The following is a 55,627-nucleotide window of genomic DNA, read 5'->3' on the forward strand; positions in this document are numbered from 1 at the left end:
GTACAGAGGGATTACAATTACATGGGCAAGATAATGAGTACATTTCTTATCAAGCATTGTTGCCTCCTCCTTTGTTTCCCCTTCCCATTCCCTCCCATCTCCCCTCCCTCCCCCCCTTCCCCCACCCCGTGCCAAAGTTGTAAAGTTCATTGTTGGTTTTTTTTTTTTTTTTGGTCGGTAGTTGGGCTTGAACTCTGGGCCTGGGCGCTGTCCCTGTGCTCTTCAGCTCAAGGCGAGCACTCTACTGCTTGAGCCACAGTGCCACTTCCGGTTTTCTAGTGGTTTATTGGAGATAAGAGTCTCAAGGACTTTCCTGCCCAGCCTGGCTTTAAACCATGATCCTCAGATCTCAGCCTCTTGAGTAGCTAGGATTACAGGTGTGAGCCACACCTTCCCCTCCACAAATTATACCTACATAAAACACAGTGAAAACAAGGGCTATATCATAGGGGAGGGAAGTCTTTGAGATTCTCATCTCCAATTAACTACCAAAAATACAGAAGTGGAAATGCGGCTCATGTGGTAGAGCACCAGCCTTGAGCAAAAAAGCTAAGGGGCAGCACCCAAGCCCTGAATTCACAATCCAGGACCAGATCATGCATACACATGAGTTAATACTTGTGTAGTAATGACTATGTGCCAACAACTACGGTAAAAAGATCATATAAGGCAGGTGCCTGTGGCTCACACCTGTAATCCTAGCTACTCAGGAGGCTGAGATCTGAGGATTACACTTCAAAACCAGGCTGAGTAGTAAAGTCTGTGAGACTCTGATCTCCAACAAACCACCAGAAAACTGGAAGTGGCACTGTGGCTCAAGTGGTAGAAGCCTTGAGCTGAAGAGGGAAAGCACCCAGGCCCAGAGTTTATGCCCCACAGCCAACAACAACAAGAAAGATGATATCAATTAACTCATTAAATCCTCACAGAGGTTGTAGAAAATAGATGCCAATTTTACATCTATTGTACAGAGAAGAAAATGAGTCAGAGAAGTGAGGTAGACTAACCTTATAGTGTTAACTAGGGATGCCATGCTGGCTAAATCAAGTACTGAGATTGGTTCAGCCAACAAGCTTTTCACAGAAAGATTAGGTAATTAGGGAAGGGGAACTCCCTAGCTATAGTTGTTCAGTGAGGCATAATTTAGAGAAGAGGAAAAAAACCCTAATTAGTCTCCACTGTCCTGGCAAAATCTGAAGGGCTCCCTACATATGCCTAATCATCCCTGCCTGCACAACTTCTCCTTGAGGCTCTCAAGGAGGCAAAGAGAAGGAAGAGACATGTTGACATATTTTGGAGGGATGGATAGACTCTCTAAAAAGACAAGAGGGCCTATGGAAATGTGCTTATGATCATGACTACATAGTTATTGTGTTGGGTACTTATCACCTATCAGGATGAAGCTTCTTGAAGCTTTATCCAGAGAGCAGCACCTTAGGGTCCATACCATCTGGCTTGTACTCTGTGCTCAGGGATTTCACTCCCAAGAGTACCATCTCTTCATCATAGCCTGGTGAAGAATTGCAGTTCTTGGCTAATGAAACTCCTTGGGTACTGCTACATAACCTTCAGTGTTATTCCTGTTTTGAAACTGGAAGTTGATTTTCCACACTGGTGTCAGGAGCAAATGCTGAGAAAAAGGCTGGCCCATATGCCCTCCTTGGAAGCAAAGTCCTGGGAACTGTGATGTGAGGCTGAGAGCTCTGGGCCCTTGCAGGTACTGGATTACTCCAATGCTCCCGAGAGGGCATCTCTCTTCAGGCCTGGTTTCCTCCTCTTCTGTCCCTACAGACTTACGTGTATGAATGGGCCCGAGATAACCGCGCCCACCACAAGTTCACAGAGACTCATGCTGATCCTCACAATTCCCGTCGTGGCTTTTTCTTCTGTCACGTGGGTTGGCTGCTTGTGCGCAAACACCCAGCTGTCAGAGAGAAGGGTGGTTCGCTGGACCTGTCTGACCTCAAAGCTGAGAAACTGCTGATGTTTCAGAAAAGGTGAGGAAGGGAGGACAGAACTGGGGTGTGGCCTTGGAAATGTGAATTTAGGACATGTAACATACCTGAGTAATTTCCTCAGTTTCCATATTCAAAATTTCAAAATTATCATTTTGACCATTTTTATGGTCTAAAAGCCACATCTATGTTTTATTCTTCTGTTCCTTTCTCTCTGAGCTATTTTAATGCAACCAATTAAATACAATAAATTTCACTGAAGTAGGATTGTCAGAAATGGACAAATGAATGTGTCTGACATCTTTCTTTTGAGCTTTTCACAGAGTAGAGTAGAGGGATAGGGCAAGTACCCAAAATAACCATTACACAAGGCAGAACATTATCTGTACTGGGCCTGGTACAATGGAAAACAACTTGGTCAGTGAGGAAAATGAGGTCAAGGCGCATGAACAAAGTATGACTGAGCTGACCTGCAAAGAGAGACCATTATGAATATGGATGAATAGAAAGTTCAAACAGAAAGCAAAGCATTTGCTAACTCATCAATCAGGTGCCTGAAACAGTCTTTCTGCTTGAAGTTTATGGTATGACAGGGAAAGAAACTGAAAGGTAGACAGATATAGCTCTGGTAGTCTTTGATGTAACTTAGGATTCATTCCATCATCAACAGAGAATCATAAAAGATTTTCCTACAGCCAGGCATGCTTTGAAGAGGCCACTCTCGGGACAAGTGAAAGTACCATTCAGGCAGAGAGATGAGAAGTGGAAACACAAGATATATTTAGGGAGGACTCAAGCCAGGGAAGCAGTGGCAGGATGGGCAAAGGCCTTGATATAGGAATGTCAGTGATATTAAAACAAAGATGTGACTGAGGAACATAGGCAACTGACTCTCTTGCAATGCCAATGGCTTTTGTCTACCTGGGACTGAAGGAGACAGGGTCTCCTGAAGTAGAGACCTGCTCTGGTCACAGATACTGAGTGTACCACCTGAGTGTACCTCCTGAGGGAAAAGCAGAGCAAAGAACTATGGGGTAGTAGTTAGAAATGAAGGCATGATATTTACCATGCTTTCTGCCAATGACACTAATGAGCAAGAGAAAGGCATCCAAAGTCAGACCATTTAGGCAGCAGAATTTGAATTTGGCTGATGTGGTTGTGATGTGACCCTGCCTGTTTGATCAACATTAGAAAGGACAAAATAAAGGCATTCCCAGGGAAATGGATGGAACTAGAAAAAATCATTTTGAGTGAGGTAAGCCAAGATCAAAGACACAAATGGCACATGGTCTCCTTGATATATTAAACCCAAAATACAAGGAGATACAACAAAGGAAACAGGACTTGAGAAACAAAGGACCTCCACTCATCTTTTTGTGTCATTACTAAATGACCCCATGTTGTTGATCACATGTATGGTATATATGTGCACATCTGAGGGAAGCTAGGAGGAGGACACAGAATCAGAGGAAAATGGGAAAACATACAACAGAGGGGCCCATCAGCTGCACTGGACATTGATAAAAGTGAACTAAGCAATTCAAGGGCAGTGATGGGAGGGAGGGAGGCAATGAGGGAAAGAGGGAACAGCTTACATTAAGCAAAGGGAAAGAAATGTAGGTATCACCCCATTTGGAAGAAATAATTTTATTGTTAAAGTTTGTAGAGTTCATAAGCTTTATAGATCGTGATAATGACAATTCACCTTATGAAGGTTAAAATGTGTTTGTGAATTTAGATAAATATCACTGTCCCACAATATTTTAAAGTTTATGTAATCTAGCTCAATAAAGAAATAAAAAAAAAGTTCAGGGACAGTGCTCACACCCTGAGTTCAAGCCGTAGGATCAGCACACACAAAAAGAAACAATAATGCATTTAGAATCAGGACATGATATTCTTATTCTTTTCCTCTGCATGCCTAATGGGAAGCTCTCAGAACATTTAACACATCCATAAAGCATTACTTAAAAAGTGAGAAGACAGGGGCTAGGAAGGTGGCTCAGTGGTAGAGCGCTTGCCTTGCATGCCTGAGGCCCTGGGTTTGATTCCTCAGCACCACATAAGCAAAAAAGAAATAATCTGGAAGTGGCGCTGTGGCTCAAGTGGTAGAGCGCTAGCCTTGAGCTGAAGAGCTGAGGGACAGCGCCCAGGCCCAGAGTTCAGGCCCCACGACCAGACCCCCCCCCTCCAAAAAAAAAGTTAGAGGACAACTCTGGCTTCTCAAAAGCTTTTCTATCCATTCGCTTTGGATTATTTCCCTCTGTATTCACAGTGTAGGAGGGAATGCTGGGCTCAGCCATGAAAGACTGAGTAATCCAGGTGTGTGAGAAAATCCTCTGTCCATACTCTCATTGTGTGTTCTCTCATGTAGGTACTACAAGCCCAGTGTCCTGTTGATGTGCTTCATCCTGCCCACACTAGTGCCCTGGTACTGTTGGGGTGAAACTTTTCAACATAGCTTGTGTGTTGCTACTTTCCTGCGATCCATTCTAACACACAATATGACCTGGTTGGTGAACAGCGCTGCTCACCTCTATGGATATCGCCCTTACGACAAGAACATTGATGCCCGTGAAAATGCCCTGGTTTCACTGGGAACTCTGGGTAAGTCAGCAGTGTACAACATGACCACATTCAGTAGTGTACTGATTATCGAATTTGGTTAGGAGCTGGAAATACTGGTAAGTCTGTTTTTAAGACACTTTGTATCTCAAATTATTCACCACAAAACTAGTGAGTACAAAATGGAGATAAACTTGTAAGCCATGCAACAAGTTTGGGGGGGGGGTGGGAAGAACACTTCCTCCAGTTCCAGGTTTCCAAATCCATTTCCAAATGGCATGCCTATTGAACCTTTCTAACTTCCTTTTCTCCACTCACCTCTAGTCTGGGCTATAGTCTTTGTTAGGTTTAAAATAAGAGGTTGTTGAGTAAGAACCACACCATGCATGTGGTATCAGGTAAGGGGTAGGTTTATTCATCCTTCTGGCTGGAGCCAGGCCATGTTGGCCCTCCACACGGCTGGAAAAGGCCTGGGAAAGAGAGCGTCTGGCCTGGGCTAAGCCTTATCTAAGATAGGGGTAGGGAAAGGTGTGGCCACCTCGAATCCAGATGTGACCTCAGCGGATGCATATGTGACCTCTTCCAGGTGTGCCAGTTGCCTAGGTAACGCAGGTGCTAGGCAGAGACTTTGCTGCGAGGTGCACCATCCTTACATTCCAGTCTTTCAATAATCATGAAATAGGGCATGTATTCTCTCTGGCTACTTCCTGCTGACAAGAGGTGTCAACATTAGTGGTAAAAGGCTTTAATGTGGTCCCCTCCCAGAGAAGGCAGCAAGCCTTCTCTAAGGCATTAGATGAGTCCTTAGATGAAGTCTGGAGAAAGTCTCTTAAGGCATTGAGGGGCTGGAAAAAAAAATACTAGAGAACAAACAAATGTCAAGAGGAAGGACTTCGGGCTGAAAATGTTGGTAGAAATGACCCTAGCTACTTCTGACATCTTGTGACTAGGTAGAGGAGAAGTCAGGTAACAAAGGCAAGAATGTAAATTCCTGTCTAGTTAAAAGGTACTCAGGTATGGACACTAGATGGGCAGGCTTCTTACTTCTATTGCCCTCCCAGCTCTGGTTAATTTTGAAAGGGCAGGCACAAAGTGGCTGATGTGACATCATCTCCTCTTTCTCTCTCCATGGTCCCTTGTTCCCCAGACTGGCTGAGTCTAGGTGCTCATTGTTGGGATGGTTTGTCCCAGTTAGTGTTCATGGAGGTTTGAACTCATGGCCTGGGCACGGTCCCTGAGCACTTCTGCTCAAGGCTAGTGCTCTACCACTTTGAGTTACAGTACCACTTCCAGTATTTACTGGTTAATTAGAGATAAGAGTCTTGAGCCATGCTTCCAGCCTGGCTCTTTGCAGGTTAATTAGGAGATGGAGTCTCAGGGATTTTTTTTTTTGCCCTGGCTGGCTTTGAACTCCAATCTTTGCCACAAAAAACCTTTATTATTTCCAATTAAAGCAATAAGGAGATCAAATAGAATAAGTAGAGCTTACCTGGTCCTTCTCAAGAATTGGTTTTGAGTTTTGCCTTTTTTGTTGGGTGTTGTATATTCTAGTACTGACTACATGGTACTAAAATATTGGGCATAACTGTGCTAAGATTCTCATCACATCTAACAAGTTTTGTCATTGCAGAATACTTGTTGGTCAATTCTTAATAAGGACCAGGTAAGTTCTACTTATTCTGTTTGATCTCCTTGTTGCTTTAATTGGAAATAATAAAGGGTTTTTGTGGCAAAGACTAGAGTTCAAAGCCAGCCTGGACAAAAAAAATCTCTGAGACTCCATCTCCCAACTAACCTGCAAAGAGCCAGGCTAGAAGCATGGCTCAAGACTCGTATCTCTAATTAACTAGCCAAACACTGAAAGTGCTACTATAACTCAAAGTGGTAGAGCACTGTATCTTACAGTCTTGTTTTGGGCAGATGTTACTAATTAGAATAGTCAGGGTAATAGGGAGACCAGTAAGATGAGTATTTTATATTTACTGATTCTGTAATGTGAACTATGTTTATATACTTCAAGTATGCTACTGTGAAGGAATGTGTAATCTCCTTGCTATGATTTCATATGCTTTACTCAGCCCCTTCTACCATCACACATGTTTTAACTTTGATTTGCATTTGAAATAAATCACTTAGGCTGCATAGTTCTTAATTTTCTTTTCTTTCTTTTTTTGTGTGCCAGTCCTGGTGCTTGATCTTAGGACCTAAGCCCTGGCCTTGAGCTTCTGCTCAAGGCTAGCATCTAAAACACAGCGCCATTTCCAACCTTCTCTCAGTAGTTTTTTGGAGATGAGAGTCTCATGGACTTTTCTGCCTGGGCTGTCATTAAACCACAGTCCTCAGATCTCAGCCTCCTGATCATCCAGGCAACAGTACAAGTAACTAGTATAGGTGTTTTTACATTTTTATACAAACATGATCTGGATTGAGATGTGTCCAGCATTATATACAATTATAATGACTGCCCCCCAATTTCAGCTGCTTTACGAAAAGCTTTTTAAAATCACTGCCAGTCTCCTACTTGGTCTCTATTGCTACTCTCTTCTGTCTACCTGCTCTTTCCTGCATTTTATCCCACCCTGACTTTCTCCAAGCTCTGTTTCCTGCTGTTCTAATTCTTTTGTTCCTTGAATTACCGCTCTCAGTCACATTTTCTTCTCTCTGACCACACTGGCCTTTCCTTAAGCCTGCATTGACCTGCCTCTTCCTGCCAGGTTGCCACACATGATCCATCTCCTTTTCAATCTAACACCTATAGACCTGATGAATGCCCACTCAGAGCCTGGCTGTGAACACCAGTGTGAAAGTTAGCAGTCCTCTGCCAGAACACTTAGCCTTGGCCTTATTTCCCAACTTCCAGCCTGCTTCTTAGTTCATACTATGGACCACCCATGTACAGAGTAATGATATACTTTCAATGTCCTAGCTGAAGGCTTATTTGGCAGGACTTCGTCACTAGCTTGCTATTTAGATCATTCTCACTCTATATGGAGCACTTTCGTTGTTGTTATGTATTTATATATACATTTATTTTTTGTTTGTTTGTTTAATATGTATATTTTAAGACCATGTCTGTAGGAAACTGTAGCCAAGCTATGAGACCTAGAAAAGGCTAAGAGATTGGAAGGCCATCTCAAACAGCCAAACAGCTGCTCTCCATCCACAAACAATCAGTTAAGGCAAAACAGAGGTCCAAGTTCCTACCATAGGTATGACTTGCTTTGGCTCTAAAAATCTGAGACCTTGGAGATAAGATGAAAGTCTATTGTAATGTTGGAGGGTTTATTGCTTTCCTCTACTTCCTAGGATTAGGAAGTCAATTAACATATGTATGCAAACTCTTTCTCATGTTAGTAATTGTAACTTCAAAAACAGATTGATACCCCAGTCTCTACATATGCCTGTAGTAACCTGCCCTGTACTGAACTGAATCAAAAGACTTGTTAATAGACTCTAGGAACTGATGGGCTGGGGAGGAAGTTTAGGTGCCCTGGTGCCTCCTTTTCTTTTTTTTCCTCCATTCTCAGTTCATAGACCTGGTATCCCCTGTGCTGTTCTAGGTCCCAGTTAGTGATGTGTCTCCTTATATAACCTAGATGAGATAGGAACTCAATTTCTCTCCGGGGCTGGGATTACAATCATGAACCACTATGCCTATGTTATATATAGATACTTTCATCCTCAAAAAGCCTTATTTTATTTATTTATTTTTCATTTATGTTGGTCATGGGACTTGAAGTCAGGACCTGGGTGCTGTCCCTGAGCTCTTTTTGCTAGTGCTATACCACTGCAAGGCTAGTGCTATACCTCTTAAAGCCATAGAACTACTTCCTGTTTTCTGGTAGACAATTGGATATAAGAGTCTCAAGGAATTTCCTACCCAACTGGCTTTGAACTGTGATCCCCAGGTAGGATTACAGGCCTGAGGCACCAGTACCTGACAAAACCATCTTTTAAGATGCTTCTTACAGAATGGTCATCCCAAGAGTTTTCAGAACTTCTGAGGATGAAGGGAATCTCTAAGTGTTTCCAGAGGGTTCTGATTTATCAGCACCTCTCATCTCAGACTCAAAAGTCAGAAAATTAGAAGCACAGCTGGGAAGGTGGCTCAGTGGTAGAGCGCTTGCCTTGCATACATGAGGCCCTGGGTTTGATTCCTCAGCACCACATAAGCAAAAAGAAAAAAAAAGCCAGAAGTGGCTCAAGTGGTAGAGCTCCAGCCTTGAGCTGAAGAGCTGAGGGACAGCGCCCAGGCCGAGTTCAGGCCCCACGACTGGACCCCCCCCAAAAAGAAAGAAAGAAAATTAGAAGCACAAACAGCCCACTGTGAACCAGCAATGTGCGAGTAATCTCTACTCCCAGTCTGGACCTCCTTTTCTCTGATTTATGCCTACTGTTCCCTAATCTCCTCCCTCTCCTCCACCCCCTACCCTGCAGAGAGTATGACCTCAGTGGGGAAGGCGTGTTGCTTACTGGCCACTGTAGGAAGCACAGTCATTCTTCTCCCTTGGTCCTTCCTTCCTCATCAAAACACATGCACATAGGCTCACAGCCTGTGAGATCTCAGGCCAGTACAACCGAATCTCTGATATTTCACAAGGTATTTCCTGTATGTTCTCAGAAGAGCCTGCTTCTTTCTTGATACTCTGAAGACCAGTTTCTCTCCCCCCCCAAAGCCACTCCCAATCCTGGAAATTTGAGTAGAATATCTCAGCTCAATCCTAAGGATGCCTCAGAGGGCATACTTTAGAGTACAAAACATTGGGTTTGCCATTCACTCAATACAGCAAGATTCTCCAAGGTTCAGAGGACCTGCTAGGTGAGAAGTGTTCAAAAATGACAAATCGCAAAATGTTGAGTTCTCTAACTGCTCTCCTTGCTTCTCTTCCAGGTGAAGGCTTCCATAACTACCACCATACCTTCCCCTATGATTACTCTACCAGTGAGTACCGCTGGAGCCTCAACTTCACCACATTCTTCATTGACTGTATGGCTGCCATTGGGTTGGCTTATGACCTGAAGAAAGTACCCAAGGCCTCCATCTTGGCCAGGATTAAGAGAACTGGAGATGGAAGCTATAAGAGTGGCTGAGCTGATTGGTCCAGGCTCCTTGTCCAAAAACCATCTGAGGAGATGCTCTATTAGCTACTCATTAATGCTTTATTAATAAACTACTGACCAATGCTAAAAACAATTAACTAAATCCATTCTAGTTTTCTTGTAAACTACTCAATTTGAAAGGCAATGATTCTCCTTTATGATGCTATACAAATATCTGTATCTTCTTTTATGTTCATTTGCCTTCTTATTGCTTGGTCCTTATTTCCTGTCTCTCCTTTATTTTTACCTGCCTCCCAGCCAAGCTGATTATCTTGTTAGCTAGCTTTGTTGAGAACAAGTGGTTCGTGTCTGGCTTCCACTGCCTGGCTGCCATTTTAATGTCTAAATCTCTCTTCTTGAGCTGTGCTTGGTCGAGAAGGTGGCTCGTGCTTGAAATATGGAAATTGTTGGCTCATTATCATCAGCCTGTGTTTTGTTAAATGGGAGCAAAAAGTGACTTCCTTTGGTACAGAGCTTGCAAAGCAGGGAAAGTACCAGGGAAGACACTCCATATGCAGTTATATTCTGAGTCAGGTTAATCTTCAGAAGGAAATAAGCCAAAAGTCCTGAGATCAGATCTAGTAGCAAAGAAATGGACCCGTCCTTTTGAAATGCACCCTGGGATGTTTATGACCAGCCACCCACAGAAAAAATGTAAATTTTTATGATGTGAAAAACAGCCATTTAATTACTTTCACAAAAAAAAAAAAGAAATGGACCCCTCCACATAGTGTGTTTTCTTTCTCTCCTGACTGAGCAGGCTATAGTCAAGTACAACAGCAAATCTTAATGTCTAAATATGCCTTGAGGTAAAAGTATAAAAGGAGCATGTACTTAATATGAAAAATAGTCTAATACTTTTATATAAAAATAGTTTCTGCTAGGAAGGATTTTATTCTTTGTTAATAGCAATCAGATTTCTTATTGCATAATTCAAGAAGTCTTCAGATAGTGCATTTCTATAATTCATGAGCACAGCCACATGAAGTAACAATGCATGATTTGGCCATCCAAATTCTGTCGTCAGCCTGTACTACCATCTTCAGCATATCAAGTGATCCTCTTATAGAAATAACACAGCTATGACATTTCTAAACAGCCAGTTGAAAGGTGGTTTCCAAAGGTGGAGTTGCATCAATCAGAATGCAGATAGAAAAATGTATATACTATACTTGGATCTTGAAAAGGATATTTCAGAGTATTTAGCCCTGAACACTGATCTCTGAAGTTCTCTACTTGAATAGAGGAGGACCTGGCTGGGTTGCTTATTCACTTCTTGGCAGGAGAGAAAGAAACTGAGAGTCTGTGTCTAGGCTATCTGTGGACACAGAGATAACTTTACAGGGAAAGGAGCTCTGGAAGATATCCAGGGGATTCAGATGATAGAGTAAGTTATTGAATGTCATAAAAAAGTGTGAAGTTGAGTTGTTTTATTTGTTTCAACTGCTCCTTGGATTATATAATAATTAGGCTTCTCTCCATGGTGGTGTTTTCCCTTCACACTTCCCTTCCCTTGTAACCAAACAGCCCAGGTGTAAGAAGGCAAAGTGGGAGGAGTAGGAATCTCTCAACCACCTTGCTTCTGAATTTTTAGCTCTCTTGCATGTTTCTGTTCTCTTACCTATTCTTTTTATTCCTTGACTTTTTTTTTTCTTTCCCTGGTCACACAGGCAGCTCTTTGTGTATATTCAGGGCAGGCAAGACATGCTTGTAAACATAATGTTCATGGGCACTGAACCACCAGGCACTGGGAAAGTAAATCTGGATGCTGTTTTCTTGTTGCCTTCAGAACTTCACCAACATGCCTGGGACTTCTGCCAAACTAAGTAATACAAACAAGTACAGCAGCTTCTGAACAACTGCTAGCCCTTAAAGGCTCTCCGTCTCTATGTCTCTGTGTCTTTCTCTGCCTCTCTCTCCCTCCATATCTCTTTCTCTCCCTCCCTCCCCTCTCTCTCAATCCTCCCCCTTTATAAATATAGATATGTGTGTGTATGTGTGTGTGTGTGTGCATGCACGTGTAATGAGACATATTAGTTTTATTAATCATGGCCAATTGACCAATCCAAATGCTGATAACATGCCTCTGATTCTACCATGTAACAAAAAAGTTTATTGACCTTCCTTCCTTCCTTCCTTCTCCTTCCCTCTCTCCCTCCCTCCCTCCCTCTCTTTCTCTCTCTTTTTTCTTTTTTCTCTGTTTTTTCTTTCTCTCTCTTCTTTCTTTCTTTTTTTTGGGGGGGGGTCCAGTCGTGGGCCTGAACTCTGGGCCTGGACGCTGTCCCTCAGCTCTTCAGCTCAAGGCTAGCACTCTACCACTTGAGCCACAGTGCCACTTCCAGCTTTTTTCTTTTTGCTTATGTGGTGCTGAGGAATTGAACTCAGAGCCTCAGGCATACAAGGCAAGCACTCTACCACTGAGCTACCTTCCCAGCCCCTCTTTCTTTCTTTCTTTTTCTCTCTCTTTCTCTCTTTCTCTCTTCCTTCTTTCTCAAGGATAGCACTCTACCAGTTTGAGCCACAGTAACACTTCCATTTTTCTAATGGTTAATTGGAGATAAGAGTCTCACAGACTTTCCTGCCCATGCTGGCTTTGAACCACATGCTCAGATCTCATTCTCCTGAGTAGAAAGGATTATATGTGTGACTCACCAGTGCCTGGCTAAGAGGAGTTTTTTCCCCTTAATATCAAAATAATAGCCACTTGTTAGTATTATGCTCACCTTTGGTCCTCAGCTCCACCCAGACCTGGGCCCCCTCCCATTCCTGAAGTTCCTTCCATACAACTGGCCCCTCCCTCTCTCCACCAGACCCACCTGAATGCCCATCTACCTCACCTCCTATCCCCCAGACCCTCCAGCTACCTGGATGGCAACGGAGGCCATGAGCTCCCTCTTAGGGAGATATGGCTCCTCTAACAAACCTTATAATAAAAAAGTTTATTGATAAGTCTTCTCTGTCTGGGTGAGATCAGAACACACTGAATGCCCTCTGTGTGTTCAGTAAAGCTACTCCAGATGGTCAGAAATAGCAGCTCCCAGTGCAAGGTTCTTGAGAAGAGAAAGAGTAACAGGAGGAGGAGGAAGAAGAAGAAGAAGAAGCTAGTGCCCTGGGAAACACACAGAGCAAGAAAAAGTTTCCAAATGCATCACATTAAAAGAATGCCAATCCATGAAGCCTGTAGCAAAGCTTTAGCTCACAGCTAAGGTCTGAGAGGTCATGAACTGAAAGCAAACTGACTGGCATCCCCTACCACACAGATCAGGACATACAATAGACTAGAAGTCTGTAAAAACATAATGATTTGAAGATTTGGCACTCTAATATCCTTCTGGTACAGTCATCAATGCAGAAGGCTGGCTCTGCTTTGTTAGTCTGGGTCATGTGTAACACCAAATGTTCTGTCCACAGCTGAGACCCAGTTGTGGGGGTGGACAGGTTCTTTGTTCCTGTGCTAAGTGCAAAGAGGCCTGCACTAAGCCAGGCTTGCTTTGAGCTACTCATCTTCCATGAGAAAAGAATCTTATGGAAGATCAGAGTAGGCCTGCTGTACTGTGTATGTACTACATGGAAATGTCCCAAGGGTAATTTTCATGCCACAGGCCTTGGATGCTTGCTTCATGATATATGAACAATTTTTACAGGAGACTTTCTCTTTACTTTTAATACTGTTCACTGGATATGATCCATGCCATTTAGATCTGTACATAAGAATGGAAGAGTAACTCAGCATGTGTTGGTAAGGTAGAATGTTCTGGCTCAGTAAAGAGCACTTTTTCCAACATTCCAAGGCTTAATTCAAGTGACACATTACTGAGAAACACTGATCTTATCAAGGATGCATTTCTTTTCAGTTGTTTTCTGAGACGGGGTCTCAGATTGAGCCCAGAGTAGCCTAGAACTCACTATGTAGCAAACACTTGAACATGAACAAAATGTACATGAAAATGTACACTGTTCATTCTTTGGGTGGGACTGTTCCTTTCTTTGTGTATAAAGTAGTAGTTGTCTATAACCTGAGAGGAATTTGGAATAAGTGTATTAATACCAACCAAAGTTGGTTGTCTTAATACTAACCAAACTTCACATGAAGTGAAGTTTTTACTTTGTCTGGGAGCTTTTGGCCTATGGTATAGTTTCCTGGAAATAATTTCTCTGGCTCACCCAGAGAAAGAGAGAGAGAGAGAAGCAGAAACAGAAGTAAAAGCAGGAAGGGGGGTTGAGTCAAAGCCAAATAACCTGCTCTCCAATTCCTAAGGGTAAACCATTAAAGCAGGAAATCAACTTTCTGTGACATTAAATCAAACACAAATACCAGCTAACACCTTGGCCTGGGGCAGTGCCAGGTTTCCATGTGTCCTTGGTCATAGGCCCAAGATAGAGATCCCATGGGAGGCTGAAAGCAGCAGCAAGAAACTGCCTGGGAAAGTTGTTCTTTTATCTTGGGGTCCAGAGAAGCCCAGGTTATTGCAGGACAGAAAAAGAAAAAAAAAAGCAGGCATCTTGCTTGGGAAAGAATAAAACCATCACTGCTTGCATAGGATGACACATTATATGTAGAAGATGTCAGCCAAACTGACATAGGCTAGAATTCGACCACCTAGAAGTCTGAGGCAGTTTTATGAAGAAATCAAGGACAGCCTAGGTTATATATAAATACTCTGTCTCAAAAACAAACAAAAATCCAGCCCAGCCCAGCAGTTTATGTTATAATCCTAGCTACTTAGCAGGCAGAAGTCAGGGGATCATCAGGCAAAAATTTAGTGAGACATCATCTTAATGAACAAGTTGAGCATAGTGAGTTCAGGCCCCATGACCGCCCCCCCCCAAAAGAAGAGTGACCTATGCTGTATTGACTCATGGATGTTCTGGGTCCAAGAACGACCCTGCTGAGAAAGGTAGAACAGATTCTCTCACAGAGCCCTCTCTCTGGGAGGAGTGAGTAACCAGGCTATAGTAACCTTTGTGAACAATTAGAGGAACCCAGTGAACAATAGAAGAAATGTGAGGAATGGGAAAGACAGCAGAAGGCTAGCCAGGATTGCTCATGGCTCTATTTCTATTTCTGCTTTAGAGAATTCTGGATGGCAGCCTCTCCTTTAGTTAGTTTCATATATATATAAACATATTTGCACACATAGATACATTTTCCATACATATGTATATATATATACATATGTACATGTATGTAAGGAAAAAGAAATTTATTTGCCATTTTAGTCAAAAGTAGGGAATGAGATCATCTCAAACCATTTCTACCATATTCAGTATAGTGTCAGGTGTGGGATCTAGAAACAAAAGCCTGGAGATAGTCTTTCTTCCTACATCAAGGCTCCTGCAGGTAACCCTTCTTCACACAACAGTTGATTTCCTGGGCCAGTCTTATGTGGAGCCCCTGTTACATGGTGACAACCAACTCTTCTCCTGTTCTACAGATTACACAGAAATAAAATCATACAATATGCTCCCTCTGTCTCTGGTTTCTTTCTCTTATCATATTGTTTTGGGCACTCATGAACCCTGCAGCCCAAATCACTACTTTATTTTGTTATTTGCACATTTAGATCTCATTGTATGTGTAACTCATCATCAACTTACCCAATCATGAATTGATGTTTACTTGAGTTGTCTCCACCTTCTGGTGAGTGTGAATATTAACCTTGTGCACAAAACAATTAAGTACCAGCTTTGAATTCATGTGGCTGCATAACTGGAGTGATATTGTTTGGTAAAAGGTTTCTGCTGTGAATGGACTTATTTTCTTTTAATAAAACAAGAAGAGGGTTTTGGGGGGGCAGTCATGGGGCTTGAACTCTGGGCTTGGGCTCTGTCCCTCAGCTCTTCAGCTCAAGGCCAGAGCTCTATCTCTTGAGCCACAATGCCTCTCGATTTTTTTGGTGGTTTTATTGGTGATAAGACACTCACAGCTTCCCCTGCTTGGGCTGGCTTTGAACCATGATCCTCAGATCTCAGCCTTCTGAGTAGCTAGGAATACAGGAATGAGCCATCAGTACCCAGTTTATTTTTGTTTTTGTTTTAACATGTATGCTAGTCCTGGAGCCTGTGCACTGTCCCTTAGCTTTTTGCTTAAAGTAGCACTCTATTACTTGAACTACAGCTCCATTTGTACCTTTTTGCTGGATAACTGGAGGTGTTTCACAGACTTTACTGCCCTGGCTTGGAACCATGATCCTCAGATCTCTGTAGCTAGGCATAAGCTACCAGCATCCACTTATAAGGGGAGTTTTTAAAATTTCACAGAACAGAAAAAAAAATCTTCAGTTAGAATGTGTTTAAAACTGGTGTGTACAGATACTAAGAGTTTTGGAGTGTCCTTGAGCCACTCATCTAACTTTCCACTCTGTCATCTTTATGACAGTGATTGTTTTTGTAGTGAAGAGATGGCCATGGCATTTCCAAGCATCCAAAAGGCCTTTAGAAGGTAGAGTTGGTCAATCTGTGTGTGTGTGTGTGTGTGTGTGTGTGTGTGTGTGTGTGTGTAATACATTCATATTCATGTTTTAGTCTTAGGAGTTTGGAGACTAAGGCAAGATCAAGAGTTCCAGGCTAATCTGGGCTACATGGTGAGTTTGAGGCTAACCTGGGCTACATAGCAAGATCTCATTTTGAAAACTAACTAGGTCAGCCACATATCAAAAAATTTACTGTTAGTCTCCTCAGTCTGGTTGAGAACAGAGAGTGTGCTGAATGCCCCCTGTGTTTCCAGAAAGGCCATTCTTGCTGACCAGTACATGTAGCTCACATTGCAAAGCTTTCATGAGAAGGATGAGAAACGGGAGGAGGAGTGTGATGACCACCTCAAAAAGAACATAAAATGTAAAATTAGAAACAGAACAAAATAATTGATTATTAAAAATTACTAAGAATAGGGCCGAACTTGAGTCAGGATCTCCCTATAGAGAAAAAACCTCCAGACTAGTCATTAAAAGAAAGAATTCCAAAGATAAAGGCTTGAAGTAAATTTGTGAGTTAAACACTGAAAGATTAAAAATTAGAATTACATTTTACAATTGCTAACTGCTGATTTTGCTTTTGTAAACTTGCTCACCCTAGCACTAACCCCCCCACACCCACCTTTCTGGAAATAAGGAATTGAGTAAAAAGTCTCAGAGCTCAGATGCCGGCCCGGGACAAGGTCTGTGGTCATAGATAAAGAACAAACAAGTAAATTCCCCAAGTGGCCAAATGGGACCCAAGAATGGGACCCAAGATAAGGACCACCTGGCAAGTCCAGCAAACTAGGCCAAATGTTAATCAATCACAAGCCTGTTACTATGTGAACTCCCCTAATTCTTCTTACCTCCCAGAGTGACTACCTCCTTTAAATCACCCACGCCAATTGTTTTTACAAAGAGTGTTATAAACTTCCCCGCTTAGTAAAAATGATTGCTGGAGTACATAGTGACTTTTAAATGGGCCAATCCTGGGGACACCTGGTGTTATATGCTAATCTTGTGGTTTTTGCCTTTAAGAATGCCTGTAACCACTGCTCAGGGCTCTCTCCCTTGCCGAGGCAGAGAGACCGTTTGCGCAAAAGCTGAATAAACTCCTCTTGCTTGTTGCATCTACTGGTTTGGAGTCTTGGTTTCTGGGGTGCCCTCCCGTAGATGAAAGTATCCCAGGAGTCTGGGGTCTTTCATTTGGTGCGTTGGCTGGGAAGCCGGCGCCCCAGACCCCAGATTCCAGGACCGGTAAGAGGTAAGATAGAGTTCTCACGTTTCGCGTCTTCTGTGTTTGTTATCTCTGTTCTGTATCCTGCACTCTGGGATCCAAAGAAAAGTGCCTGTACAGGTCCTGTATTTTGCTTGTATTTGGGCCAGTGGGGGAGGCAGACGTGCCCTGAGACCCCTGGCCCGGCTCGGGCAGACATGCCCTGAGACTTGGGGGGGAAGAGGGAACGTGGAATCTCTCTCTTCCTGGTCCCACCCTGGAGTCCTACTCTGGGGTGACCTGAGGAAGGAGGGAACGTGGAATCTCTCTCCTTCCTGTGACCTGGAGGAAGGGGGGAATGTGGAATCTCTCCTTCCAGGGGAGTTTAGCCATAGTTGGCCACTCCCATCTGAAGTTCCTTTTTCTGTTTGCAGTCGTTCAACTGCCGCACAGCACCTGTCTGGTTTCATCTGTTTCTGTTTAGTGTTAATTGTCTCTGTTGTCTGTTTTGTTGTCCTTAAAGGGACGGGGCAGCAACTAACAATGCCCTTAAGTCTGACTTTAGATCACTGGAAGGAAGTTACAGCCCAAGCCCAGATTGTCAGGGTTTAGGAACTTGCTTGTTTGTCAATTATAAAATTGCCACTGACCACCTGCGTGTGGCCCCAGTTAGATCTCAGCCTCAGGCCTTGGTTCAGGGGGTCTGAGCATGGGGGAGAACCTGTCAGTCTGAGGGGACAGCCGCTAGGAACTTTTGTTCCTTGCCCCAAGATGACTGAGAATTCTCCCCCGCCTTGGAAGGCCCCTGGGTCAATGTTTGCAGGAATCTAAAAAAAAAAATCCTCCGGAGGTGAGTAGGGGGGTTGAGTCCCCTGGTAAGTGAATGGTGGTAAAATGTCGCTCCATTCACTGAGACCTGTTTTGTCTTTGTGGCCACTTGTCTGTCTTGTTTACTTGTCTTGTTTACTTCGGTGTGTTTTCTGTTCTGTTTTCTGAGGTGGGGAAGTTCTGGGTGAGAGTGGCAGGCTCACTCAGCAGACTCTGGATTCAGCTTGCTGAGTGAGAATGGCACAGAGTTCTGGTAGGGATGAACTGGGGGCCCATTAGTCCCCAACTCGGCCCTTTGGTTGTTGTCTAGTTTTGTTTTAAAATTGGTACCAGTTCTAAGTGTGGATCCTTGGTTTTTGTGTTTATCTGTGATTTTGTTATGTATTTAAACATCTATGGGGGAATAAAAGTTCCAGCCTCCCACTGGGCTTGGTCACAGCCCTGCTACCCCTTGTGTTACAGCAGCCAAGAGGCACCTTCTCCCAGTGGAGGCTGCTGGAGGAGAGGCGTGGGTGTAGAAAGTTGTGAGCCTGGTCTGGACTTTCAGCTACTCCAGACAACTTAACAATTTGTAAAGTGTTCTTGTCAAAATTGGGTAAAAATCAGGCCAGTTTAGTTTTAGGTGGCCCCCTCCCCCACTCCTCCTCCAACAGAAGGGATTCAAAAGACTAATTAGTGAATAGCCTTGCTAGAAAAGCAAGCTCTGGGAAAATAAAGCCCAACAAAGGTACCTAGTTTAAAAGAAATACTGTCTTAAATTTTTGTTTAAAAAACTTTAGAAGGTGTACGTATGACTGATTTTGATTTTTGCGTGCTTTAAGATATGTGTGAGTGGGGCTGGGAAGGTGGCTCAGTGGTAGAGCGCTTGCCTTGCATGCCTGAGGCCCTGGGTTCGATTCCTCAGCACCACATAAGCAAAAACAAAAAAGCCGGAAGTGGCGCTGTGGCTCAAGTGGTAGAGCACTAGCTTTGAGCTGAAGAGCTGAGGGACAGCGCCCAGGCCCAGAGTTCAGGACCATGACCGGACCCAAAAAAAAAAAAAAAAAAAGATATGTGTGTCTGTGAACGTGTTCAAAGATAAGAATCGTCAGCATGCTGTAACAATTGGGTGAGTTTAAAATTCAAAAGGTTATGAGGTTTGGACATTAACAAAAATTTTAAAGAATCTTCACATTGTTTTAAATGGCTTTTTAAAGATTCTTTAAGTTGCAAATTAGAAAATCTGGTATTTTAAAAACTAATATTTTAAAATGCATGACTGTTTATACTGTAATCAAGTTATCTGGCTTACCAAAAATGCATTGGCTGTTTGGGATATAATTCCCTTGGCTAAAATTTGGGGATAAATATTAGGAATTTAAATGTAAAGGTTAGTTTAACATGTCAAAGATGGTACCTGTTCTGTCTGTCTAAAACTGTGTATTTCATTCGAGAACCAAGAGAAGAGATGGGGAAAAACTTAGAAGCCAACAGAAGACTTATCTTTAGTGGTAAAGGGTGAACAAGCAGAAGTGCAGTTCAGCTGGTCATGCATGGTGGGACAGGTCCTGGGAGGAGTCCGCATGGTGAAAGAGGGCAAGCTGGCACAAACGCAGTTCATCTAACCCTGAAGAGTCGGATTGGGTGTGTGCCATTCCATAGAAGGGGCTGAGTGGCCCATCTTTGTTCTCTCTTTTCCCTGCAGATAGACACTGAAAACATGATGGTTAAAATGAGTGATGTGATGATCTGATTAGTATTGCTAAAACTTCCCCTTGGATGTGTTAACATTAAAATTAGGAAGGCCTTAAAAAGAGGGTTAAAAAGTTATTTGTATAATGTGACTTGTTTTTAATGTTTTACAATTAGGATGCTTTTAAAAGTCATAAAGACGCTAAGTCTAGCTTTTTGGTTCAGTTGTGATGATTGTTATTTTCGCATTAAGAAAAAATTGTCATTTGAGTTTAAAAATCTTAATGTGTGTCTGTTTTAAAACAAGCAGCCAAGAGACAATGAGTGACACTTGGCCTCAAGATTTCAAGGGATCTTTTCAAAATGCAAATGAAAACTAAGGTATACGATATTAAAAAGAAGATTAATAGGAGACTTAAAAAGAATAGGGAATGGATTTTTGGATATAAAGTTTAAAGGTAAAGTTGTTTTTAACATTGGCTTCAATGTGCACAGAGGAAAAATTAGGATTACCAAAATAATTGCTATTCCAGTTTGCTCTTACAGGTTTTTTTAAGTTGCCAGCAAAGTCCAGAGCAAAGCACAGAGGATTCTTGCAAGTTTGTCAGATGTAACTTTGGCTCTTAAGTTCCAGTCTGTGTAGGAATTTGCAGCCCAGCACGAAGTGTGACAGTCCCTTGGAGCCATTGAGAGACCCTGCTGCTGTTGCTGCTGCTGCACACCCTAATGGGTAAAGTTGGACGACAGTCTGACAGTCACCTGGAGGAACTCCTGCCTGATTCCATCACCTGAGTCTGCTTCCTGGTTGACTGCTGCTAAATCTAAGATCTTGTGGGACATTCTTTTGGATGATATCCAGAAACCCTCTCTATTCCCACAGTGGATATTGGGGACAAGGATATCACTGGCTTGCTTGCCTTAGGTACTTCAGTGCATAGTGACTGGAAATCCACTCTATGTTCACAGCCTAGTTTGGATCTGGTATGATAATAACCTGAGTGTGTTATCAATGAAAATTGTAAAGGAGAGGGGGGTAGTAAAGAAAGCCTTGGGAAAGGAATTGTAAAGGAGAGGGGGACAGTAAAGAAAGTCTTGGGAAAGGAATTGGGGGAAAAAAAGGTCCCCTTTGGATAAGAAAGGATTTGAAAAGTAAGGATTGTCTTTAAATGTTTGAAAGAAGGAAAGTTTAAGTATGTAGCAAATGGTATGACTATGTCTTAAAATTGGAGCTTACAAGTACAGCTGGTATAAAATTAAGTTAACTGTGATACATGGAGTCAGGACTGGTGGAAGAAAAAAAAAGTAAGGGCCTTTGGTACTGTTAATTTTGTTACAATCGGACCTTGTATACTCAACAAACTGGTGTCCTTTGTAAAAGAAAAAGATCAGTGCAGTCCGTCTATTAGTTCTGAGATCCTAATACCAAACTGTAAATATAAAAGACTGTGCCAATTAGGGGACCATGATTGGTCCCTGATGCTCTAGACAAGGGGGGAATGAGAAGCATGAGATATATATAACCAGATAGACCTGTATTTGCCATTTTGTATTAGACCGGTATTTGCCATTTTGTACTTTCTTTAACTTGCCTTTCTGCTTCTGTACACATGCTTGCTAAACCTTGAAGAGTGCAGCTGCTATTCTACCCGCCCTTGAGCCCCTGACACTCCTGGATCTGGAGCTGAAATTAACGACCCTCTGGCAGGGAGTACCTGACAAAGTACCTGACACATTCCAGACCACTTTTTCTGGGCCTAGGATCGGAGATAGTGGCTGCCTGGCAACCACTTCCCCCGGGGTCGGGGTCAGAGATAGTGGCCACCTGGCAACCACTTCTCCTCAATTACCCTAGAAGTACCCTCTAATTAGTTTAGAGCACAATAGCTCACTATGCTGACCAATTATTAGCCCCAGCCCTTTTCCCACTTTGTACTGTGCCAATCATCCGCTAGAATTATGATTTAAATTTCCCGCGTGGTGTATTGATTCATTGCCAATACATACTGAGGCCTTACCACTACCAAAGAACATATAAAAGGTGCTGTAACCCTGAGCTGGGGGCCGCTCTCTGCACTCGGACATCAGTGCTCAGAGGGGTCCGTGCTCGAGCTCGTCAATAAACAACTCATTGCTGCTTGCATTGATCTTTGGTCTCTGGTGGTCTTTTTAGGCGCTTCAAGTCTCTGGGCATTACATTTGGTGCATTGGCCGGGAAGCCCCTTTACGGGCTACCCAGATACCTTGATCATTGAGTCGCTAGAAACAGCTGGTAAGTTTTGAGGCATTGCCAATTTATACTACTTCTGCCCCCCTTACTGAGCTCTCATTTTCTCCTAGAACCAAGCCCAGAGGTTTAAATCCCAATGATATATGGCAAACAATCTATCCTTTGGACCATTAAATTTTATACATGTCATTATTCACACCTTCTCTGGCTTTATTTGGGCTATGCTTTTATCTGGAGAAACCTCTAATATAGTCACCCATCTTCTTTCCTGCTTCACTGCTATGGGTGTCCCCTTTACTATTAAAACAGACAATGCTCCTGCCTATATTACTACTAAATTATAAACTTACCTCAATAAGTGGCTAATTAAACTCAATAACCTTACACTCCAGGCCCAATTAAATAAACAAAAAGGGGAGATAGATGTAGGTTATTGGACCCCCAAAGAACTGTTAGCAATGGCATTATATATACTTAATTTAAAAAATTTGAATTTTCCATCCAATACTTCAGCAGCAGATAAACATTCAAAGGATCTGAAAAAATTACAATCTTCATGTCAATCTATATGGAGGAAAAATAACACAGATAATAACTGGAAACCCAGAACTGTAAAAGTATGGAGCTGTGCTTGTGCTTGTGTGTCCACAGCTTCTTCAGACATCTGGCTGCCAGTTTGCGAACTGGCAAAAAGGAAGAGAAGATCACCCAACACCTAGGAACCTCTGGAGGAATCCATCAAGAGAATGAGGATAAATCAAGGCACCCGGAGAACAGCCAGAATCAGAACAGTGACCATTCCTACCTGGCAACAGATGAAACTTTCTCAGGAAGTTGAGAGACACTTAAAGGACAATGGGCAGGTAATTAGTGCAATGTCTTTGTAATGATGGCACTTATTCATACCTCTAGTGCCTCCTACACAGTACAAGCCTATGCGTGGCAGGTGCCAATGCTGGGTAAACTGTTGTACATAATTGTACTGTGAATTGTAATAACCCATAAATGGGACCTGTGCCATCTTAGCCACATGGTGGATGGTAGGGTCCGGCATCTTGTCTTCATGGTGGAAGAAGGTGAAGCCCCCATCTCTCAGGTGATGGGTGTGCCTGAATCCCTGGAGGCAAGAGTGGGCACTTCGTTGATAGGTTATGAGACCTGTCAGTACAGTGCCTGGGACTGGGAGTTTCCTGTGACCCTGCCCCCTGACCTAGCCCTAATTGGGCCTGGACCAGCTCAGGTGCCTTTATACCATGCCACATGTCTTCGTGTTCATGTCCTTTCTCCTGGCTCTTCTCTGGTCAATATGGCATCCCAATTCACCTCCACTGGAGTCCACCAAAGAGTTACTAGCTTTTTAATATAAACTCTAAGATTTGATGATGAGGCTAGGCTTGGATTATAAAATGAAGAAACAGGGGAATCAGAAAGAGAGAAAGACAGAGAGACAGACAGACAGACAGAACTTGTAGTAGAATCTAGTGTTAACACCAGGGCTCTGATGGAACAGTCTTTACTGCTTCCCTCCCTGCAACAGTCAAGGGGTGGCAGCATGACCCTGACTGAACCTCCATCCACAGGGAGCCACAGCTATTTCCTGAAGGAAAAGCCCACAAACTAGTTCGGAGAGCTGGGCACTCTCAGTCTGGTCACCAGCTTTATTCTGTTACTCTTATCCTCTGGGTACCTGGGAAGCCTCCTGACTAGCCCTGCCACCCTAACCCACTAGGACTGGTCATTCAGGAGTCTTGTTCTGACCAATCCAAAGGCCTCCTCTATTGAGAGCTCCTCTCCCTTCCCTAAACTCCTACCTCACATAATGTAGTATGTCTATACTTTGTGCCCAGCAGACACTGGCTAGCATAATTTGCTATTGTGCTTTGTCCCATTTCTCTTAGAAACCTGTGAATTCCCCAGGGTGACAGCAGAACATTCTCTATTCCCCTAATATGAGGGAGTATTGGCCTTCCAGTGGGCACAGAGGAGGCTTAACAACAGTCAATCCCGGGGTGGGGCACATTGGCACAGAGGGACTGTATGGGAGAAACAGACTCCTGGCCATGGCCAGCTGTCACTGGATCTTGCAACCAGGTTGTAGTCAGTACAAGTCATGTTCAGTGCAAAACAAGAATGATATCAGTGCACATGGGGTAACTGTATGATGGGGGAAGGCTATAGATCACAGCAAGATAGGTTGAGGGGAAGCAGCTAAGAAGAGAAAGAAGAAAGAATGACCAGAGGAAGCAAGAATGGGTTAGATGTATTTCTTATACTTGAGGGAGAGACAAAGGCACTGGTTCAGGACTCTGTGAGGCAGCTAGCAGCCCCTCTGGGTACTCTTAGCCAATAGGACTAGCACTACCACAAAGGCAGAGATTGAACACATCCCTCCTATCTCCCACATTGGCCTGGAAGCAGCGTCAGAGCAAGGAATTCCTTTCTGATCATCAATTTATCATTGGAGGCTCAGGTCTGGTGTCAGCCTACTCTCTTCCGTGTCTGTGTAAATTCAGGTATGGGGGTGATTCCCACTCTGGAGATGGTTACCTGGAGGACTCCACTTGTGGGTGGGTGGTAAGGGAGGACAGAGAGGCAGAGAGAGAGAGAGAGAGAGAGACTATAATCTAGATAGAGCCATCCTCCAGAGTCAAGCCACCACAGAATGTTCCAGCTGTGTTTGATCCCTAAGACTGACTCCATGGCTCAGTTTCCCAGGCTATCACCACTTATCATACACCCTGCCTATCACACTCTGCCCTGTGACATGGGGTGTCACAGTCACACTCACTCTCTGATCTTCAGGACTGCTACCATATCCTCAAGATAGCCATAGTTGAGGTCTCTCTCCTCTAGCCACATACCTGTGCCTATACAAAGGCCTGAGTTCTTTCTCACTCTGCATTTCTCTCTTTCTCTTTCTGTGTCTCTGTCTTTCCCTTTTTCTTTCTCTCTGTGTTGGATACAGGATACACAGGAGGGAAGGGTTGGAGTGAAAGGGAGGTCAGGCACATTCTGTGCATCGTATGGACAGATACATGTGGGAAACCTAGAGAACTGGCCTGGACAACTGCATTGGCCTCTTCTCCAGCAAGGGCCCCACAGTGAAAGATAGCCAGCGCCTTCCCTCAGGGAGGAACACCATGGAACCGAGGCACCATGGTGGGTGGACCATGGCTTTCCCATTCTTCCTGTGTAACTCTCCCACTGTCCAACCTTCACCATGTTCCCAGGGAATCTCTAGGCTTGGACCTAGCCCTCACTGGGGCACTAGGTCCTTTCTCCAGAAAGGAATCTCCCTAGTACCATCTGAGGCCAAGGAGAGCCAGGGAGAGAGCAAGCAGCCTGTGGGAATGAAGCCTAGAAGAAAAGTGTGGGAGAAAGAACATAGAGGTGGTATTGGAGAGAACAGATTGCACCGAGCCAGGGGAAATGTTTGGTAGAGGTGACACTAAATATTCTTTGGCCAACTGTGTACCTGAGGTGACAGAATTTTCTCAGGGCAAGAACAGAGGTAGGGTAGGTGTTTGTAACATCCTTAGGCCTTGGCTTAATTCCTGCCTGCCTCCACCTTCTCTTATCTCCCTTCTACCTCTCTCATTGCTGGTGAGAGATGATTTGACAGCCAGCTGTTCTCACCTTGCCCTTGTTGGCAGTGGATAAAAGGTGTGTGGGCTATGTAGGACATTGGTCACTCCTCAGCTTAGAGAGATACATGCATAAAGATCTGGCCTATAGTGCCGAGTGAAGGGCTCTGAGTACAACACCTAGTTGTGGCACACCAGCAGGCTCTGGAGAAGCCATCTTCTGTCCTGGCAGTGCCACGCTCCAGTCTGCAGCCTCAGTCCTGGGAAAGTCTTCCCGGTATCTGAAACCAAAATGCCTGTGCCCTTGCTGAAAGAGAAGGTAAGCTTCCAAAAGTGGCTCTGTAGCCATGTTTGCAGCTCAGTTTGGGCTTGTAGCAAAGTAGTTGTTGGGTAAGAGAGTTGAGAACATCTTGGAAGACTCAGTCATCTCTTTAGTGTTATATTGCTTTCCAGGATTTGGGGACAGAAACTCTAATTTCAGAATGTATGAGTGCATATCTTGTTATTATTGACATAAATTGGGAGTAGAGGATGCTTCATTTTAACAAGTCCATGTATGCAGACAATCCTTCTTTTCATTCTTTTTTTTTTGCAAGCTGGTCTTGAACCCAGGGCCTGGGTACTGTCCCCGTGCCTTTGTGCTTGATGCCACTTGAGCCACAGCTCTACTTCCAACTTTTTGCTGATTAATTAGAGATGAGTCTCACAGACTTTCCTATACAGGCTGGCTTCTAAGTGGAATCCTCAGAGCTCAGGCTCCTGAGCAATAAGAATCACAAGTGTGAGCCAGCAGCACTTGGCTCAATTTTCAAATATCATAACTACATAACTATAGGTCGAATTGACTTTGATTGTTCCCTGAATTGGGGTTCTTCCATTCCTTAAAACAGAAATTAAAGCTTCATTTGAGCATAATCCTGAGTTTTATAAGGTAGGAATAAGAAACAATTTTTAAGAATAACCTGATTGAATGGAACCACAATAAACATAAGTATACAGGTAGTACTTTGTACAGTGACTTCATTTCTTTTGGATATATACCCAGAATGGAGATAAGCTGGATCCTATGGTAGTTACTTTTTTCAGATTTTGTGGATGAATGTCTCCATACCATTTCCATAGAGATTGTACTAACATACTTTCCTATCAACATCATGAAAGAGCTCATTGTTCTCTGTATCCTCCTCAGTACTTTTTTTTGGTTGATATATTGATTGATAATTTTATTATTTTTGGATCATAGCTAATATTACTGGGATGAAAAGGAATCTCAATGTAGTTTTGATTTGCTTCACCCTAATAGGTAAATATATTGAGAACTTTTTCACATATTTATTGGTCATTTGTACTTTTGAAAAAGTGTCCATTTAGATCATGTGACCAATTTTATTGGATTATTTATTCTTTTGTTGTTAAGGTTTTTGGGCTTCTTATATATACTAGCTATTAATTCTCTGAGAGATGAATAAATGGAAAATACTTCTTATTCTGTGGGATGTTTAATTACTTTGTAAACTCTTTCCTCTGCTGTATAGAATATTTTATTTTATTTATTCATTTATTATTTATTTTTATTGTAAAGGTGATATACAGAGGGGTTACAGTTACATAAATCAGATTGTGAGTACATTTTTTTTTCTTTTTTGTCTGGTTATCAGAATTCTTTTTTATTGCCAAGGTGATGGACAGATGAGTTATAATTACAAAAGTAAGGTAATAAGTACATTTCTCATCAAATTTGTTTACTTTCCCTGGTGGATAGAAGCAAATTTTTTACCCTTTCCCTCATGGATAGAAGCTTTTTAACTTGAAGCAAACTCATTTGTCAATTCTTGTTTTTGTTTCTGAGTTTAGAAGATAATTCAGGAATCTTTGCCTAGACCAATATCTTGAAGTATGTCCTTATGTTTACTTCTAATGAACCAGCACTGGGCTATTTCTCACTTTCTATAAAAATCAACACAGGAAGCCACAGGTGGTTCACACCTGTAATCTTATCTCAAGAGGCTGAGATTGGAGGATCCCAGTTCAAAGTCAACCTGGCCAGGAAAAGTCTGATCACCAATTAACCACCAGAAAACCAGAAGTGGTACTATGGCTCAAAGTGGTAGAGTGCTAGCTTTGAGTGAAAAAGCTCAGGCACAGATCCCAGAACCTGAGTTCAAGCTGCATGAATGACAGAGAAAACAAATTAACCCCCCCCCAAAAATAGAGAGACTAGAATGTATCTTCAGTCTTACACATGGGATATTCAGGTTTATCCAAATGGTTTCTTGAAGAATTTTTCTTTTCTCAAAGCTATGCTTTTGCCTGTTGATATGTGAGCTTCTTTCCAGGTCTTCTATCCAATTCATCTAATGTTTACATGACTCTATAGCATATTTTAATTAGCTCTTTCTTGCTCTTGCTATGAGATGCTTATCTCCAACAAACTACCAAAAAGCAGGAAGTGGAGCTGTGGCTCTATGGATAGAACACTTACCTTGAACAACAACAACAAAAAACAACTAAGGGATAGCACCCAGGCCCTGAGTTCAAGGCCCAGCACTAACAACGACAACTAAAACAAAACAAAAAGAGGTAAATGTAGGTGTTCTCAACCTAAGTTGCACCCTTTTGGGTTTTGGACAGCAGATCTTCTTGTTAAGCTTAATAGAGGGGAGAAATAAGGTGGGCTGAGAAGTAGGGAATTCCCAGGATGGGAGTACATAATTTCCAAAATACAGCCTATTTCCATTTTCTGTTCAACAGGGTTTGCTTGTTGTCATTATATAGAGTTTTCAGGTGTGTTATTGCCTCAGATATGGGATGGAAATGATAATAATGACAATAATAAATATTATGATAATACTACCAATAAGGACAGATAGTGATCATCCTTATTTATGTTGGTTAAAATTTGTTTGGGCAAGTTCTTGATTTTCTGTTTGAGTGGTCACATGATGTCCTGTTGAAAGGCAGCTCTTCTGTTTCAGAAGCTTTTTGTTACCATACAGTTGATTGATCAAGGTGCTTTTGCCTCACTATTATTGCATAAGTTTAGGGCAAAAGCCCAGGCTCCCAGGGTTCCAACAGAGTATACCATGACGCCTACCCAAAACACCAGTCAGAGTCTAGTACTAGAAAAGGGCAGAGAAAGGCAAGGGCAAAGAAAGGATTTTTAATCAATGTATCAACATTGGGAAGAACAGATAAAGGGCTTCAGTGGTACAAAATATACTGACAAGACTTCGGAGGTTTTATAGGAGAGGAAGACAAAGGCAATGTTTGTGTTGTACACAGCTAACAGGATAATCATAATTATATTAATGGTGGGATTCATCATTATCTTAATTTGGATTCTGCAAAGGGTTCTGGAGAAGCTAGTGTCACTGTCATCACTTGAGAAGAGCAATCTTGATGCCATAAGCTGGTTATCCCAGATTTGGTGTGCAGCCTCACCACCATAGGTAATTGCTTTCAGTTGGGGTGATTTCATTATGAGGTGGTCTGTCCTGTAAGGCTTGTTGATGCTTGGGGGTAGTTTTGGTTCCTTGCCATGTAGATAGTGATCCAGCAATATGTGGTTCGTTGATCCAAGATCACTATGGAAAAGAGTGACTCAAGAGGAAAATTTAAAAAAAGAGGAAAATAAAGATGCATAATAGAGGTAAAGAAAGAAGAAAAGGAAGTTTGTCTCTCAGTAAAGGGTACCCTCTTTCACTACTTCATCCTATTTAGAAGAATCTTTCTTTTGCTTAGAATATTCATGCTATATATATTACCCACATGTATGCAATGTGGCAGTTATCTTCATTATCAGATTGACTATTGAAGTGGCACACTGTTTGTATATATGGTTTGATACTAGCTGTAGCTTCAGGCATCTTCTGGGGTCTTGGAACATATTTCCTGTGCATGAGGAAGTAGAGTAGTGTAATTGCCACTGATGCTACTTTCTGTCTGTCCTAGTCAGATACCTGGGGTCTTCCTAGAGGACCCAGTCCTGTTTCTGTCACAATTTCTGCTCTTGATGAGGACTTGTTAGCCACTTGAACACCTAAAAGGTCACATGATCTCATATACCACAAATTAACCCTTGACATGAAGCCTGGAGTTCATAGGTGTATACAAGGTGCTGTGGATCCAACCTAGGGCCTGCTAGGCAAAAGCTCTACCTCTGAGCTATATCATAATGTATTTTCATGTCACACTAACTTTGGACTCAAAGCAAAAAGCAAAACTAATATTGTTAGGTTTTTAAAAAGAGGTAACCGAGTAAGAACAGCACCACGCATGTGGTATTCAGGTAAGGGGTAGATTTATTTAGTAGACCTGCTGGGACCAGGCAAGGTTGGCACTCCATGCTGCTGGCAAAAGAGAGAGCGTCTGGCCCCGGGTTAGGCCTTACATAGGGGAAAGGTGTGTCTAGGTAAAGGGAAGTGGGACCAGGTAAGAGGTGGGACCAGGTGGGAGAAAGGTGTGGCCACATCAGATTAAGATGTGACCTCAGTGGATGCAGATGTGACCTCTTCCAGGTAACACAGGTACTGGGCGAGGTCTGTTCACCGTCCAGGAACGGACCTTACAAATATGTCATGGGGTAAGTGCAAAAATGAACAGAGTTCAACAGAACTTACAACTCTTGAGGTTCACTGAAAAGAACAGGGCATCTCAGTGTGACCAACAGCCTTTTCTGTATCCCTCAGCATTTCCCAAATGAAATCACTTCACTATGTTTTTCTGAAGTTGTTTATCTAACAGTTTATAGGATTTACAACATATACTCTGTCATACCTTTTATTTTTTAAAGGAATTCAAGTGGGAAGTCATTTCTCATTGAAAACATGAATCTGAATTGTGAAGTAAGCTTATTTGGGTACAGCAGAGTCTAACCACTGGTAAATGGAAACCAGAGTAGCCAAAGGAGCGAACTAAACTTTAGTAGACTTGCAACAAATACAAGTATATAGAAACACGTTAAATATTCTATGCTTCTGTTGGGACAATAACTATGACTTTTTGAGGTGTCAGGGGAGTCATAAGGGGGGAGGAGGTGAGGCTAATAATTGGGTTTGTTTTCAGGTCCTTGCTAGGCATGTGTCCTACCACTTCAGGAGCTCCACTATTCCACCATGTCTTCAGTCCAGGCTTGTGTTGGATACAAATTATGTGCCAGGTAGAAATAAGACAATATCTGAAAGTTAATTCACACTGTCATTATCAGAAAACGACAGTGAAACATCTAGTATTTAATTCAATAAAACATCCCATTTTTTCTGCATAAAAGTTTGACAATGCTACTATGACAAACATTCTTAATAGATTTTGTCCTTTACTATTCTGCAATGGTTGTCTTTGCACTTCATGTATATGTAACATTTTGATGAAAAGATATGGACAATCTTAGGTGCCATTTCAAGTACTTCCAAGTAATGTGCAGGTTTTTAAATAGATGAATACTATGTTAATAATATTTTTTTAACTGGGAAGCAAATAATTGATGCAGACTACCTAAACATCTGTTTCACATCCAACACATTTTAGGTAAATAAGAGAGGTAACGTGTTTATTAACATTCATTCCAAGTGAAGTTAGTTACTGCTTTTAGACACTGTAGAAATTAGAAAACAGTGAACCTTTTTAATGCCTGTCATGTTTTATGTAAATTGCACATTGTACTTTGGAGCAACTGGTGTGCCTGAGACAAGAAATCCTTGGGCTTCCAGAAGTTTGTCAGCCTGGGAAGCACAGACCTCATCTCAAAAAGAGGGTTGAGGTAGAGCCCTTGCTTAGTGTACTCTACTCAACAAAAAAAAAAAAATGTGGGTTGGGTTTGGAAGTGTTTGTCTTGTCAATCCAGTCAGTTCTTGAACAGAAAAAAATATTTCTAGGAGTTATGGTGTGATATCCTGAACTTACTTTGATAGCACATGTCAGTAAACAACTTGCACTTTCCTGTCTGGTGTTTGTTCACTATGTTGATGCAGCAGTACCATCAATTAATCTTACATTCCTGAACTTTTTTGTGTGTGGGTCTTTGGGTTTGAACTCTGTGCCTGGGCGCTGTTCCTATCCCTCAGCTTTTTTAGCTCAAGGCTAGCACTCTTCCACCTGAGCCACAGCTCCACTTTCAGTTTTCTAAGTGGTTTATTAGAGATAAGAGTGTCACAGACTTTCTGCCAGGGATGGCTTTGAACCCAAATCCTCAGATCTCAGCCTTCTAAGTAGCTAGGATTACAGGCTTGAGCCACCACTGCATGGTTGCATTCCTGAACTTTTAATAGAAGCCTTTGGAGCTGGGAAGGTGGCTCAGTGGTAGAGTGCTTGTCTTGAGCTAAGAGCTGAAGGACAGTGCCCAGGCCCAGAGTTCAGGCCCTATGACAAAAAAAAAAAAAAGAAGCCTTTGAAATGTAGTTCTCCTAACTGGAACACAGTTCTCCTAACTGGGACACAGTAGGAATTTTGGTTCAGTGTCCATGAACTCTTATGTTGATTTGCTTTTGTAAGTCTGGAATGGGCTGCTTGTTGGCCACCATTTTTAGGTTAGATGAGGGACATTCATTGAAAGCGGATAAATAGAGTTTTATTCAGGGAACAAGTTCTTAAGGTCTTGCTGAGAACAGATCTTACCACTTAAGATTATAGCACTAAGTCAATTTATAATCAGAAGCAGACTAGCACAATTATGTCAACTTTTTAAAGGCTGTAATGGCTATGTCCTATTAAGACATATATACTAAGCTGGGGGCTGGGGGCTCACATCTATACTCCTCCATATTTAGGAGGCTGAGATCTGAGGATCATGGTTCAAAGCCAACTGGAGCTGCAAAGTCTGTGAGACTTTTATCTACAATTAACCACTCAAAATTCAGAAGTGGCACTGTGGCTCCAACTGGTAGAGTGCTGCTAGCCTTGAGCAAAAAGAGCTCAGGTCAGCCCTCAAGCCCACATGTGACCAGAAAAAGAAAAAATAAGATCTTAATCACTGACTTTTTTTTTTGGTCAGTTGTGGGGGCTGAACTCTGGGCATGGGTGTTGTCCCTTAGCTCTTTAGCTCAAGGCTAGAGCTCTACCACTTAAGCCACAGCACCACTTCTGGCTTTTTTCTGCTTATGTGGTGCTGAGTGAGGCATTGAACCTAGAGTATGTGAGGCAAGTACTCTCCCACTAAGCCAACTTCCCAGCCCTTAATTTCTGGTTTTTGAGGAAGGTATTAGCCTCACAGAAGTAATGAAAAACATGTTGGTGCTTAGGATTTGTTAGGGTTTCTTACTGGTAAGATTTATAGACAAAATCATATGCCTTTTGATACAATTTTAGGATTGACATATTTCCTTAACTTGCCAGTGCTTAATGTTTTGAGAATATTGAAGCTGATCCTTAATCATCCTGTTTTACCAGGATGCGACTGTTTGTTGTGCCCAGGTCACAGGACCCCCACCAAGAAGACCACTGAGAGTCAGGCTTTACAGCTGTTTTAAGGTTTTATTTAGACGGGCTATAGCTCGGGCCTCGTCCTACACTCCAACACAGCGAAGCCTAGGAGGAGAGCCCCGAGCTAAAGATTTGCAGGGCTTATAAAGGCACACAACCAACCAGGTGTTTGGATTACCACCACGTGTTGCTCTGCTAGATTGCTGGTAAACAAGCAACAAGTGGTCACAGCCTCAAAAGTAACTCTTCATTTCCACCCCTTGACTTATGGTCCTGAGACACAATCTTGTGGCTCTGGCCCAAAACTAAACTCCAACAGCTCTCTATCTTGAATGAGTTGTTTTCTAGTCCCTCTCTGACCTTAGCCATACTATTAAACAACAATACCAATAACAATCAGTTCATTTTTCTTTTCTTGAAGCGTATGCGGAGTGGTTGGGTAGGGTGCTTGGAGACTTCCCATGTTTCCCCATGGTCGTCCAGGGCAAAGGGGTCAGCCTGTCTTGCGTTGGAGCAGTGGATCCAAGCAGCAATGCCATCCACCTTAAGGGCAGTGGGTGTAGCCAGTAGCACCATTTAAGGTCCCTACCACCGTGGTTTCAGAGATCTCAAGTTGTGCCTTCGAACAAACACCCAGTCCCCTTGTTTAAACGAATAGGGGGGTAGGAATAGAAACAGAATCATATAATGCTCTAAGCTGAGGCCACACACTTTTGTGGACAAGCTGTAGATATCCAAGTTTACATAGAAATTCAGTATCACTCAAATCAGCAATTTTGTCCCATGGTGACTGCTGTGCCCTCGTACCTTTTCCCATCTCGAATGAAACTGCTGCCATCTGTGAACCAGGTATGCTCAGCATGTGATAGTGGCAAGTCCAGCAAGTCTGGTCTATTTTCCTTGGCCCGGTCTCTCTTTTCATGCTCAATTTCACATTCTCTGTCCTTCATTTCCTGTCTTTGCTCCTCTGTCTCTTTCTTATTGTAAACCTTTTCCACCACAGCTACTAGATCCCTAATAGACTTTTCACCAAGTCTGTCTAGAGCCTGCAACTTTCGCTTTATGTCTGGTGCAGCTTGGTTTATATAGGCAAACCTAATCATCTGAACTGACTCCTGGGTCTCAAGATCATACGGGGTATATTGACTAAAAGCTTCCATGAGCCACTCAAGATATGCTGCCAGACTTTCACTTCCTCCCTGTCTAACATCATAAACTTTGGCCATATTAGTAGGTCGGTGAGCCACTGCTCTGAGATCTGCCAACAGAGCCTGGTGGTAGACGAGGAGTCGCTCCCTACCTTCAACCATATTGTAGTCCTATGTTGGTCGGATCTCAGGAAAATAGGCAGCAATCAGGGCAGGATCCATGAAGGGCACTTCTATGGGGCCAGGGATGTTTCCGGGCTGCCTCTCAGATATGGTCGCTCTCTTTGGTGGTAAAAAGGACCTGTAAAAGCTGACTGCAATCATCCCAAGTAGGCTGATGAGTAAAGAGAATAGTTTCAAGCAAACAAATTAAATCCTGGGGTTTCTCAGAAAAGGGGGCATTTTGGGTGTGACAATTGTATAGATCACTGGTAGAAAATTGCTGTTGACCATCCACATCCACAGGACCTACGGCGTGTAAGGAAAAACAGCTGCATTAGAAGGGGGGTTGATCCCACAGTGTTGTCGAGTGACTGGCCCCTCAGAAACTTTAAGGGCAGGTGCGGAGGGTTTGGCTGCTGGCTCTACAGCTCCCTCCTCCTCTTGATCATTCTCAGGTTCTGCAAAAGGAACCTGAGAAGGGGAGTATGGGGGAGGAGGAAACATTTCTTCTTCTTCCAAGTTACCTCCCAAAAAACCGGGGGGTACAATTTCTTTCTTAGTTTCTTTTTGTAAGTCTAGGGGGCTAGATGGAGTGTTGCCTGTGGTTTCCAGTCCTGTCAGTCGTACAGTCCAAAAAAAACAATAAACAGTACAAACAAAACACCTGCAGGCCTGACAGTTACGAAGTGGAGATCTCCCGAGTTGGTCTGCTGACTCCTGTCACGGCGGAGTTCCACACCGCCCCACGTCCCACAGCAGAAGGAGCAGATCCACAGTGGGCAAGTTGGGCCTCGGTTAGGAGGTCCTCTTGGTCAGTTCTGGCCCAACACCAAACCGACCCATGCCCCACAATTCTCACAGCGGGGTTCCAAGGACCCCCACCGCACAATTCACACGGCAGGGTTCCAAAGACCCCCCCCCCTCACAAGAGGATCTGGAATGTCTCCCAGTTACTCCAGGGTTGTTATGCAAGCACGACTGCTTCAACAACCTTTTACACAATATGAATTGGAGCAGCCATCCTCACAAAGAAGTAGCTTTTAAACATTCTCTTACTGAAACTTATTAAGAGCCAGTTACATCTGACAAGAATACTCACTCCTTTTTGTGGACCTGTTGCGAACTGTTACAAAACAAAAAACCTATAAGAGCAAACTGAAATAGGAATTAATCAATTATTTTGGTAATCTTAATTTTTCCTTTCTGCACTTTGAGGCAAATGTTTAGAACAATTTTATTTTTAAACTTTATATACAGAAAACCATTCCTAAGTTTTAAGCCTCCTATTAATCTGTTTTAAATACTCTATACTTTAATTTTTAGTTGCATTTTGAAAAATCCCTTGAACTCTTGAGGCTAGGTGTTACTCATTCCTCTTGGCTGCTTGTTTTAAAACAGATACACATTAAAACTTTAAACTCAAATGATAATTTTTCCTTAATTCAAGAATTACAATCAACATCACTGTACCAAGAAGCTAAATTTAACACGTTTATGCCTTAAAAAGAAAACATCCAATTCAAAATATCATTGAGAGCAAATCACTATACAGATAAACTTTTTCTGACTCTCTTTTTAAGGCCTTCTTAATTTTAATTTTAACACACCCAAGGGGCAGTTTTAGTAATGCTAATCAGATCATCACATCACTCATTTTTACCATCATGTTTCCAGTGTCTATCTGCGGGAAAAGAGATAGAATAAAGATGGGCCACCATGGCCCCTCCTGTGGAATGGGCACGCACCCAATCCAACTCTTTAGGGTTAGATGAACTGTGTTTGTGCCAGCTTGCCCTCTTTCACCATGCATAGACTCCTCCCAGGACCTGTTCCACCATGCATGACCAGCTGAACTGCACTTCTGCCTCTTCACCCTTCACTCCTAAAGATAGGTCATCTGTTGGCTTCTAAGTTTCTCCTTTTTGTTAAGCCAGATATCTTGATTACAGTGAAAACAGCTTTATGCACTCTAAAATACCAGATTTTCGAATTTCAAGTTAAAGAATCCTTAAAAAGCCATTTAAAACAATGTAAAAATTCTTTAAAAAAATTTTTGGTAATGTCCAAACCTCATAACCTTTTGAATTTTAAACTTAAACTCACCCAATTGTTACAACATGCTGACAATTTGTATCTTGAACATGTTCACAAATACATACAAAACACACACAGATCATAAAGTGTGCAAAAGTCAAAACAGTTGTACGTACATTTTCTAAAGTTTTCAAACAAAAATTTAAGAGTTTTTTTTTAAACTAAGTACCTTTGTTGAGCTTCATTTTCCCAGGGCTTGCTTTTAGCAAGGCACTTCACCAATTGGTCTTTTGAATCCCTTCTGTTGGAGGTAGGTTTGGGGGGGGGAGACAGGGGGTCACCTGAAACTAAACTGGCTTGATTTTTATCCAATTTTAGACAAGAGCACTTTACATTGTCAGGACTAGCTAAAAAAGTCAAAACCAGGCACACAGCCTTCTCTGTGACTGAGCCCAGCTGGAGGCTGGAACTTTTATTCTCTCAGAGATGTTCAAATAAATAACAAAAACACAAAAACCAAAAATCCACATTTAAAACTGGTACTAATTCTAAAACAGAACTAGACAAGACAACAACCAAAGGCTGAGTTTATCCCTACCAGAACTCTGTGCTGTTCTCACTCAGCAAGCTAAATCCAGAGTCTGCTGAGTGAGCCTGCTACTCTCATCCAGAACTTCCCTACCTCAGAAAACATAAAACAGAGAACAATCAGGTCTCAGTGAATGGGGTGACATCTCACCAATATTTGTTGACCCAGAGGCTTTCCAAGGCAGAAGGGAAGTCCCAGTAGTTTTGGGGCAAGGGAAATAAGTCCCTAGGGGCCATCCTCTCAGACTGGCATATTCTCCCTCGTACTCAGACCCCACTGGGTCAAGGCCTAAGGCTAAGATAAACCCCAAATGACAAACAGAACACTCAACACAAAGACACAACTTACAAAGTCACGTTGCAGCGTTGTATATTGCCAACCAGAAAGTGCCAGACTACAGATGGAGGGTTTCCCAAAAGATGGAAAATTTCCCAATACAGTCAGAAAATTTCCCAAAAAATGTGTGCACTAAACATCAATTACCCAGAGGGGTCTGGGGATATCTCCTCACAGACCCGGTTGGCAGTCTTATAGCGTGTCCACTGAAAGATTAAAAATTAGAGTTACATTTTACATATGCTAACTGCTGGTTTTGCCTCTATAAACTTGCTTGCACTAGCTCTGACCCTTCCCCTCTCTGGAGATAAATAAAAAGCTTCGGAGCCTAGGTGTCGGCCCTGGGACAAGCTCTGTAGTCCTAAATAAAGAGCTAACAAATAAATTCCCCAAATGGCCAAATTGGACCCAAGATAAGGAACAAAGAGTATGTTCCTCCGCATTCCTGTGCAGAAATTCCCGGTTTAGGGGGCTCAAGATAAGGGCCATCTGGTGGGCTCTGCAGGCTAGGCCAAATTGTTAATCAATCACAAACCTGTAACACTGTAACTTTCCTAACCCTTATCTCCCAGAGTGACTACCTCCGTCTGCACTAATTGTCTTATTGCAAAGAGTGTTATAAACTTCCCCGGGTAGTAAAAAAAAATAATTGCCAATCCCAGGGACACCTGGTGTTATATGCTAATCCTGTGGTCTTTGTCTTTAAAAGTGCCTGTAACCGCTGGACGGGGCTTCCTGTCTGCCTCGGACAGAGAGCCTGTTTGCGCAAACGCCAAACAAACTTCTCTTGCTTATTGCAGCTGCTGGCTTGGAGTCTTGGTTCTTGGGGTGCCCTCCCGTTGAAGAAAGTATCCCAGTGAGTCTGGGGTCTTTCATCCACCAAGACTCCTTGCCAACTAGGACACAGACCCGGTGGGAAACCAGAATTACAGGCACAGAACCTGCAGGCAACTAAATATAGAGAATGGCAAAGCTTTGACTTACAAGCTGGGATTTTTGTGACTCTGTGGTGGGGCGTCTGGAGGGTCTTATGAGGGGGATCCTGGACGAGCCCCCAGAAATGTTGCATGGACTCGGGACCCTCGAAAGACCACCAGAGACCACGATCAAGGCAAACAGCAAAAGAGTAATTTCTTTGCAAGCTCGAGCTTGGTCCTCAGCGCACTCAGTAACTGGTGACACTAAGAGGCCCGGAGCACAACATCAGCACAGTTTTTATAGTATTGAACAAACAAGTTTAAGGAATTTCCACACAAGCAGTTACATGATTGGTTTGAGTCCACCCTAACCGCACTGCCCTTTTTCTGAATTATTGGTGCACGTTTGATGGCTCGATGGGTGGCAAAACCGTTATGTTCCATTCCTGGAACACTTGGGCAATTGTTTGTTTCTTAAGGGTGGGCAGGGTTGATGGCAACTGACACTTGTTTTTTTCTCTCTCTTGGGTTTACTCTGAGGGCAGCCTATCCCAAGATGGTGGGGTTAATCTCAAAATGGAATTACTTTAGCTCTTCACAGGGATCCCTAGATTCTAAGTTTCTTGATTCAGGGTGACTTGTGGGCAAGAAAGACAGTTAAGGGCTTCAGCATACTGGATGTGCTTCTATCTGTTGGTGAAAATGTGAATTATAATTTGAGCAATTGATTCACCAACTTTTCTTTCACAAAGTTTAAAGAAAATGCAGTGAGTCACTTGAGTTCTACCCCTTCACCCTGTTGTTTTACCACCATCTACCTGTACAATTTTGAGAGACTTCCTCTTTTAATCTTGTCTCGTAACAAGATCTGTGCCTCTATTGTAACCTAACCACAGCTGCTGCACAGAACGGAGTGCTAATGAAGCTGGATAGATGAGGGAAAATGAGGTATGGGTAGCTAACAGCAAATATAGAAAGTATTCCTTCATGTATTTCCCTTAAGATTAAGGGAACAAAAGTCATTTTGGGGGAAATGAAGCAGGATAACTTATGGAAACTGAGGCTGAAAGACCCCAGACTCACTGGGATGCTTTCTTCAACGGGAGGGCACCCCAAGAACCAAGACTCCAAACTAGCAGATGCAACAAGCAAGAGGATTTTATTAGGCGTTTGCACAAACGGGCTCCCTGTCCAAAGCAGACTGGAAGCCCGGAGCAGCGGTTACAGGTACTTTTAAAGACAAAAACCACAGGATTAGCATAAGACCCCAGGATTGGCTCAGCTCTGTACAGGAAGTTTTGTTACACTTGTGGGCTTGCCAGATGGTCTTTATTTTGAGCCCCTTGCTGAGAGTTTCTAAACAGGAATTTAGAAGAACATATTCTTTTGTTCTTTATCTATGTTTGCAGACCTTGTCCCTGGGCCTGCATCTGGACTTCGTAACTTTTTACTTATTTCTGGGAGGGGAAGGGTCAGTGTTAGCGTAAACAGGTTTACAGAAGCAGAATTAGCAGTTAGCATATTATAAAATAGACATAGCCCCAATTTCAATCTTTCAAGGCCTGGTGTAGACAACTCAGAAATAGGGTATCTAGAAACTTAGATATGCTATCTTTGCTTCAAAGAGAGGCAACTGAATGCATTCTTTCCTAAGGGATGCATTTCTCACCCAAGAATTCACAACTGACTGATAGGATGCCCCAAAATTCAGATAGCAGGATGTTTCCTCCTTTCATGGATAAGGATCTGTTTTTTGGCAGGATGCATTCTCATCTGGAAACTTAGAGAATAACAGCAGGTGTAGTTAAAGCAAAGACAAAGCACCTGGCTTTGCATAACTTAAAGCCAGACCCCCATCTTTACCCTATAAGTACCCAACAGATCAAGAAACTGTGTGTCTCTCTGGGTGTCTCCTTGTGTGTGTCTGTACCTTTGTGTCCCTATGAGAGCACCCACACTCTGCTAGAGTGTGTCCCTGCCCTTCTGGTTTTCTGCTTTTTTGTGTTTCCCTGCTTGTTTCCTTAATAAAGCTCTGCCAAGTTTTCTTACCATTGTGCCTTGTTCAGAAATTCTTATTCTGTGATTGAAGTCAAGAACCCTATGTGAAGAGTTCCTATATTTAAAGGGGAGCTTCACTTAACCTCACCTCTTTCCAGTGACACTCCCAGTCACCTACCAGGCATCTGCTCTCTCTTCACCACTATGCTCTCTCCTTGTAGATCTCTGATTCCTCAACAACCACTATCTTAGCACCTCTTTCTATGGACCTGAAGAATGAAAGAGAGAAGCTGATGGCCCTCTACTTTGTAGAAGACATCCGCCCCGAAATGAAAGAGGACATCTATGACCCCACCTACCAGGATGAGCTGGGCCCCCCACCGAAGCATGAGTATGTGTGGAGAACCATCATCCCCATGGCTCTGCTGCACCTGGGAGCCCTGTATGGGATCACCCTGGTTCCTGGCTGCAAGGCCTACACCTGGCTCTGGGGTAAGCAGCTTCCATCCTTAGCAGTGCTCAGGTTTTTTTCCCTGCTCTTTAATGAGGTGTGGTCCCACAAAGGGCAATGTTTCCTCTCTGGTTTCCCAGTGATTTCTCTTGTTCCTGGGAGGCTGGCTGAGCTGGAATAGAGCCTGATGCAATTGGGATCCACAGAGGACATCATCCCTCTCAATCTGGGTTTCCAGCCATTTGTCTTTGTTTCCAGGGAGGCTGACTAGTCTGGGAGTGGAGCCTAGTGTCTTCTCTCCAGAAGACAGGAGGAGGAACAGTCCAGTGTGAGGGGATTAGTAGGTAGCTGTCTTGGATGGTAGTAACATAGTACTGGTCAGCAAGGTGGTGCCACCACCACCTGAGTCTTTTAGGTATTCTAGGTTGTGGGATCTGATTCCTAGTTTTGTCTTGGGAAATCCTTCCAGTTCCCAGGAGAGTTTTAACTAAGATCTCCGAACCTCATGAAAATAGTTTTGCTGAGTACCAGGTAGAAGATAACAGCACACATTTAGAAGATGTTTCTTTGGTTACATGATTTCATCATGGCCACTGAAGCAAACTTTAAATATAGTCCAGGAAAAATTAGTGTGTGTATTGTTCAAGCGTTGTAGAAGGACACTTATGTTCTTTTCCTGGTGTGCTATGAGCTCTACTATGTACTATGAGCTGTAGCATAATGGATCCAGAGGAAGAATGGGTTTTCTTGTCCATCCCTTCTTCTCAGAAGATTTGTTATGGGGAAAAGAGTCCACCACTCAGAGACAGCCTCAGGTAAAAAGATGACTTTATTGGGGAAGTGGATAGGTGACCAGCTAGGGACCCAGCACAAACTCGGGAATTGAAACTGTGACCCTGAATGGCCTACAAGCTAGGGTTTTTAATGGCTAAATCCATACGGTCAAGCCTGGCTACCGAGATTGTAATACACACATTAAGATCGCATATTTATGTCAGTGGCCAATGGAGTTACAGTCTGTCTTATAGTATCTGTTTGAACTAACCTATCATCCTGGTTGGAATTGGGGCATGAATTGGGGTCCCCACACAAAGCAGGCAGATAAGGGGCAGGGATAAGGCTGCTCCTTCCTGGAAGGGCAAAGGTGGTTGGGCTGTTTTACTATTGCTAACCAAACAGGGCTGCAGATCTTATCACAACAATCAGCAAGGCTTCCCACATTTCCTGGGGTCTCAATAAACACCATATTTCCTGACCCTTGTGAGAAACCAGTATTTTGATTCTCAGGGGCGGGGGTGGGGGTGTGTGTTGGGGGGGCGAGGAACTCCTGATATATTAAAAGTGGAGTTAGTCTTGTTTCCCTTAACACTGGGAGATCCTTCCCCTCTACAGATTCTTCACAAACAGTTCCCTCAGCTGCAAGCCCCTTGCAGCCAGAATACTCCCTTAGGCCTCATTCAGTTCCTAGTTTGACCAGTCTGTGATTAGCCACCCTGGAAAATGTACAGGGATCATAATGCCACACTAGCATTAAGGCTATGATATCTATCATTTTAGTGTCTTGCTTTTGTGGATCTGCTGTGACATTGGACAGAAATTGGTACACAGAGCTAAAATGCTGACTTGTTCAACTCTTGATCAGGGCTCTTTGACTGACTAGGTTGACAAAGAGTTTCTATGGTAAAATGTGGATTTCAAATTTCCTCTATGATTAAAAAAGAAAGAAAGATAGAGGTTTTAGCTTGGGCATTCTCTCCTCCCTCCTATAGATTTTGGTGCTTTTCTTGTTTTTTCCCAAAGGAAACAGAAACATTTCAGATTTTGAGATGTTTTGTCCCTTTATTTTTGGAGCTGCTCAGAAGAGACCTTGAGGAAGGGCTCAAAAATATTTCTGACATCATTGATGGTCTGAAAAGAAAACCTCTCTAGCCACTTCTCAGGGAAAATCTACAAGTTGTTGCTTAACCATCAGTGTGGACACTGATGGTCTTTCCTTGGTGACAGAGATTGGGTACATGATGAATGAATAATAAAGCAGGCACCTAGTGCCTGGGTTCTGATTTCAATTCTGCTGCTAATGAGCATTACCTGTTCTTTCAGAACCATTATGTCTGCAGCATGAAACAAATGTACATGATTTCTTGGTTCTGGGCTGAGAGTTTCTACTTTTCCTGTATTCGGGTTCTTCCTTCTTGATGATTATAGAGGCCTGACTTCACCATACTTTTCCTACTTAACTGTGTAGTATTGTATTTGGGAATATGATCTAAATCACCATATGGCCTGGCCACATATCACCTGGGGTCTCAATCCCAGACCTAAAGAATTGTGGACAGAATTTTTGTTAGGATAATAATAATTGTGTGGCACTCTTGGGCATCATGAAAGACAGGATAAGATTAAGGAGATAGCAGGAGAGGAGAGAAAGCTGTTTAAGCATCTCTTCTTGTTTTAGTAGAGAGGACAACTTATAAAGTGTATGATGCCTTCCATGAAGTTCTATAACCACAGATAATCTATTGTTTCAATTTGTTATCCCAGCATAAGTTATAAAATTTTAACCAAGACCTCATCTCATCCTCCCGGTGCCACTGAACAAAGGGAATGATGTGTATACCAAGGAACTCCTTGGTACCCACCAGAGATCACCTGTGGCACCTCCTGCGCCTGCAAGCCATCAGCATGGTAGAGAAGGCATCCCTAAAGTCTTTCAGAGTTCCATTCTTGGATTCCCCATTGTCAAAGACCAATAACCTAGTTTGAAATATGGCTTCATTTTTACTAGTCCTGTGACCCTAAATAACATAGCTCTCACTTCATCTGTTTCCTCAACTGTGACATGCAGTATTCATAGTATTTACCCTGTTCAAGCTGTATAGTAAATATAAGCATGTTAATAATTTTGATAAAGCTTGAGCCATTATGCATTATGTGTGGAGGACCCCTCGTGGAGCCATATTGCCTGCTATAATACTGAAATGCTGTTGTACCGGCTGGCAAAAGGAAATACAAAGCTTTGACTACTATATTTAGTATACCTTTAGAAATGATATTCTGCTCTGATCACTTCAGAAAGATCAGCAGAAAGCCAAATGAGATAGACCCATATGCCTATGGTTTGATAATTACACGTTAGTGAGAGCCCTATTCCTTTTGCATGTCCTTATGCTTTCTTAACTCTTGGAACTCCTTATCTCCACTCTTGGAAGGAGAAGGTAAGTGATAAGCACAGATTTTCAAGCAGCGAAAGCTTAAAAATCAAAGACCAAGGCATTCCTAGGGTTCAAGGTAAAGCAGATCTCTTAAAGTCTAAAGAAGCTGGCTCTGGCATCACAGGAGTGCTTTGACATGCCTCCCCTGGCTGTATTCCCATCAGGTGGTGACTCTTTACTGTTCTATCCTGGCAGCTTTTCTGTGCTATGTAGTCAGTGGCCTGGGCATCACAGCAGGGGCTCATCGTCTGTGGAGCCACCGGACCTACAAAGCACGGCTGCCTCTGAGGCTCTTCCTCATCATTGCCAACTCCATGGCATTCCAGGTGAGCAGCTGGCAGGGCTCTGCTCTGTGTCTCCATCCTATCAATGATCCAGGATGGAGTGAAGGGGACTGTCACCTGGAGAGGAGTCCCAGCTGGTCAGACCTGGATTTTTCCAGTCTCATCAGTGACTTCAACTGGAGTCACTGAGGAAGGAAAGTCTCACCAGGTATACGGTCATTTTTATCCAAGGTCTATGTTTTATGAAACTGCATGGCCATTGTGGTTCTTCAGAATAGAGGACCATAGTATAAGAGCCAGGCCCTGACCTAGGTTTCTGGGGCAATTGGTGGACACTAAATATAAAGTTGACTATTTTAGGACTCAAGATAATGGGATTAAAGGTGATGTAGCAATTGGTGATAACTAGGGTGAACACAGACAGACACTGGTGGCTTACACTTGTAATCCTAGTTAATCAATAAGCGGACATCTAAGGATCAGTTTGAAGCCAGCTTGGGCAGGTAATCCTGTGAGACTCTTATCTCCAATTATCTACCAAAACCCCAGAAGTGGAACTGTGTTCCTTGTAGTAGAGCAAAACAGCCTTGAGCAAAAAAAAAAGCTAAAGGACAGCGCCCCCAGGAAAAAAGTTCATGCTCCATGACCAGTGCATGTATGCACTTACGCAAGCACACACGCACATACACACACACACACACACACACATGAGTGAATACTTGTGAAGCAATGACTATTTGCCCAGCATTATGGTAAAGTACAGATTAACAGATTAATGATACAGATTAACTCATTAAGTCACTACAGAAGTCTTAGGAGGTAGATGGCACTGTTATGCCTACTTTACAGATGAGGAAACTAAGTTACTGAGAGGTCATGCAGGCTAGCCTTATAGTGTTAACTAGAGATGCCATGCTGGCTAAATCAAGTACTGAGATTGGTTTAGGCAACACGCTTTTAACAGAAAGATTAGGTAATTAGAGAAGGGGAACTCTCCTAGCTATAGTTGTCATATGAAGCATAATTTAGAGAGGAGAAAGAAATGAACCCAAATCAGTCTCCACTGTCCTGGCAAGATTTGAAGGGCTTATAACATATGCCTAATCATCCTTGCCTGCTCAACTTCTGCTTGACGCTCTCAATGTCCTCATGAGGCAAAGGGAAGGAAGAGACAGATTGACAAATTCTGGAAGGATGGATAGGGTCTCTAACAAAGAGGGCCTTTCAAAATGTGCTCATGGTCATGACTATATAGTTATTGTGTTGGGTATGTATCATGTGGGAAAGCATCAGAAAGAAGCATCTCAAAGCTTTATCCAAAGAGCATTCATTACCTTAGGGTCCATGCCATCTGGCTTGTACTCTCTACTCAGGGACTTCACACCCAAGAGTACTCTTCTCTTCATCTTAGCCTGATACAGAATTGCAGTTCTTGGCTAATGAAATTCCTTGTGTGCTACCAAATAAACTTCAGGAATTATCAGTGCTATTCCAGTGTTTGGGAACTGGAAGTTGATTTTTCCACACTCATGTCAGGAGCAACTACTGAGAAGGCAGGCCTATATGCCTTCTTTGGTGCTAAGGTCCTGGGAACTGTGATGCTGAGCTGAAAGCTCTGGACCCTTGCAGACATCTGGGCACTCCAATCCTTCCTAGAGGGCATCTCTCCTTAGGCCTAGTTTTCCCTTTTCTCCCATCCAGAATGATGTGTATGAATGGGCCCAAGATCACCGTGTGCACCACAAGTTCACAAAGACTCATGCTGATCCTCACAATTCTCGTCGTGGCTTCTTCTTCTCTCATGTGGGTTGGGTGCTTGTGCGTAAACACCCAGCTGTCCAAGAGAAGAGTGATTTGCTTGACCTGTCTGACCTCAAAGCTGAGCAACTGGTGATGTTCCAGAGGAGGTGAGGAAGGGAAGACAGAACTGGGGTATGCCTTGGAAATGTGGAATTTGGGGGTATTCCTCTCTCTTAGGACATGTAATATAATACTTGAATAATTATCTAAGTTTCTGTATTCAAAATTGTCATTTTGACCATTTTTATGGTCTAAAAGCCCAGAGCCATGTTTTATTCTTCTGTTCCTTTCTCTCTGAGCTATTTTAATGAAACCAATTAAATACCACAAATGTCACTTAAATAGCATATTTAGAAACAGAAAAGTGAATGTGACTGATGTCTTTCTTTTGATTTTTTTTTTTTTACCCAGTAGAGTAGAAGGACAGGGCAAGAACTCAAATAACTATTTCACAAAACAGAATATTTTATGTACTGGGACAGGCACAAAGGAAAACAAATTGGTCAGTGAGGAAAATGAGGTCAAGGTACAGGAACAAAGTATGACTGAGCCAACTTATATAGAGTGACCGTTATGAATATGGATGAGTATCTCTACTCATCCATATTCATAACGGTCACTCTATATAACGGTCACAGAAAGAGAATCATGAGCTAACACATTAAGCAGGTACCTGAAACAGTATTTCTGCTTGATATTTATTGTACAACAGGAAAGGGACTGAAAGGTAGATATAACTCTGGTAGAGTCTTGATGTAACTTTGGATTAGTTCTGTAATCAACAGAGAGTCATAAAAGTTTTTCCAGCAGCATGTATCATAGTCAGATATGCTTTAAAGAGGCTACTCTCAGGACATGTTAAAGTACCATTCAGGCAGAGAAATGAGAAATGGAAACACAAGACAGATGTAGGGAGGATTTCAGCCAGGGAAGCAGTGACAGGATAAGGAAAGAACTTGATGTGGACTGTCAGTGACATCAAAACAGAAGATGTGACTGAGGCACACTGGCAACTGATTCTCTTGCAATGTCAATGGCTTTTGTCTACACGGGACTGAAGGAAACAGGGCCTCCTGAAGGAGAAACCTGCTGTGGTCACAGACACTGAGTGTACTTCCTGAGGGAAAAGCAGAGCAAAGAATGAAGGGGTGGTAGGAGAAAATGAAGGCATGACATTTACCATGCTTTCTGCCAATGACACTGCTGAGCAAGAGAAAGGTGTCCAGAATTTGGCAGATGTGGCTGTGAGGGGACCATGCCTGTTTGATCAATATGATGTGAGGTCTCATGGAAAGAAAGGATACAATCTGGGTACCAGTGTCTCAGGTCTGTAATCTTAGCTTCTCAGGAGGCTGAGATCAGAGGATACTGGTTCAAAGGCATCCTGGGCAGGAATTTTGTTAAGACTCTTAACTCCACTGGCCCACCCAGAAGCTGTAAGTGGAGCTATGTCTTCTGTGGAAGAGTACTAGCTTTGGGCACAAAAGTTCAGGGACAGTGTCCCCACTCTGAGTTCAATCCCTAGGATCCGCACACACAAAAGGAAACAAGGCATTTAGAATCAGGATATTATATTCTTTTTCTTGGGGGGGGGTCTAGTCATGGGGCCTGAACTCTGGGCCTGGGCACTGTCCCTCAGCTCTTCAGCTCAAGGCTAGCACTTTACCACTTGAGCCACAGCGCCACTTCCGGCTTTTTTGTTTTTGCTTATGTGGTGCTGAGGAATCGAACCCAGGGCCTCAGGCATGCAAGGCAAGCGCTCTACCACTGAGCCACCTTCCCAGCCCCAGGATATTATATTCTTATCCTTGTCCTTTGCCTTCCTAATGGGATGACCTTAGAATATTTATTGAACACATCCATATAGCACACATCTATATAACGAGAGGACAACTATGTCTTCTCAAAAGGTGTTCCACCCATTCCCTTTGGTTTGTTTACCTCTGTATTTACAGTTAGGAGGGAGTGCTTGGCCCAGCCCTGAAAGACTGAGTAATCCAGGCTTGTGTGAAAATCCTCTGTCCATACTCACACTGTGTGGTCTCTCATGTAGGTACTACAAGCCCTGTTTCCTGTTGATGTGCTTCATCCTGCCTACATTAGTCCCCTGGTATTGTTGGGGTGAAACTTTTCAACACAGCTTGTATGTTGCTGCTTTCCTGCGATACATTATTTTGCTCAATATGACCTGGCTGTTGAACAGCGCTGCTCACCTCTATGGATATCGCCCTTATGACAAGAACACTGAGGCCCATGAAAATGTCCTGCTCTCGCTGGCAACTCTGGGTAAGTGAGCAGTTTACAAACATGACCACGTTCAGTATTTGGTTAAAAGCTGGCAGTATCAGCGAAGTTTGTTTTTAGGACATTTTGTGCCCCAGATTTTTCACCACAAAACTAGTGGTTCCTAAATGAGGATATACTTACACGTCATGCAGCAAGTTCTATTCAAAAAAGGGGAAAATAACACTTCCACTAGTTGCAGGCTTCCAAATCCATTCCAAATGGCATGCCTATTGAACCATTCCAAGCTTTCCTTTCTTCAGTTCCCTCTGGTCTGGGCTACAGTCTGGTTTTGAGGAGGTGATACATAATTAGAAAAATCGGGTCAAAAGAGAGGCCAATAAGATGAGTATTTTATATCGACTGATTCTGTAATATAAGCTAGGTTGATACACTTCAAGAATGCTACTGTGAAAGTGTGTGTAATCTCCTTGCTATGATTTCATATGTGTCTCTCAGCCCCTTCCACCATTGTGCATGTTCTAACTTTAACTCATGCTTGAAATAAACCACCTAGGCTTCACGCTTCTTACATTTCTTTTCTTTTCTTTTTTGATGGTCTTGGGGCTTAATTTTAGGGCCTAAGCACTGTCCCTGAGTTCTTCTGCTTAGAGCTAGAGTTCTACCACTTGAATCACAGTGTCATTTTCAACCTTATCTCAGTAGTTTATTGGAGGTGAGAATCTCATGGACTTTTCTGACTGGGCTGTCATTGAACCACAATCCTCAGCTCTCAGCTTCAGACTAGCTAGGATTACAGGCATGAGCCACCAGCACCCAGCTAGTTATTACATTTTTCTGAACAGAATAATTTGTACTGAGATGTGGCCAGCATGATAAATAATTATAATGACAGCCCTCCAATTTCAACTGCCTTACGACTGGCCTTTTAAAATGGCCACATTTTAGAGAACACTTGTTCTCTATTGAAGAGCCTGCTCTTTCCTGCATTTTATTCCACCCTGTCTCTCCTACTGTTGTACAGTGAATCATCCCAGAAGCCACATTTTAAAATATATAATATTGGAGTCTTTATTATGCACTTAACAGGCTACAGGCTGCCTGTTTTACAAAGGCTTGCAGCACGCAAATGCACATAACACAGCTAGGAAACATGCTAAAGAGGAGAGAAATAATAAAAACAATACCAACAAGCCAATTCAGCTCCAATGGAGAGCTGAACTGGGATGCCATGATGACTGGAGATGAGACGGGAGACTGGAGACAATCACAGAGACACAGGTGGCATGGCCTCCTGGTGGCTAAGCTGGTCCAGGGGGCAGATCCACAGGAAATTCCCAGTCCCCAGGCACTGGACTGACAGATTCAATAACCTATCAGTCAAGTGCCCACCCCTGCCTCCAGGGGTCCTGACAGGCCCACTACAGCTCTGTTTCCTGCCATTCTAATTCTTTTTCTTCTTGAATTGCTGATCTCTCACATTTTCTTCACTCTGACCACACTGACGTTCCTTTAAGCCTACATTGACCTGCCTCTTCCTGTCCAGGTTGCCACCCATGATCCTCCTCCTTTTCAATTTGATACCTATAGGACTAATGAATGTCCACTCAGAGCTTGGCTGTGAACACCAGTGTGAAAGTTAGCAGTCCTCTGTCAGTACACTTAGCCTTGGCCTTATTTCCCAACTTCCAGCCTGCTTCTTAGTTCATACTATGGACCACCTATGTACAGAGTAATGATATACTTTCAATGTCCTAGCTGAAGGCTTATTTGGCAGGACTTCATCACTAGCTTGTTATTTACATCATTCTCACTCTATATGGGGGCACTTTTGTAGTTGTTATGTATGTACATATAAATATATGTATTTACTTACTGTATTTTAAACATCTCCTTATGTATTGTAGACTATCCTAGACTCACAATTCTCTCCAGTTCTGAGATTACAATTGTTGTACAGTAAATGGAGTTGGTAGGATACAGAGAAGCCACCTTGGAGAGATGGAATTGAGAGTCTTTATTAGAAAGCCAGAGTCTACACGATAGACTGTTGTCTCAAAAACCAGTATGGCTACCCCTTCCCCCACTTTCCCTGCACAAGGCTTGCACCAAGCTTGTAAAGACAAAAACCTTGGGGGCAGACAAGGCCCCAACAAATCACAAGGAGCAGCTTTCCTGGGGCTAACCAACATGATCTCTGCATATCCTCTAAAGCAGAGAGTTCTCTTTGCTCTACCTACTGAGCTAGGCATCTGCAATTCAAAGGATGGCTTGCTTCACCTGGAAGCCTCTGAAGCTGGGTGGACTACCCCATCACCTGGTTAGGCAATAAGATGGTTGTGTGAACAAGGTAACTTACTTAGACTTGGTCTTTTTGTTACGTCACAGTCATAAACCACAATGCTTAGAGTATATGGAGATATATTTATCCTCAAAATATATTTATTAATTTACTTATTTATTTGTTTATCTTTCTTTTTTTGTAGGTCATGGGGCTAGAATTCAGGGCCTGGGAGCTATCCCTGAGCTCTTTTTGTTCAAGGCTAGTGCTCTACCACCTTGAGCCACAGCACCACCTCCTTTTTTCTGGTGGTTAATTGGAGATACGTCTTATTTTTCTGCCCAGGAAGGCTTTGAACTTTAATCCTCAGATTTAAGCCTCTTGAGTATCTAGGATTACAGGTATGGGCCACCAGCGCCCAGCAAAAGACCTATGATTAGTTGTTCTTTACCCTAACTGAAAGAATCCATCCCAGCTTTCCTAGGGGACCACTCAGAGGCAGCACATACAGGTGAAGGATTATAAAGATGTTTATTAGTGTGGTCAACTTGCCCATGAGATGGAGAGCAATATGGGTCTGCCCCATGCAGGTGGTAGCTCATAACTCTGGGGATAGTGGCAGGAGGTACTCTGCATGTGCAGGTAGGTCTGAGTGGAGAGAAAAAGTGGCCAGTATCCTGGAATTTAGGGCAGGGAGGAGCTCAGGTCTGGTGGAGCTGGGGGCTACAAGCTGCCCTGGGAAATGTAGTGGGTGTGACTTAGGACCTGAGGTGGGGAGAATGCCAACACTAACCTGAGAGAGTTCAATGCTGTTATTGTTCAGATTGATTCTGAAAGAAGCACCCTGCTGTTATAAGGTAAATTATCAGAGAAGCCACATTTTGAATGATCAAATCTTGGTATCTTTCTTACAAGTTAGTCTGTGAATGGATCAATGAAAGGATCCATCACATCCATGGCAGGGGACCATGCGGAGGCAGACAGGCACAGGAGAAAGATTATTACAAGGTTTAATAGAGGAGCCATATTTCTCTCGGAGAGAGAGCACATGGCACCTCTGCTATGGGTAGCAGCAGGGTCTCGGGTTAGGAAGTGAGGTAGATGGAAGTTCAGGTGGGCCTGGGTGGAGCCAGCTGGAGGGAGGGGCCAGCTGTAAGGTGAGAACTCCAGGGCAGGGAGGAGCTCAGGTCTGGGTGGAGCAGAGGCCCAAAGGTGGGCATAATGCTTACAGTCTGCAGACAGCCAGTTGTAACAAAAACCTGCAGCCCATAAATACACTTAACACTGTTAGGAAATGGGCCAACAAACCAATTCAGCTCTGATAGAAAGCTGAACTGGGACGCCATGATGACCAGAGAAAAGAGAGGAGACAAGCAACAGTACAGGAACATGGAGACACATAACATGGCATAATGACACCTATGCAGGTCGGAGTCTAAATAGGGTTAGGGCAAGGGGAAGAATCACAGGAAATTTTCCATCTGAGGCACAGGACCCACAGGTTCAGTAACCTATCAGCCAAGTGCCCATCCCTGACTCCAGGGATCCAGGCATGCCTATTACCTGAGTGGGGGATGTCACCTTCCTCCATCATGAAGACAAGATGCCAGACCTTAAATAGACATACTCAGAAGAACTCAGAACTTTTCCATCTAGGGAATAACCTTCCACATGGGGTATGCTCAGAGGCTATTCAGAGACTGAAGATTAAAGCCATTTAGTAAATTAATTCATGCAGAATCAGAGCATTCTCTATATGCAAAGCTTTCCTAAAGCTATGACATCTGCATTTCTCTGAAACAGAGCCCTCCTAGCTCACCTTGAGCTAGACATCTGCATTCAATGAATGGCCTCTCTCACCTCAGGGTTTTTCAGCACTGGATGGAGAATTCCCTCCCCCCAAGCAAGAGGCACCAGGATGGCTGCATGAAGTTACTTAGACTCAGCCTCCTTATTTCACTGCCAAGAGGTAGCAAATTCGGGATTTTCCAAATATGTACTCACTACAGAAATTGTCCTCAGTCTAGTATGTTTATTGTCCTTTCAAAATAAAATTGAACCTGGGTTTTTAGACCCTAGGCCCAAAGTCCAGCAGTTCTGATATGCCAAATAAAGACACAAGGTGAAGGGCAGATAAAGAGATGTATTACATGACAGCCATGAGAAGACAGCATGTCAGTACATCTTCAGACATTTTGAGGGATATAGACATTGGCTTCAGGTTAAATTGGAAAGGTTAAGGGGAAGGAAATGAGAAGTTACAACGGTCTCATACAGAGGTTATGGCCTACTTGACCAATATTTCAGTCTTAGTTCCAAAGAAGTTGTTTTCACTTTACTGCTGGAGCAGAACAGGAACAAAGCAGTCTCTTTTCTTTCAGATGATAAGAAGGCACTGCCTGTTTGAGGGGTAGTGTTCCTTCCATATAGGATAATTATCAGTGATTTTTTTTTTCCTCCTGGAGCCCACGGTAATTACAAAGGGCAGCAGCAGAGCATAGTTCAGAGCAATGGCATAGACACAAACTTGGAGGACTTTTCACAGAGCCAAGTAAAACTATATTTCTTTTTTTCTTTTTTTTGGGGGGGGTGGCTGGGTCAGTTATAGGGCTTGAACTCATGGCTTGGGCACTTTCTCTAAGCTCTTTTGCTGAAGGCCACTGCTCTACCACTTTGAAACACAGTTCTAGTTCTGGCTTTTAGATTGTTCATGGAGATAAGAGTCTCATAAACACAAACTTTGAGCCGTGATCTTCGAGTCTCTGCCCCTTGAGTACCTAGGATTACTGACATGAGCCACCAGCACGGAGCAAAACCATCTTTTAAGATGCTTCTTACAAAACGTTCATCCCAAGAGTTTTTAGAACCTCAGGATAAAGGGAATCTCTAAGTGTTTTAAGGGGGTTCTGATATATAAACACCTTGTATCCCTGAAAGGACCCATCACATCCATCCCAGGGGACCACGCAGAGGCTGGCAGGCACAAGAGAAAGATTATTACAAGGTTTATTAGAGGAGCCATATTTCCCCCAAGAGGGAGCACATGACATTTGTCCTTATCCAGGTAGCAGGGGAGTCTGGGGATAGGAAGTGAGGTAGGTATGACTTCAGGTGGAATGAGCTCAGGTGGATCTGGGTCCAGAGAGAGAGAGAGTGGTCAGCTGTATGGCAGGAACTCCAGGAATAGGAGGAACTCAGGTCTGGCTGAAGCTGAGGACCAAAGGTGGGGATAATACTAACAATTCCAATCTCAAAGGTCAGAAAAATAGAAGCAAAACCAGCATACTGTGAACCAGCAATGGATGAGGAATCTCTAGTCCTTGTCTGGACCTCCTTTTCTCTGACTTCTGTCTGCTGTTCCCATGCCCCTATTCCCCATGCCCTTACAGAGAGCATGATCTCAGTGGGGTTGGTGTGTTGCTTACTCACCACTGTAAGAAGCACAGTCACTATTCTCCCTAGGTCCCTCCCTTCCCTATCAAAACACATGCACATATGCACACAGCCTGTGAGATCTCAGGCCAGTACTACCAAATCTCTGACATTGTACAGGGTATTTCCTGTATTTTCTCAGAACTTGCTTCTTTCTTGATCCTTTGAGAGAAAAGTTTTTCCCCAAAACTACTCCCAGTCCTGGGAATTTTTGTAGACTATCTCAGTTCACTGCTAAGGATGCCTCAGAGAGCATCTGTTCACTTTAGAGTAGAAGACACTGGGTTTGTCATTCACTCAATAACAGCAAAATTCTCCAAGGTACAGAGGACCTGCTAGGTAAGAAATGCTCAAAGATGACAAAGATGACAAATCAGCATCTGCTCTCCTTGCTTCTCTTCCAGGTGAAGGCTTCCATAACTACCACCACACCTTTCCCTATGATTACTCTGCCAGTGAGTACCGCTGGAGCCTCAACTTCACCACATTCTTCATTGACTGCATGGCTGCCATTGGGCTGGCTTATGACCTGAAGAAAGTACCCAAGGCCTCCATCTTGGCCAGGATTAAGAGAACTGGAGATGGAAGCTATAAGAGTGGCTGAGTTGGTTGGTCCAGACTCCTTTTCCAATAGCCATCTGATAAGATGCTCTGATTATTTTTTTCAAATTCTTTATTGTGATTAAGTGATTACATAATTTCCCAAATTTCACAGTATTGTGGGATAGAGATGCTTAGTTAAAGTTACAAACACATTCTAATTTTCATGGGGCAAATTGTCTATCGAGGTCTATAACATTTATGAGTTCTATGAGCTTTGCAATACAGTTATTTTTCCACAGTGGTGATATGTACATTTCTTTTGTTTTGCATAGCATCAGCTGTTCCCTCTTTCCCACTTGTTCCCTCCCTCCCATTGATGCCATTGAGTTGCTTAGTTCATTTTGATCAATGTCCAGTGAAGCTGATGGGTCCTGCTGTTGTACATTTTTCCCTGATTCCCTCTAGTTCTGTGTCGTCCTCCTAGTATCCCGCTGGTCTGCACATATATGCTATATATGTGATCAGCAGCATAGGGTTAGTTAGTAGTGATTCAACCAGATGAGTGGAAGTTCTTTGTTTCTTAAGTCTTGTCAATTTTGTTGTATCACCTTACGTTTTGGATTTAACATCCGCTTATCAAGGAGACCATGTGCCGTTTGTCTCTTTGCTCTTAGTTTACCTCACTTAATATGATTTCTTCTAGCTCCATCCATTTCCCTGCAAATGACATTATTTTGTCCTTTCTAATGGCTGTATAATATTCCACTGTGTATAGATACCACAGGGTTTGGATCCATTCATCTGTGGTGGGACATCTGGGTTGTTTTCATATCCTGGCTATTGTGAACAATGCTGACATAAACATGGAGGTGCATGTGTCATTGTATCCTGGTTCCTGTTGTTTAGGATAGATGCCTAGAAGTTGCATGACTGGGTCATAAGGGAGGTCAATATTTAGCTTTCTGAGGACCCTCCAGACTGCTTTCCAAAGTGGTTGTATAAGTGTACATTCCCACCAGCAGTGTAATAGGGTTCCACTTTCTGCTAGGAAAGATTTTATTCTTTGTTTATAGCAAGCAGATTTCTTTTTTTTTTAATTTTATTTTATTTGTGAACATGCTGTACGGAGGAGTTGCAATTACATGGGCAGGATAATGCGTACATTTCTTACCAAGCATT

The 55,627-nt window shown here is 43.0% G+C and overlaps 2 protein-coding genes across 2 annotated transcripts in view; both read left to right on the forward strand.

The window, feature by feature from the left end:
* The window catches only part of LOC105986662 (acyl-CoA desaturase 1-like), a 21,049-nt gene extending 11,438 nt beyond the window's left edge, over positions 1–9,611 (forward strand). The window contains exons 4-6 of the mRNA XM_013017688.1: positions 1,792–1,997; positions 4,330–4,562; positions 9,412–9,611. Coding sequence (XP_012873142.1) covers positions 1,792–1,997; positions 4,330–4,562; positions 9,412–9,611 — 639 coding nt within the window. The remainder of the gene's footprint in view (positions 1–1,791; positions 1,998–4,329; positions 4,563–9,411) is intronic.
* A 28,705-nt stretch (positions 9,612–38,316) lies between these two features.
* On the forward strand, positions 38,317–54,509 carry LOC105986584 (acyl-CoA desaturase 1-like). The gene is made up of 6 exons (XM_013017581.1): positions 38,317–38,412; positions 40,423–40,693; positions 44,060–44,190; positions 45,850–46,055; positions 48,002–48,234; positions 54,310–54,509. Exons 1-6 carry the CDS (start codon positions 38,317–38,319, stop codon positions 54,507–54,509), a joined length of 1,137 nt encoding a protein of 378 aa, XP_012873035.1.
* The last annotated feature ends 1,118 nt before the right edge of the window (positions 54,510–55,627 follow it).

Source organism: Dipodomys ordii, unplaced genomic scaffold (genome assembly GCF_000151885.1).
Source record: "Dipodomys ordii isolate 6190 unplaced genomic scaffold, Dord_2.0 Scaffold36, whole genome shotgun sequence".
NCBI lineage: Eukaryota > Metazoa > Chordata > Mammalia > Rodentia > Heteromyidae > Dipodomys > Dipodomys ordii.

Bases quoted from the DNA above. Each gene is read 5' to 3' on its own strand.
- LOC105986584 (XM_013017581.1), top strand. From the start codon at position 38,317: ATGAGGGGGATCCTGGACGAGCCCCCAGAAATGTTGCATGGACTCGGG. The intron at 40,694-44,059 runs GTAAGCAGCTTC...CTATCCTGGCAG, and splicing joins GGCCTACACCTGGCTCTGGG to CTTTTCTGTGCTATGTAGTC. The intron at 44,191-45,849 runs GTGAGCAGCTGG...TCTCCCATCCAG, and splicing joins CCAACTCCATGGCATTCCAG to AATGATGTGTATGAATGGGC.